Raw genomic sequence first — 72,089 nt, 5'->3', positions numbered from 1 at the left:
TCTAGCAACTGCAGTGCTTGTCAATAACTCCTTGGTGCCCCTCCATCTCTGGCCCGCTGCTCTGAAAGACTGCCTTTAACACACCACAAGAAGAGGCGAGGAGCTGAGTACTGTCATGTGATGTCTTTTTCTCCAAGTTAGTTGACGCAGATGTGACGTCACCTTCTACTGAATGGGTGCCTTTGACAGTTCACTCCACAGAACACATCAATAAAATCAATTGCTGTCCATGCCAGCGGGACTAACAGGCCTATCTGGAGGCTGACATGGTCCTTCCCCTCGTGGAGAACCACAGGGACTTTTTCCCACTGAGTCCTAATGTGTTAGTGTTCCTTGATGACTGATGCTTGTTCAGATCAGTTAGTGTGTCTGTCGTGGGGTTTCTTCCAGAGTTGTGGGTTTCATTCCCATGTGAACCGTAGGAAAGAATTCCTATGCTTGCTGAGACGCCATAACCATATTTGTGTTATGATTTGTCTGATTAATTTGTGTTTTGTTGATAAAGAGAATAGGAGGGCTTCAGTTGTTGCACATGCAATTATTTCCAGCATGGGTTGTGTTTATATTGCACAAACTTTAATTCACCATGCTCAGATTGAATGTGCCGAACAGAATTTAAAAATAAAATGCAGCCTTTAGAAAGTGAAAGTAATAATTGTTTCACTTAACTTGGCTTTTCCCGCTTAAAATCAGTAAATGCAGTTTAAGCGCAGGCCGATGCACCACCAGGAAGAAGAGGCTTTTCAGCCATGAGCGCCAAAGAGCAGCCAGTCGACTCCTTTAAAATTGTCAACAGTGGCCCCACCATGCTCTTTAATTGGCTAATTACAAACTGTGTGGATCGAACTCAGCTGCTCAGCCAAGGATTACAACAACTCTGTGAAACCCTGAGCACAAACCTATGGGGTCTTTGACTATTGACTAAGCATCAGGCACCGCAGTGCTGCAGGGATGTAGCTGGGGCCTAAACCTATTCTCCGCTGACATTTGCTTGATCATATCTACAGTGAAGTGAAGTGTGGGAATTCTCTCTAATAAATTCTGCGGAGGAGAGAAGCAGAGTTTATGAATGTTGAAAGGCGACAGGGCTTAAGCTATCCTTGGCAGAGCAACACAAAGTCTGCAGCCCAGCAAAACCCCACAATCATAAATTGAACAAAACAGCCAGAGAAAGTGTTGTAATTCCACTGGACAGCAAAGTAAAGTCACTTTCTATTTTGCTGACAATATAGTTTTTTTCTCTCGAAAGTTTAGGTGTATATTAGTGGCTGGTAGAAAATTAAATGAGAATTATAATTAGATGTATACATTAAACTGTTGGCGAATCTTTAGAGAATTAGATAAACTGTTATTTAATGTTACGCTCATTACTGAGGCTGTAGAGTAACTACTTTGGTTCAAATACGAATAATTTAAAAAACTTTTATAAATGTGAAGCACCTCATGTTAATGAGTGGTGGTTACCAATTTATACTCATTGTGCTGCAGATTCTTCACTAGGTTGGTGGTCCATAAGATCAGCAGCAAATCTGTGATATATAACACCAGCTGTACTAACAGATTGTTGATCATTTGCTGTAAGGGCACACATCGAATTTTGATATTGTTTGAAATAAATGTGTAATTTACATGCCCTAACAAATCTTGTTATTGATGGTTTAAGATTTAAAATGTGGTGTGCTATATGGAATCAAAATCTATAGGCAGGGGATGAATTCAGACATTTTGTACGGTTTCAATTATTGTATGTTGTATATTTCTTATTTGAAATATAAACTTATAAGAACAACTTTCTACCACCTAGCCTGTAGTTTACGACTAAGGGGGCCAACACTTGATATAAGGAAACTGAGCTTCATTTATCAAATCTATAACTGCACTCACATGAAACAAACAATGTACAGTTGTTGCACTCATGAGAGCCTGAGGAGGTCATCCAGACATGGTTTCACGTGGTTTGGTGGCCATGAAGCAATAAGTATGACCTATATCTCAACTGCATCCTGCTTTCAGTTCATTCATATTTTAAATTCTCTCAGCAGACAGAAATGTGTAACAGCATCTCATGTGAACAAGGTGGAGATCAGACAGAGGATAATGTTTTAGTATTTAGTTCTGAAGAAGCAGCCTTGCAGGAGGTGACTACTTCCTGGTCGACTTTAAAGAATAAGAGTCAAGGAGCTAAACCAGAAATAAGAAATCTGTATTTATACTGAGAGCACACAGAGTGCGTTTATGGGTCACGCAGTCTATTAATAATGTGTAGTGTTTGTATAAAACATACAGTAATATTACTATATAGCCTATTTATATACACATTTTACATGTATAAATGCTCCATAAAAGGGCACTGGATTATTATTATCATATAAAAAAGACATTAAAGCAGAAGTAAGCGGAATATTTGTGTTAATATAAGTCTTAAATAGTTATATCTTCTGACGGCAATCACTTATATAGAATGTTTGGTCTGAAACACGGGTCTGTCAGTCACTCTGCTCTGCTGTAAGCCAAGGAGAAAACGTCTTGTATACTTCCTTGTATCCTACAACCTTTATCCAATGAGGAGAGAGAACGGCATGAAGGGCTGTGTGTGCAGCCAAGGGGTGCGCGTGAATGTGGTGACGTAGGGACGAGGACCAATAGATCCATGACGAGGGCGGGGGCTGCTAACTCCATCGGCTGACAAAAAGTTAGCCAAAACGACCGATCGCTTACTTCTGCTTTAACCAAGAGGGAAAGATTAACCCTGAGAAGTTCAACAAAAATTATATAAATAATTAAATGTTACATGAGATGAGGCATGGTAAATAGTGCTCCACTAAGTAGCTGAATAAGATGTAAATAAATACAAAATTAGATGCATGTAGGCTGAAAAACAAATCTATGTGGAACAAACATAAATATTCATTTCATTTTTTCATACCAACAAAGTATACACATGAATGATATTAATTAAACAACATATAAATAAATAAAATGTTAAGCCTCCAAAAGACACTGTCACTCACTCACCCTCCTCCCCTCTGGCCACTGGATGGATTTATACCTTCACTTCCTCACCTCACTGGAACAGACCACCTGCACAGGTAAGTGTGAGGGTGAGCTACAAAAACAGGCCCTTCATGCATACATTTATGACTGCGGGCAATCATAATCAGACAACAAATTAATCCTAAGGGCACGGGCATGTACGAGTTTTACCTCTTCCTACATCTTAACATGTCCAGGCCTTCACCACTGATGTAAATGTGTTTCCACTCTTCCTAATTGACGGGCAGACCCACAACCATCAAGCCAGAGTGGACTGTCCCTTCTACACTTACTGACATGTCAAAACCAACACACATGAGGACAAAAAAAAAACAAAATGGGTTTTATGACTAAATGCAACAACTATTCAATCAAATACAACAATACTGTATGAGCTAATTAAAAATTCATAAAAACAGATTGTAAACCTGTGAACAAAGACTAACCATGCAAACACTGTATTCAATTATCATCTTGGAGATGGAGATATTAGAATGATAATTTGGACGTTATATCTATATGACAAACAAACAGGGCCAAGTGAAACACAGTTAATATGATACGTCTTTACTTTGTGGGTGTAATGTAAATATTTATGTTTATTCTACATAATTACATACAGTAGATTTGTTTTTCAGCCTAAATTAATCTAATGTTGGATTTATTTACATCTTCTTTGGCTATTTAATGGAGCACTATTCATCATGTAACAAGTGTTTATTTATTGGACTGGGTTATGATCCGGGTTTGACGTGGTGTGGATCGGAAATTGTCTGGAGGAAAAAAGGGAAAACAAAACATGATGAACAGACCTTAGACACTCTTTATGCTAGTACATTACACATGAATCTCTGTAAAGCAAAATGCTCCTGACCCCAAACCAGAACATAATATCATGTGATAAAATTATGTTTTAACTACTATTGCATGCCCCAAAGAGAAGACACTTTTCTTATTGCACGGAAATCTGTCTCTAACTTTCCGTCTCATAGACCAACAACACGTGCACATGGATTCAGGCTGCTGGAACTCCAACCATCATTCAATTGAACTACACAAAGAGCGAAATCCAAGTATAACACATGAAACATAGCAAATGTTTTCAAATAGAGTTCAGGAGGCCAGATGCATTACCATGTTTGGTGTGGACACGAGGCGGCAGACTGTAGAAAAACCACAGTGGTAGACACCATAAAGAGCATGAAGCCTTGCAGATATATGATACAATCTGGTGATTAAATTTTTAAACTTCACTCATGAAGGAAATGGAGCATGTATCTAGCTGTGTTATCACTGAACTGGTTCCCTTAAATGATATTAAATGGTCTGTTTTTGTATGACAAACTACTGTGCAGATGTAAGGAAGCTCTCATGCTTCCTGTGCAGATAAAAATACAAGGCCACTCACATCATATTGGACAGATAATGCTCATGGTAGGAGCCACTTAAAATTTTATCAGAAAGGAGGATTTTCTGTTGCAGTAGCTGTCCTTGCTGCCATGACGCTGCGTGCATTATGTAAAAAGGCATGGCGCTAAATATAAGAGCTTTCAGGGCTTTACAAATAATCATTTTGTTGATGTTCCCTGTGTCCAGTGAGATGTTTTTTTTTCTTTTTCAGTGTCAAGGAAACAGCTCCACTTTGTGCATCCTGCAGGAATGGAGGGTTTTATCTTTGAGATGCACGATAAAAGAAAACGTCAATAACCTCTGAAGTTGATGGATTAATTTTGTTGAGGAGTTATTCACTTTGATCTCAACATCTAAAGACAGAGCTGCAATAGCAGGTACCTGAATGGATTTGCAGGCCCGTAGCTCATAGCTCCATCTCTAAAGCCGGCAAAGGCGTAAATATAATCCACCCACTCTTAATTTACCTCAGACATGTGTCTATGTCTACATTTTTAGCTGTTTTTGTATTGCATACTTAATATGATGGGGAGCTTAGGTCACAGCAGCAATGTGTTAGTGTCTGAATTCACAGTCACTGTTTGTCTCCCTCTATTGGCTGACTCACCCATCATATGATAGATTAAAGCATTTCCTAATCACTGAAAAAAAACCCTAAAAAACAACATTCCACTGTAAGTAGGGCAATTACTGCGGCACTCATGTTCAAATTTTAGTCACCGTCAGACAGTGCATTACTGCTTGACCTTTCTCCTGAGTTCAGCACTGGAATAAGTAAGAAAGGCTCAACACCGCAGTCAGTGTGACAACACAAAGAACAGTCTGCAAAATAATCGCCAACCACACATCTGTAACACAATTTCTTCTTAAAGGTATACAGTAGCATAAAATGGAAATACTCAACTACCCACAGATTGTAATGTAGCACTTCTTCCATTAACCATCAAATGCTTAAAGAAAACAATGCTTCGTTATCTTAAATCCTTTAATATATGAAAGAGGCATATTTTCACATAATATACAGTGTAACAGACCATGTCCCACAGTTTTCATTTACATTTCTTTACAAGGCTGCCTGTCAGAGTTGATAGGTCTGATCTGAAACATGGATCAACAGTAAGGTTTTGTTTATTGAGATAGAACTGAGAACAGAAAAAATATAGGTAAATCTGAGAGAAATGTTTTTGTTGCCCATCTGAACAAAATATATTTATAGATGTAGTTAAAATATCATTAATTGCTGTAAATGTATATTCTTTAGCTGTGGACAAATGCTTTAAAAGCCCCTGCAAGGCAAAAGAGATCCGTTTTCTGAATCTGATCAAATTTATTTTATTTCCCATGTTTGTTGCTCAAGAACAGGTGAGAAAAAAAAGGTTTTGTCAGAATAATCTTTCTTGAGTTCCTTATTTTTTTTCTTTCTTTGGAATAAAAGGTTTTACCAGGTGAAAAAAAACTCAAAAATCAAGAGCCTTGTGTTTGTTGATGTTCATTCATATTAATTTCAGCCAACAACAAAAAAAGCAGTGCCACTGCTTACACTCAGGTATGACTACGACCAAAATCATTTATGTGTCTGACTAATTAATTTATAATGTTTCAACACCCCAAACTCAAGCTATATGTTGTGTTGGCAAGAGATGTCTTTGGTTTGGCTAGACGTGTATTTTGACTGTGTCCTGCCGTTTGCTTGAGCTATTGTATATGTTAGCTGAGAGCCCACTGGCTAACGGGTGAAAAAACACATATTGTTCATGATAAACCAACAGCTACAACCTTGGTTAACTTGACTGTATGGCTATCCTTGGCTTTCTTTGATATTGTCATAGAACCGGCATCACCTTGACTTTTTTCAGAAAAAAAAAAGGAAGCTAGAAAGTTTAATCTAGTGAGACTCCCACAGCCACTTCTTGAGTTATAAACAGAGGAGAGAAAGGAGTTTCGATCAATAGGATCACTAGAATTCTTTTTTCCCCACTCCTGCCTCTTGGGGATTTCATAAAGAACGCATCAACAACTTGTCTTGATCAAATGTCATGAGCTGGGATGGAAATGTCAGTACCAACCACTGAGATATGATATTACTGTTAATATGCTCACCAACAAGACAGTTACGCTTCTTCTTTGTGCTGTTGTGACCAGCATCTGCACAAGACGAGGTATGATTTGTGAATGTCTGATGTGCTGCTCACCTTTATAAGAAATATCAATAGAAACGCCTCGAGACATTAGCAGACTTCAAAGCTTCAAAAGGATCATAGGACAGATTATCAGAGTCCCAGGGACAGACAATTTGTATAACATGGATAAAGGAAAAATCATTCATTAGTGCATAATGTATCCGAAGACGTTTTACATTGATGAGATTACCAAAACTTACAAATGAAGATTTTCGATGATATTTCAAAAATTATCATTTACAGCTGCTAAAAAGACATTAAAAACCAAACCATTCTTTAACCGGTTGCTTCTGGTGATTAAAATGCTTTTAATTGCATATAAAATGTCCACACAGGTCTGCACACACGCCAGAAAGAGAAAAAAATGGAATGCTAATTTACTTTCATGCTCACTAAAAAATAAAATGTCAAAATGTAAAAATGAGGAGAACATCTAAAACATAAGGACAACTCTTTATTCACATTCCTATACTTAATTTGTGTTGTGCATTGTGCTGCATAAGAGTAAGGATGATTTCTAACCGAGCGTGGAGCGGTAGGTCCATGCTGATACAGACTTATACATTCATAGTATGCATTAGGCTCCTCCTCAGGAATGATTTAACTGCCCAGAGGGATAGCAGAGAAATTAAGAGGGTGTTTCATGATGCAAGGCCGTTACGATAAAGGACAAAGCATAATTAGCATTAACCCCCCCCCCCTCCGACATTAAAGGAACACAAAACTACTCAAAGCTGTTAAAACAAACATACTGCAGTGAGTCACCTTTGTTGAATCTGCATATTAAAGTCCTGCCATGCCCCTACTACAGAGTATTATGGCATTATAGTCCTCATTACCAAGGTGACTGTCTGATTATTGGCCAATCCATCCAGACACAACGGTGTCTGCAGAGAGAGAGCGGGAGTGCTTTTTGCTTAAGAGCTGCAGCTTCGTACTGCAGCAGAACTGACACCCGTGGCCTCCATCTGCCTTCAGCCAGATCCTCAGCATCACTCAAAAAGGCAGCAGCCACTCTATTTTATCATGTACAACATGGAATCTCCTTGCATGCATAAGCAGAGCTTTGTTTTCATGAGGGGAAGGGGTGGTTAAGACCCTGAGCAAACACTTCTAATTATGGTGATTTAAAAAAAGAATGAAATAAAAAAAACAACAACAGATGAGCACCCTTCAAAGGTTTGTTGAACTATTTGTCATCACATGTTAACCGTTGCATCCGTTTCTCCCCTCTCCAAAATTTAGCCATCAAGGGGGAAAGATAAACACATCCCGGTTTTCTAGAGTGGTGTGAGACAGACTGACTTACAACAGTCAGTGAAATCAAAGGAGCCCACACACATTCAGAATAACAGGATGAGGGGAAAAAACAGACATCTAATGGACGCACAGCAGGCGCGCTGCTGGATGAACTCTGATATATATTCTACATACAAGACTCAGTGAAGCAGGAAAAGTTTTTGCTGTACTGTTCCCAGAATATTAATGCTACTCATCTTCCAGCTTGTGCATTGCAATTCAAAACATTTTTTTTGTGTGTGTGTGTGTGGATCTGTGTGTGTGTGTATAAACCTTGCCTGTGCTGTGTATGTAAATGACATTGCTGCAACAGGAAACAACCGCAATGATTAAATGTTTTGAATAATGTGTAAAATGGAGTGAACTCTCTTCGAACTGCATTCTGTGAGGATCACAGACAAGATGAGAAGCTTGGAGGACAACTTGAAGAGTTCTGATTTAGTTTTTTTTCTTATAATGAACAACAAAGGGCAACACAGGCCGAGTGGAGAGTGTAAACTTGAGACATAAGAAATAATCAGAATATCTCCTCAGCCTGGAAACAATAACAACATGGCAGATTGTTCGAATGCCATGATGTGAGACTTGGTTACTGCACTACATATCAATTAATCTAGTCAAAGTTAAAGCAGCATTCATGTTATATTGAGACCGTAGCTATCAAAATGGCATGTATTAACTATTAACTACGAAAAAACAGTCACCAAAGAAAGAAAAAAAACAAAAAACAAAACAACAACATTGAATTATAGATAAAAGCGATGCTATAACATTTGTAGTTTTTGTTTGATTTCTCCGTTCAACTGGCACTTCCCAGATAATGGGACATAAATTCACATTTTGGCCATCTAGAAACACTTTTTGTTATTGTTGACATTCCTAATAAAATCTGAATTGTAGCCAGATAAAACGTTGGCAGTCAGTTTGTGGCTGGCTTATTTGGTTTCCATTAGGACTGCTAACAATATCAACAAGGAGGACATATTTCGTTGTTGAATGATGGGTCAGAGGTAAAACAGGTGCCTGTTGAAGTCGAAAAAAATGAAGCAAGGAGATAAATTTGTGTCTATGAAAGGACAGGAGGAAATAAAAGGAGAAGTAAAGGACATCTTTAAGAAAACACAAAGAATTTTCATAATGCAGAGAACAAAATATAAGTGTAAGACAAATATGGTAACATAGGTCAAGTAAAAAGGCCCCAAACCAGCAATCCCATGTGCTTGAGGGATGCTCAGAGATAAAAGACAAACTATCATTAAACCCTTTTCCCGCTTTAGCATAGACCTACAATCCTACCCACGCCAGGCCATTCTATATATAATACAATCCAATATTCTTCAGTAAATCAACAGATAATACAATTACTGCAGGGCAAACAGGGCGACTTTCAAGGAAATGTCAGTGTTTTTCTGGATTAGTTAAACAGGCATGGATATTTATCCAAGTTCAACAGACATGGAGAAAAAATAGATATGCTTTTAACCAGTGACAGAAAACATATATTTTCAGCCAGGCCCTGAGGTTCTGTGGGGCAGGGTGCAGAGAACGCCATGTAAAGAACAGGAAGGAGACAAAAATATCGCTGGAAATTAATGGCACTTTCTTTACATTTTGAGTTATATTTCAAATCTCCTGAAATGGTTTGAAGTTGCAGACACGACCGGCCAGTGTTCAAAGTCTTTTCAGTGGTCATAAAAGGACACAATGGAGGAAAAAGACACGCAGAGGAATCCATGTGTTTGTTGGCCGGCCGGCCAGCCACCACCCACCCCCAGCAGGAAGTGGGGACGAGCATGTTAAAAACAGGCAGTTTTTTTTTAGAGATCGTCAACCCCTCACTGAGTGGGACAGAGGCTCTGTGACAAAGTATCGCTTGACCTAAAATATGTCTCATCGTAGTCCCTTGTCCTTTGTGTGTGTTTTGCTGTCTCTTACTTTCATCCATGACCCCCATTCTCCCAGCTGACAGGTGTCCTTGTGCAACTCTGCCCTATAAATACACTTCTCTAAAGAACAAAATCAGAGGAAACAGAAAAAGAGAACCTAACTCGGAAGTAGGCTGGGCAATCCTCTGTATATTTGGGTTAAAATCTCAGCTGAGTGGTAAACAAAATGTTGACTGTTTGGTTTGCGTGGGATATTTTCTCCTCCCACTTGGATGTCACTGAAAAACAGGGAAGTAAACTCTTCGTGTCTGCAAGTGTGAGAGAGTGTGTGCTGCTTAGTTCAGTGGTAAAGTGTATTGTGTTGAATGTTCATGGCTCTCCGTCCTCAGCCGGATGGGACCGTTTGTGTGCTGTGTTGACCTGGTGTGGCTGGGAGGGGCAGGGCCCCCCCGCCCCCCTCCACACTTCACCTCTCATGTCACCAGTTGGCTTTGACAGCTTTGACATCACTGACCAGGTTTTGGGCGAGGCAGATACCGAAAATCTGAAGAGAAAGCCAAGCAGGACATTAGACCAGCTGATGATTACATAAAGTGAGGTCAGAATACGACATATTATGGGAAGGGGGGAAAAAAAGAAAAAAGGCAGACTGCTGTATTGCAGGGGTTTGACTGATGTTGCATGTTCTCACAACTAGATGGCAGTGATGACACAAAATCACAAACCATCCACCTCATTTGTGTAAATTTAAGTAAACATCTACTTTCAAATGCACTACATTTCCTCATGTAAATGTTTTCAAGTAAAATAACATTCAAACGAGGTCTTCTTACCTGTAAAAGTGCAATACCAACAAAGATTCCAGCTACAATGATCAGGTTATCCTGAAGCCACCTCTCAAACTGTCCGACACAGCCCTTGGTATGGATATATTTCTGACGATCCAATTCCTTGCAGAAATAAAAAACACAGAATAGGTTAGAGGTAGTATGAGTTTAGTAACAGTTTAAATGTAGGTGAATATATGCCTTTTTTTTAAAAAAATGGGCAGCTCACAGAAAGGACACTGTCCTTTCCTTTTTGCCTAATCTAAACAAACATCTGAACTATGACGTGTGACTAATGCCTGACAAAACAACACATAACATTTTGCCCGCTAACTCGTTCACTGCTGAGGAGGGCATGAGTAGTGAGTGATAGTCGAGTCACTCTTGGCTCACAACATGTCAGTGTCTGGAAATAATGGGGGACATCAAGGCAGTGTTTTCAGTTTCTCTGTGGACCCTGTCTGGCCTGAACAAACAGACAGAAGCTGTTTCCTGTTACCGGACAGATGGTTGTTTGCGTTGTCAGATTTAGTCGATGATGTATTTCGTCCATTCAGAGATGGAAATAAAAAGGTGTAATTTAGAGCCGCAAAGACACTGAAAAGAGGGGGATAAGAGCGGGTGTGAACAAGGCTGTATACAATGCTCTCTTTGTTACTCTTCAAGACAAGTCAACCAGGCAAACCCTTTGTTCTCTTGCAAAACCTGAAAGCTATCTTTTAACCAATGGGAAGTGAAGGAAGCCCCTTGGCAGCCAATAAAAAAGCAGGACACACAATGTTGTTCTGGCTGTGAACTTCCTCAGAAGCTATTTCAGCCCGGTGCCTTTGTTGTACTGCTGTCTTCCTCATATCTCCTGCTCGTCTTCTTTCTCTGCCTGCACTCCATAAAAGAGCTGCACAGGAACTTAGTGCACATCACGTTTCAACAAAATGTCAACGACCGGGATGTTAACACGAGAGCACAAAGAAGGAGAAAATTCATACCAATGCAGTGGCAGGTGGCTCACTGTATTGCAGTGTGCCTAGCAACAGAAATCTTTCTGACTGCAGTGCAGCGAGTTGTAACCACCACACCCACACACACAGGAAAAGGGAACGAACTGGCATAACCCACTGAGTTGCCAATTACAGAGTGTAGTAAGGCTGCTCTCTAGGCTATAACTGGAGCATAATTATCCCCGTTAGAAGAACAATCTGTTATTAAGGCAAGAAGCATGCAGAGGGGCCTGTGTGCTATTTAACCCCTAACATTCTCCGTGTCTGCTGTCATACTTTCTATGTTCGAAAAACAATTTCCACATGGAGAACGTAAAGTCAAGATGCTGTAAAATCTAAATTTGATTGGTTCCATTCAAAAGATGTTTATTTCAAATATTAATCCATTGGATATGGAACTGGGTTATGATAGATTTGGTGACTGAGGCAAAGAATCAAGCTCAATACAAATGCATCCGACTGCCACTGCGTCCTCCTGCGCAACTGCTTAGATCGTTTCAGTCAAACAAGCTCACAGCTTGTCAATCAACTCGCCCTCAGGAGTAATTCCACTCCAAGGCCTTGCATCAATTTAACCAGAAAGGCTGGCGCTGGCTGCCAATCATGCTTCCTGATGCGACTGACTGTCACTGATTGTCACGGACTGTAGCGAGAAGGAGAAGGTCCTGTTTAACTGCTATAACCGCTATAATTTTATTAGACTTTTAGATCTAGATTTATTTGTGGCACAACATACATTTTCAGAGACCTACACCCTGAAAGTAGAAGTTTGAGTAAAGCAAAATAAATAGAGGATTAAGTGCACAGAGATTTGAAGGATCAGAATTATTAAAATTAGGATTATTGATACTAACCACTTTTGACCGAACATCATACCCACATTGTGTGTTGATGACATCCTCCTGTAAAAACATAATATGGAGAAATGTGAGGTCCCAGGTGAGATTTTAGAAGAGTTAATAAAAAGATTAAAATACTGTGTCAAGAGATGGATTATTTTTTATCAACATCTTTACTAATTTCAACCACAATCAAAGTACAATCTACGACAAAAAACTCAAATACTAATAAATGTTCAAATTGCATTACTCTGAGGAAATTAATTAAAATCTTGATAACTAATTATGCACAATTCATCAAAGTGTTAATAATCATTGTTGAGTGACTCACTGCAGGGTCTTTGATACAACAGGAGAAGGGCACTCCGCAGCGCTCCCTGCTGGGGTTCATGTCAGTGCAGTTGAAGTAGATGTTAAGGTTCCAGTCGTCGGGCCCGTGAGCTCCACAGCATGACCACTGGGACGGCGGCAACGACAGGAGATTAAACAGCCACCAACTGGCTAACGGACAAAATTATTTTCTCTGATCTGATCTTGAAAAAGTCAGCTTGGGCGGGTAGTGACTACAGAGAGTGAGGCTCAAATGGCGAGACAACAGCGGATCTAATCGCCTTTACATTACAACACGACAGAGCCCAGTATTTGCACATGGGATCCAATTACCTAAACCGTTATAATCATGTAATTGGATAATGATTTGAAGGAAATACAATCACATTAATCATGAGAATCACTGCATGGCTGCAGCAGCTGACTCCCGCTCCCCTCTGCCCCAAGACTAAGCAGATTCAACATCAGTTTATAAACACATATAAACAACATTTCTGAAGAGGGCAGTGACCTCTAATCGCCAAAAAGATGAAATGATTAACCCTGTTAAACTAACTTTTTCACTCTCAGTGACTCAGAAGTCAGTCAGTAGTTGTGGACTCACATATTCCTGGGCGAAGTCGATGAGATTTTGTAAGTCGATGTCATCGCGGTAGGCCTTGACATTATTGTTGATGAAAAAGTTAAGTTGGTCTTTGATCCAGTCCTTAAAGACAAAGGCAAGGATCCCTGCAGTCAGCTCCAAGAAGAAGATCAAACCCAGGAACACAGAAAACTGGAAAGCACAGGACACACACACACACAGAGATGGAAAACAATAAATCTGTCACTTCAATCAGGGGAATCTGGGTGTGCTTAAGAAAAATCCTGCATTGTGAAAGATCAGAGCAACATTTTTTTTTCTCTGGCGTTTCTTGTAGAGGAATTAAAAGGACAATTGCTGTGACGTAATATCCCTGTTCAGGTCTGGCTGTAAGACATGCCCTGATTTGCTGAATGTGAGTGTGGCAACAAGCCCACAGAGCCAGAGGTACCATTATATCATCCCTTTACAGTAAATGTAGGAGGAGACAGGGCTAATGATAAATGCACAAAAGCCACATTAGCTGCTCACTCTGACGCCTGACTTACTGCTGCTAATGGACATCGGCTGGAGTTAATAGCGACTCGGAAATGCAGCCAGGAACAAGGCAAGTTTGTCTCCGTCAGTCACATGTTATTATCAATACAGCTGAACTGAAATAAGCCTCCCAAAGAGGTGGTGTCGCAGCTTTGGGCTCTGAGATAACTCTCTGTTGTTGTTGTTGTTTTTTTTTCAAATCAAAAGCAAATAGGTGCCAGGGACGAAAACATTGCTTTACAAAGAGGAAACATTTCATTGCCTATGAGGAATGTATCTGTGTTTCTGATCAGTACTCTGGGATGAAACAGGAGTTAGTTTAACTCATCTTTGTGCCACGCAAACCGCCCGTAGCATTTGGATCTGGTGAGTCAAGTGACACCTGCTACAGTGACGGCCTCTGGTGTGAACTGCAGATCTGAGGCGTGTGATGTGGTTAAAACGGTGTCTGTGCTCGGAAGATCGGCAGCAGGCTTACAAATTTAAGTAGGGAGGTGTTCTCTCTGAGCGCTCCAATACAGCCTGCAAAGCCCAGGATGAACATGACCCCTCCAACAACGATGAAGAGCCACACGGGGTCGAACCCTCCTAGATCTGTAATGGATGACAGATTGGACAGCACGCCCTGCGGGATAGGAAGAAGGACAAAAGAGAATAGTTAAAATTCTGACTTTAATACTTTCAAAATCAATCCTCAATGTCTCCTTTACAAGTCCTCATCAAAATCTCTCACTATACAAAAACACAGTTAACCTTGAAAAGAGTTATGTGTAGTCAAAGAGAAACAGTGAGAATTTCACTGATGACAGCTGAGAGGCCACTGGGGTTGCACTCTTCAGAGATGCAGCAGAAAACTCTATTAAAAGGCAATACTGTTATTTGATTAAAACGATATATATCAAATGTGCCTTCTAAATAAAATAACAACCCCCAGAGGATTTTTTCCCCCATCAATTCATCTACAACACAATTTCACTCTCTGGCAGATCTCTGCCCTGCCTACAAAGCAAGTAAGTTTTATCAGGAGACACAGAGTTCAGGGTCTCCTGAAAACGTTCACAAACAGACATCTGTCCTTCCTCTCTGCATATCCTGTCTCCACAGCCCTGCAGCCACAGTGTGTCCAACATGTTTTCCTGTCAGTCTCTGGTCAGCATCATTACACTGACAATTCTTTTTTTTCTTTTTTTTTAAATCTGAACAAACAGCCCATTTCTTAAGTAGGCTATGTGCAACACCTGAGTCAATAGTGGGTAGCATAATGCAAGTTGCAATGTCTGTGGCAGCATGTATATAATAAACGTCTCTCTTCATGCATTGCTTCCTCGCCATATTTCTCACCCAAAGGAAACCCACAAGGTCATAACATTTTCTGTTCTCACCTGCTCTCAGTTCTGACATCCTGTTTGCTTGTCACATATGTTTCTCATATCAAACACTGAAATCTCGTACTACTTTAGTTAAGCGCCCTCTGCATTCAGATAAGGGACAACTATAGGACAATACTACATTCTTGCATTTTTATGGCACTGGTGGTGCAGAATAAACTGCCTTCATTTGAATTTAAGCATGAGACCCTGAAACAATAATGTAGTCTGGCTGCACGCAGTGGTCTCGAAACTAATCAGCTTAGTCACTGAGACCCAAATTCACCATTATGCCTTTCCAGTACCAGCTATTCATCATTCGGCAAAACCCCTTTAAATTATTCACTCTGTTCCACAAAGGTACTCCAGTGCAAGGCCTATTTGCACAGAGTTCATGAGCAGACGTTACTAATCGGTACATGCTTCCAGACTGGTGCAGCATTTACTGAACCGACTGGTGCAATCTCTGGCTAATTAATGAGCAAATTAACTGTAAACTCATCGGAAGAAGTTTTGAATGTTGCTATGATACATTGCACATCAGAGGTTGATGGCAGCCACTGACACTTGTAGCCCATACACTGTGGAAAATAAGCACCAACCGGTTACCAAACAAATTTGGAAGCCCAGTTCATTTTGTGGCTATCATACAACACAAGACATTAAATCCCTAATGGCTGTGAGTCAAATGAGTTTGTAATTTTGGATGTACTCATTTCTAGCTCCTGTTCAACTATTGGAAAAACATTAGCTGCTCACAGGCTCAACAAATCTCGAGAATTTACACGTCACACTAGAGCTGCAGCAACATAGTTCATTTCCTAAGGTGGTTGAGAAGTTTTTTACCAGGACTATTATCAGGTAATAAGAATTTAAGTGCTATGAAGTGTTACAGGAATAGTGCTTTTATTTTTTCCACACCACTCCTCTCAAAGCTCTCGTTTCCACCCGAAATCTCTACTGTGAATTAGACTCACAGCTTATTCCAGCCAGAAAATGGGAAGAATTTGCGCTTTGCTGTTGAGACAGTCATGTCTCACCAGTGTGTATTTGAGTATGTGTGTGTGTGTTTATACGTACCTTCTCCGCCCATGCCCACAAGCCTATGCCCAGGAATGCAGCTCCTAGTAACTGTAAAACAAAGCACAGAGGAGGATTTGTTGTTAGATTAAAATCACTGGGACCCGTCAGTTATACTCACTCAAGAATCTAAAAATGTGAATTTAAATCTTGAATATTTCTCCATTGCATAAAATATCTGAAAGTGAACGAGCAACAACTAAAGCTGAAAAGTAGAAACATTCTCAGTAACAAATCACAAATCAGTTTGTTGCCTTTTGGCGTTTAAACACTCAAGTTTGCTGTTCTAAAAAACTCTCCTTGCAACACTGTATGGGTGTGGTTTGATCACCAGCAACTTAGAGGTGCCTCCATGGCAACACATGTAAACAACCTAACAACTGTCTTCAGGCTCTGATTTTTTTCTTCTTCTTTTTGTCAAATTCTGATCGATCACAGTAAACCATGATGTAAGTAACCCTTTTTTTCCCCGACCCAGCATTTCCCACACCATGCATGTGAAAGAAGCACAGTCTATGCTCTTCAACTCCTCTAAAACCGGCAGATAATAGTGTGTCCACGTAGAACACCCATCACTTGGAAAAATAATCTAACAGAGAAAATTGGCTTTTGGAGCCTTTAAACAAAAGTGAATTCTCAGAGGATGTCTTTTAACTTGCCACGGACAGAGTGAATCATTACACCTGCAGGTTATTGCAGGTTAGAGTCATTGCACTGGGCTGCTTAAGGCTGGAGGATGTGATATCCTGAGAGTTAGGAAAAATCCCTCTGGTATTAGCCTCCCGTCAAAGGGATGGATGAACCTAAGACTCACAGCTTACAACATGCCTAAAAAAAAAAAAAACTTCAGAAAGTACAGGGTAGCTGCCTGAGATGACCACAGTCCTGGGCCATCCTGTATAAATATCCAAAAATACACAAAAAGCAGTAATAAAGCTTCAAGATTTTACTAGGCAGCCTACATGTCAGTAAAAAACAGCCGTTTCTTTGCTGCCACAAAATGTCATTCCTAACACATTTATGATGGTAATGAACTTAACTCAGACACACTACAATGGCAGAGTCTGAAATATAATAGCTGAATTTAATTTGGGTAAAATCATGTTGTTGGGAAGCTGATTAAATCAAGAAAAGCAAGTAAAATGATGTAACCTATCAATGCACAACATAACCAACAGGACCACGACCAACAATGTGACGGTATGCCGAGAAACAACAACAGCAGTTACTGTGAGTTGGCCTGGTAGTTACGTAAGCGGCTGTAGTGAAGGGCGTGGTGGCTCCAGCTGTAAAGTGACACGCAGGAAGAGTCAAGGTAAGCGGGTGGAGAATAGATCAGTTAGAAGAGATTAGACTGACTAACCCTTAGTTAGTTAGACTAACCCTTTAATGCAACCATGTTGTATCAGACTATTAGCATATTCTAACAAACTGAAAACTAAGCATCTAAGTGATCACAGGATGGTTACATCAAAACCTAAATGAAAACCACAACATGCTGTATCCCTTTCCTAATGCCCATTTGGATGAGCTAACCTTGATAATAGCAAATATTTTCCCATATTTGGACTTTAAATAGGGGAAAAACAATTCTACAACCTTTATGGTGGTGTGTTGTTTTGTGTTTTGTTGCTCCACAATGACCACACTGCCACATCCTCCAAAACCTCAATTAAGTAATCTACTTACAGAGTTCCCTCTCCTATTCTCAAAACAATGAAAAATGCCCTGTGACTGCACCAGGACTTGGGCAGAAAAATGATATTTCCAGAAATTTCAGTATGGCAATATCCAAATCACAAGGAACTGCCATGGTGTCAGGCTACACAATTTAGAAATGATGCATTGTGGTCCTACACAGACACACAGACTCTCCAGATGCAGGAGAACAAGGTTGGTGGTTTGGTGCAGGCCTCAACAAAAGTCAAATCATCTTCATCTTTATCACAGATCATATTTATTCAGCGCAAACACTTCAATTCCTATTAAAAACATGACACATAACAATAGCAATTTGTTTTCATTTATTGCATTTTCCTCAAACGTTATTCAGTCCTTACCAGAGCTTTGGCAATGTAGAACTGTACTGTATCCGGCTTTATTAAGCACCAAGCATGAGTCCAACTTTAAGATGAGAAATACACTTTTTCTACATGGAACTGAAAGAAGCTTTCCTAATCCCCGTGGGCCGACGAAGCACCTATGTGTTATAAAACAGGTTGTGACATTTTGCCTGGAACTTTCATCGGACACAGCTCACAAAGAAGTGTGTGCCCTTGAAGTAACCTAAAGGCAAAACTGAAACTGTACCTTATTTCCAAATCAGACAACCCAGCATCAATGTGGGATTAACTTCAAATGGCACTAGGAAGATGCCCTCAATCTGTTTGAGTTATGAGCACTCGAGTCAGGGAATCACTCAATGTAACAATATGTGCTAACTGCATTATTATGACCAATCCAAAAATCTGAAATGACATGCTAAAACAAAAACAATGTGCTGCCTGGGTCAAAGGGGATTTGATGATTCATCTGTAGCTTTGGCTATATGCCACAATGATCGCTCTTCTTTTTCTGTTACATTTCTTAGTATTTTCTGAGGGTAAGTCGATGTTGAAATTCTGAAGGCACTTGTTTTTCTACAGCTGTGGGTATCAAAGAAACTGTAGATGTCTGGAGACATGCTTCTTTCAGGGTTGACAAGTGCAGTATAATACAACTAAGCTCTGGTCTGACATTGAGATAGAGGTGGAACAAGGTAGACACAGTAAACAACAACACATGGAATGGCAGCATCAAATATAGGTCCATTAATTTTGCATTTGAGACGGCCACTCAACTGGGTCATAGCCAATCAAAAGCCCAGTACACAAATTGAGCCACAGAGCATGGACGAAACACATCAAATTTGTCTCAAAGACATTTCTGATGACATCAGCAGAAAAAAACATTTTTGGGATTAAGGATCGTACAGTCCATAATGGTCAATGTCACGTATCCTCCTTTTTATCATGCAGGATTGCATGAAAATTAAAAGGCACGTGAACCAATTACAGCATGCCCTGAAGATGGTTAAGTGTAATTTGCTATAAACTATCCAATCCAAAAAGCTTCAATATAAGAAAATGTTGTTGTCATCTTGGTACTCCTAGAATAAAACACTGCCAGAAAAGTGCTTTTGTAGGATGGCCAGTTCTGTTATTACTCTGTACATGTGCATGTCAAGTTGCATTTCGCCCCCTGCCACAGCTGAGGGTGACCTTGGAGGCAGCTTTCACAGCCTGCCATTTTGGCTTACTATCTCTTTTTCAGTGTGTGAATATTTCTCATTAATTTTATTTAGAAAACACACAATAGCTGAGAATTTTCAATGAGGCCATAACACATAGCAGAACTAAAATAGGAATCACACCTTAAAACTACATATTTACTCGTATCTATACTGATACTAGTATGAGAAATGCATCTGATACTATTATATGAGGTACCCTGTGAGTATGCAAGCCAATGCATCAAATGCTACATTTCTTGCAAATAAACTTTAGTTTCACACCCAGATACAGCAGTTTTACTGAAAACCAATTCTTCGTCCAGTAAATAGGGTTTAATAGCACAATGTTAAGAATTTCACAAATATAAAAAATACACGTTTCACTGTAAATTTGTTACAGCAAAAAGGCAAACAATATTGGATCTCTATTCTGTTCGGGCCAATATACAAGTTTTTAAAAAGGTTAAGCAAATTCAACATAAACTACCTGTTTGATCTCCCCGTGAAGAGACTTGCATTACCATGCATATGTGTGTTAGTTTTTAGGTTTAACATGCAGGCCTATTCTCATAAACTGTACAACAAGTGTCGCCTATCTGCACACACAGCTTCCTTGATGGGACAATAAGGTCTGGATTCGTATGAATTAGACTGAATGAGTACACTGAAACTGAACTGAGCATGCCTTTGTGTGTAGTGCTTGCGTGACTTTTAACTCACTTTTCCTACAGTGTAATGTGGGCAGCCAGAGCCAAATTCAGGTCAGTTGGTGACAATGAAACACACTACCCATGTACTGAACTTTATCACTGCCACCTTGAGATAAAAAGAGTTCCTCAGACAATCAGTGCTTTTTAACAAATAGTTGATGAGAGTGAAATTTTTTTTACTCGCAGTAATGATAAGCTTCAAGATTAAAGGAGACATATTATGCCCCCTTTCCACAAATTAAAATAGTTCCCAGTCGTCTTAAGACAGGAACACACCGGCCCGACCATCGGACGCTGGAGACAGTCGGGGAGAGTTGGACGACGTCGGGTACGCGTCTGTTTGGTGTGTTCAGCTCCGTCGGGAACGCGCGGAAGCTGTCGGGTCTCGTCGGGCCTCGTCGGGCCAGATTAGACATGCACAGCCGGTGAGCGTCGGACATCGGGAGAGTAGACTCGTCAGGTACTCTGATTGGCTGTGTACTAGCTATTAGGGGTGTAACGGTACACAAAAGTCACGGTTCGGTACGTACCTCGGTTCAGGGGTCACGGTTCGGTACGGTTTCGGTACAACAGACACTAATTGAATGTAAAACTAAAATCTGTCTTATGTTATAGAAGTAAAAAGAAAAAAGAATACAAAATAAAACAAGTGCATTAGGAGTGGTATAATGCCATTCATTAATTCTAGAGGGAAAAAAACGTGCACTTGACAACTGGCAACTATTATTCGAATTATTAAATTATTATTATTATTAAAAAAATATTATTAAAAAAACAAAACAATAAACTGACATCAATGTTGGTTTACATCCTGTCTGTGTTCATGTGACCCCCGTACCGTGACGGCACGGGACGAATACATATACCGTTACACCCCTACTAGCTATGGCTATCCTGATTGGCGGTGCCCTAGCGAATCTGCGCGGCGTGCGGGAGGGACGGAAGTAAGTAAAGTAAAGAAACGGTGCGGTCTCTCCTTACTTTTTCCCTCCTGCGTTGTCTTTGGACAATAACGAGCCCGAGAACAGACAACGCAACCATCAGCTCAGCCAGAGCGATAATTTTGTTTTACAAAACGTCTTCTCAAAACTAATAACAAGCTAACGCTGTGTGCACTTTGTTTTTAACCTCCATGGTTTCTTCTATGGTGTCTCCTCTATGGCATTTCCTGTTTTCATGTTTCAGATTACTGGCATGAGACTAGCGCTGCCCGCTGTTCGGGAGACTTATTGCATCTCGTGCAAGTGCAGAACGTACAGGCTGCTGTGTAGTCGACAGTAGTCGAGGCAGTGTGTTTCACTGCTTCCTTTCTCCCGACTGTGTCCGACGAGAGGCGACGCATTCATCGGATAAAAGCCGTGTGGGGGCCTTTAAAGACATGTCTGTGACATGCTTTGGTCAAAATACACTAGGCACCGAACCTTGGCTGCTATGTTGCATCGGCATTTTTTACGTTCAGTGGCAGCGTGACCGTAGGTCACCACAGAAACTCACCGGAGCTGTCGGCTCGGAGAGAAAGTTTTCGAGGTAGCGCTTGTTAAAACTGTCACCACTGTGTAGTGTGAGGAAGGACGGAGGCACTGATGTTGCATTCAGGCACCTGAATGACGCTGTCGGCAAACCAACCAAATGTCATTTTACTCGACAAGAGAAAGACGGTAAAACGTGGGTCAGGTAAACATACGACATCACCATGACAATCATACCTGTCATACCTGTATTGTTTTGCCTCGTGCTGGCGGATCACTTGTTTACATAGACGCTTGTAATCCTGTTACATGCAGCGTCTCTCGTCTGTCTGACGTCTGTCCGATTTCACATGAATGCAACATCAAGAATACGTTCCAATATGCAATCGCACTGCTAGATGGGGGTAATTCCTACAAACATATTATACCTTTAAAGAGCCTTCAAAAAGTGATATTTCCAAAATATGTCCCCTTTAACACTGCTGTTATCAGAAGTGGAGTAGTCGCGTTAAAATTTTATGTTGCACGTTAAATATAATTTCACTACTCTCACAGAAAACGAGACCCCTCTCTCAATGGCCAACTCTGGCTGCCTATTGTGTCAGTGACGGGCAGAGAAGCAGGCCTGTTTTTACAAACACACAAACACACCAATTAAAGCTCATAAAGAAGCTGGAGAGAGCTAAACAATCCAAAGTGTGGCTCTACTTCACAAAAGTGAATGCAGACGCGGCACCGCAAAAGTATAAAAATCTTCCAAAATAAAGCCATACATGTTCTTAATTTATCCGTTCTTTTCATCCTCAAAAGTATCGATAATAGCACTGTTTAGATATCGGACTGATAAGCAGTATCGATAAAAGTAGTAGTACAGTTAAAATCTTAATGATACCATCCCTAAATTTTACACACGTTCTCCATGCACGTCTATGTGTACACAAAGAACTTAAATCTTCTAAGCAACTTACCAATAAAGCCAAGAACAGTGCAGCACTGTGTTCTTGTTTGTTTTTGCTTCTTCTGTTTGGGACAAGGCTTTTTAAAAGCCTCTCTTGTTTCTTTAAATCTCACCTGCTCTGGTAAGTTATTTATTTCCCGTTTTACTAAGCATTTTTTATCCCTCTATCTGATCCTTGCGCCTATATCACTGTACTTTCATGTTTAATCACAAAGCAAATAAACAAAGCGTGAACAAGATGTTCTTACATCTGCCTCGTTATTCAAATCAGGCTGTTATTTTTCTGTCAAGTGCTGCTCTAGGATGTGTCCCAGAGCAAGGGGTTCCTCACCACATGGACAGAGAGATTACCGCATCAACACTTAGGCCAGTTGATCCCAAAACCTCAACTAACTAGCAGACAACCCAAGCTTCATGCTCAGACATACTAGGTCCATACCGTGTGCAAGTGTGTCATGCACACGGTATGGATTTAGTCAAGTGTGACTGCTGTTTCAGTGACTCCCCACAATGCTGAATATTTAATGTGCCCAACTGTGTGAACACAACAATACTTGATGATGCAATAACAGTGGCACTGCCAGCCTGACAAACAAATGTGAAGCTAGTGTGACTCCAAAACAAGACAACACTTCCATGTATTTTGCCTTCACACTTCATCACACTCAATACTGCAAAAATCAATATATCTATTGAGGTGATTAATTACAGCAGCAACACAAGGGTTTCAAGTCAGATTCAGTCCCAAAATGTATCTGACAGGAATGGACTATACTTGAGTCTAAGGCTGTAACAAAGTGAGTAGACCCAACTGAGTCAGACTGAAGTTGACACAGAGTATCAGAACAGAAATCAGAACAAATAAGAAAAGAAAAATCCCTTTGTGAATGGACTTCATGTTCACATTTGATTTTATCTGTGTGAGGCGGTAAATACTACTACTGAAAATAAACACATACACTTTTATCTTATCCCTTAGACATGAAAATAGAAAATAGCTGTTATTTAAGTGTCAAGCCATAGATACATACACTCACTGAGCGCTAAGAACACCTGTGGACCTGCTGATTCATGTAATTATCCAATCAGCTATGATGCGGTAGGAGTGCACTGTATATATTCCATGCAGAAACCATGCAGGTCTGGAGCTTCAGTTAATTGTCACATCAAACATCAGAATGGCGAAAGAAAATATGATCTATGACGTGTCATAATTGTCGGTGCCAGACAGGCTGGTGTGAGTATTTCTGGAACTACTGATTTCCCGGAATTTACACACAAAATGGTCTCTAGTTTTCTCTGAATGGTGTGAAAACAAAAAAACATGCAATGAGTGGCAGTTCTGTGGATGGAAAGGCTTTGTTGAGGAAAATGGTTGACAGGAAAGCTTTGGTAACTCACATAACCTCTCTTTACAACTGTGGTGCAGAAAAACATCTCAGAATGCACATTATGTCAAACTTTGCGGTGAATGGGCAACGACAGCAAAAGACCGCCTCGGCGTGTCAGCCAGGAACAGAAGTCTGAGGCCGCAGGGGGCACAGGTTTTTCTAAATGGGACTAGGGGTGTAACGGTATATGTATTCGTCCCGTGCCGTCACGGTACGGGGGTCACGGTTCGGTGCACACAGTCACACGACGAATACGTCTGAATGAATATAAAAAAAAAAATAAAAAAAAAAGTCGAGTCCTCATTTGAATCCAGGTGGCGGTAATGAGCCTCGAAGCTGCCTGCAGCCGTCATAGCAGACGAAGAAGAGAAGTGATGAGAGAGTGAAGTTAGAGGAGGAGAGCTGTCTGCTTCATTCATGTCACTGTGGCTTCTCAATGAAACAAACGGCGGCGGCGGCTCGCGACCATAATACATCCATGCTCGCGACTGGTTCACCGGACAAAGTCCGTCGGCGATGTTTCACGGATGCGCGGTGCGTCGCTAGAAACGCATCAAACACGTAGCGCATGTTCAACCCGATATGTCAATCACTGGTGCAAGTAAAAAGACAAGTTGTGTGCAACAACTTATCCCGCAGCTTTTAAGCCTCTTGACATGAACACAGACAGGTGAGGAGAAAAGGAGACCGCACACTATATATAATCAGACACATTTTGTCTGATGAAGGGCTGACGCCCGAAACGTGTGAGTGACATTAAACTGTCACGGGAGCTTTTAACTAGTGTGCGGTCTCCTGTTTCCTGTGTCTTTCTTGGTGGTCCAGCACCGAGTCTTCAGTTTTTTGGGGGATGTGCGTGTAGCTGCCTAATATGTTTTATGAACACAGGCAGGACCAGAAACATCACCAAAGTAACTGCTAGTCTAATTTAACTGGGTAAACCAACATTGATGTCAGTTTATTGTTTTGTTTTTTTAATAATATTTTTTTAATAATAATAATTTAATAATTCGAATAATAGTTGCCAGTTGTCAAGTGCACGTTTTTTTTCCTCTAGAATTAATGAATGGCATGATAACACTCCTAATGCACTTGTTTTATTTTGTATTCTTTTTTCTTTTAACTTTTATAACACAAGACAGATTTTAGTTTTACATTCAATTAGTGTCTGTTGTACCGAAACCGTACCGAACCGTGACCCCTGAACCGAGGTACGTACCGAACCGTGACTTTTGTGTACCGTTACACCCCTAAATGGGACAGTTGAAACTTGACTGATATGATGAATCTGGATTTTGGCTGAGGCACAACTGGACCCAGTCTGCCTTGTGTCAACAGTCCAGGCTACTGGTGGTGTAACGATGTGGGGAATGGTTTCTTGGCGCACTTCAGACCCCTTCCATCAATCATCGTTTGAATGTCACAGCCTTTCTGAGTGTTGTTGCTGTCCATCCCTTTATGGCTGCTATTTACCTTCCTCTAATGGCTGCCTCCAGCATGATAACGCACCATGTCTCAAACCGGTTCCATGAACAGGACAATGAGTACAGTCAGTGTATTTCAATGGCTGCCCCCGTCACCATATCTGAACCAGTAGAACACCTTTGTGCTGTGGCAGAGCAAGACACTGGCAGCAAAAAAGTGCAGCTGATAAATCTGCTGAAATGATGTGATGTAATCAAGTCAACTAAGGCCACAATCTCAAAGGAATGTTTCCGACATCTTGTGGAATCCATGCCATGAAAAATGCAGGCTGCAGTGTGAGTGAAGCGATGCCACACCCTGTTCTCATACTGCATTCCCACCAAAGTCCTCAGTGAATGTACATGAGCTGTGTTCAGGAGGTTCATCAGGCTAAACACAATACAAATAACTTCTTTTTTTTTAATCCATCAACGTGCTGATTATTTTCCTGATTAGATCAATTCATAATTTTCATAAGACACTGCCCAAAGAAACTGTGAGAATGCCAATTATAAAGTGGTCCTTAAAGATCAATAGATTTTATCTGGTCCTCAATCAATCCAGAAACTGAAAATATTCTGATTACTTTAGCAATTGTACAAAAAAACAAACATCAAATGCTCACACTCATAAAGGGGGAACTAGTAAATGAATTTGCCTGCAAAAAATAATGAAAAAAGACTAATTGGTTGACTGGCTTATTAATTAATCAGCTTATTATTTCAGCTCTAGCTTACACACAAGCAAATGCATTTCATGCTTTTCTTCAGTACAATAAAATAGGCACATTGCACACTAACAGTGCAGAAAGACATGAATTAAAGAACAAAAAGTGGCTGCATTTACACTTGCTTCTCTACTGCTGTCCACCTGTGATGCGATTGCCCAACGCACGTTTCAGTGCCAAATGTGAAAAGACACTTAGAGCTGTAGCTGGCTAATAACACACAAGCTGCATCCAACCAACTCAGCAACATGGTTAAAGCTTAACAAGCTCTTAATTACAGCATGTAGAGCTTCCAAACATTTCAGCAGCTCAGGCAGAAAATGTGATTAATTAAGTGGATGTGAGGAATGTGTCTATTCTAAGGACAAGGGAAGGTGTGTTTTCTTGGGTGAGAATGTCTGGCTGTCAACAGCGAGCTGAAGTGGTGGAAGAATTCACACAGAAGAAATACACTGGGTTTTATTGCCCTATTTTTTCCACAATATTTAGGGTCGTACACACATTCTGTCTCAATTTAGGCAGCATTTTCAAGCCTGACAAGATCACTATGGGAAAGACAAATGGTTTGATTTGTAGAGAATAAACCTCATTCCTCTGTATTTCGGCAATGCTATAGCTTGTCTGTCAAATCCAGTTTCACAGAACACAGACAAGAGGCGAACATCTTCTTGTGATTATTAACGGAAACAGCCAGCGAGCTGGAACTTGTTCCACAGTTTCACCGAAAGCTTAGACACAAGGCTGTTAGCTTGGCCTGAGTGTCAAATAGTCCCGAAAACACAATATGAGTCAGACACAACACTACGGCCCTATGACTCAATGTTTCCTGGTTGATTGCTCAGTCAAATTGGATTGCAGAGAAGTTTTTATTGTGAGGAAGATTGTAAATCTGGGCATTTTTTTTTCTGTAAAAAGATAAAAAACAAAACAAGCAGAACAAAAAACTGGCTGTTGGCATATTTGGCAGTTCCTTTTACCTTATGGTATGGTGCTATGCTCCTACATTATGAAGAGGAGGAATGAGAAGGTGGTAATGAAAGGAGGGTGAAAGGGAAGAGTCACTCGCATGTGGATCCCATGTGCCTAATGAGTGCGGAGAACAAGCATACGAGGGGAGAAAACACAGAATCACACCCGGTTCTCCCCTCAAGTCTTTGTTCTCACCATCCCTCTTTGTACGTCTGTGGGTGTGTGAGTGCAGAGAAACAATGCTGTCCCACGGTGCCCAGGCACTATAGTTGTGGTGGGAGTGAAAAGGGTGCTTGAAAAGGAGGAGGGCTGGGTGGTATTCAGGTCCATGTGGCTTAAACAGTGTGTGAAAAGACCTTCTGGAGGCACAGACAGGCCATCGCTTCACCCACAGACAGTGAATGACCAGCCGCACAGAGGCAATGCAGACGGGTTAGGAGAGGAGGGAGAGATGGGTGGGGGAGACTGAACAGAGGAACTTTTCAGACACAGGGGGAAACAAGGATGGAAGGGGAGGGAGGGGGGGGCATTGTAAGGGAGACGTGGGCTCATTGCCACTGGCCTAACAATACAGATGTCTCATGTTATTTCTCAAAGTCAACTCTCAATGACATTACTGCTCACTACCAGGTCAAAGTAGAGAGGAAACAACATCTGCCATGGTTTTTCATTAACCACCCCGATAAATGATCAAACAATCGTTCTTCTGTAAACATTGGTCAGCCAGTAAAGTTTATAAAGAGGTTTTATTTATTTATTTACTTACTGTTCACTTCATTTTAATTTTAGTTTAGCAAGATAAGGGACAGTCTCTTGACACCAGCAGTGAATAATAAAAAAAAAACGTGATGCAAGTCGTGGTCTGCTTAAGGATATTAAATATCATATTTCAGGTTACGGTTAACAACTTTCAAGCTAATTTTAGAGACTTTATTTTAAATTTTAGAGAGCACATCTAACAACTGTCCAGCGACAAAATTCAATCAGTGACTCCTTTTACGTCAGTCAAGCTAATCTGATATCCCAGATACCACACATAAACAATTACCCAAACCAACAACAACAACACCTGTCAGGAAGAAAACTAGTTTAATACGCATTTAGTTAACTCAGCCAACACATATAATGACAATAAAAGTTAGACCTCAGGGATCATATAAGTTCAACTTGCCAACACCAACGGTGCTCAAGTTGTTTCAAAGTTAGCCACATTTCTACACAAAAGCCAGAGGCGAAGTGAAAAAACAAACAAACTGTGTTTACTTACCCAGAATATAATATTGAATCCAAATAAGAAGTATTTGACACAGCAGCTGACCTCGGCTCCTTTTACATGATGGTGTTTTCTACTCATTCTTCCACGGACGGTGGCGGCTAACGAGTGAGCTAACTGCTAACTACTACTACTACTACGGCTGCCACTTGGAAAGATTAGCCTTTAGCCGAAGCTGCTGCAGTCGTTGTTGAACTAGTGAAGCCGAGGTTGGCTGGCTCCATCAGCTAAACGACGCCGAGTTTGTTTCGCCGGACAGCACCGAGTAAAAAAAACAAAAACATATGCGGCTAATTATCTTTTCCCTGGCTTTAACCATCAGCTTGCTAGGCCAGCTAGCTCGCAACTTATCTGGTTAGCATTAGCTGCTAACAACAACAACAAATCCAGGGGTAGGACTTTAAGGCACAGGCATTCATCTGCAGTTCAGTCGATATTCAAGTTGCCTGGTGTTGATTTCCCTCGCCAAACCGAGAGATTAAGGGATAGAGCTGTAGGTAGGTGAGGGGGGGAAGCTTTCAGCTAAACGTATCCTCCATTATCTCAGTTGCTGCATCGTCGCTTGAAATCTTCATCCTTGTTGTTTTGTGCTGCTAGGCTATGTAAAACAAGCCCCTGCTGTCAAACGAGGAAACCACTGCGTTGCCTTTCGCCCTTTTCACCTCAAGAGCGGCATCTTGCGTTTCAGTGAGGGTCTTCATCACCTCACAACAGAGCGAGGACTCCACTATACTAATTTTACTCTCCTAAACTGGGCACAGGGAGGGTAAGTATATTTACGGTAGGTAAAAGATGCACAGTTGTACAGGAGCCCCAATGGTTCACAATTAAATTCAAACAGTACCTTAAGTTAATTAATCACATGTTAATCCCCCACCGCAAATATAATAGTTATAGCCTATTTAACAATACAGTAGCCTATTCTTTATCCTATTCTAATTTATATTCAACAACACAAAACGAGAAACCGCTCAGTTCGGTGCTTAGCCTATGTCTCTCCCAAGCCTGCTCACTGGATGACACCTTATTTGCAGTTTTCTTGCAAGTCTTTCACTTTTGGAGTTGAATGATATGTGTGATATCTAACACATATTTCCATTTTCCCAACACAGCAGATGTGTTATAATCTTGTAATTTGTAATCATAGGATGTGATAAGTGTGTATCCAGGTTTGGACTGATGCCACACCATATTGTGACTGAAAATAAAGGTCACCACAAGTATGATTAATACAGGCACTGGCACAGGGAGGGTTTAGTTTTCTTCTTCTTCTTCTATTTCTTATTTCTTTTTATTCCAACACACTGGCTTCTGCCAGTCAAAACTGGCAGTATCATTAATGACTCCTCTGTTAACTAAAAGTAATGCCACCATCATTCATTACTGTAATTACTGTAACTGCACCTGTGCTTTTCCTCCTACGACATGTTAAAATGTCTGCAGTGAACGTGGTCTTTTAGGAATGACATTTGTTCTTAATTTGATAGATTTCAACAATTTTCTTGCAATAAAGAGTGCTTCATTTTAATAATATGAGAAATAATTGGAAAGAAAATAGAGACCATGATGTAATACATAAAATGTTTATTTTGGGAAACTGTTGCATGCAGAGAAACAGTTTAAACCAGCGTTGCTTCATTTGAACTTCTATCCAGAGTCCTACAGATGGCAGTCTATGAACCCTTGATAAATGGGACTGGTCTCTTTTTTTTACCCTGAGGAGTTGCTGTTGGGGACATTTCAGACTAATAACTATCACCACAAATATGTGGTACATTTCAGTGACAGTTATGATCAGCACCAGGCAGTAAAAACAAAGAAACAAGTCTTCAAATGCTGTGCTAATATCTGTACCCAACGATGACATTACCCTGGGCAATAAACAACTTGTAAGCATTTCAGTCAGTCGGTCATTTGTTTGTGTTTTTATTTGATGGCTTAAAATTGGATTTTCGTAACATCGTCTTTCAACTATCAAACAGCACCAAAATCTGCAAACTATATAGGCTACGGTTTTACTGGAGGGGGTATCTAAGTGCCTTAAGGGGCTATGTAAAGATGAAACATGAATTAGTGTTAGGGTGGCACTGCACAGAAATATGGTCCAAAAATGTTCTAGCTCTATGTACACAATAAAGGGTAAATTACTACTAAATAATAAAAAGACTAATTTGGGGGTTCTTGGTGGTCGAGTGGTTAGAACATTCAACATCCTATACTGTATGGGCATTCTGCTCCAAAACAGATGATCCTTACTACATGCCGTTCCCCTAGTCTCTCTCCCTACTTTCCTGCCTATATCGCTATCCTATCAAAGAAAAGCAAATAATACCCCAACAAACCTAAAAAAACAAACAAACAAATATTTTTTACTTGAGTTCATGTAAATTTCAGTTTTATTGCTGCTTTCAGTTCAGGTGATTTATGAAGTAAAACAATGAGACGACAAACTACAGATTATTATAAATGGTGTGTCATCACTTTTTATTTTGCTTTCATTTTCTGAAATCATACAGTTATGAAATACAACATGGGTTGTAATGAAAACATGCAGGAGAGACAGAGTAATAATAATGAAAAACCCCTCAAAACTCTAATGATTCATCTCTGTGTTTGGATGCTGGATGCAGTATTTGGTCTGTCCAGAGGTGAAGCAGGTTGAAACCAATCCAGGACAGTGATAGGCTTAATCCTGCTGAAGGAGCCAGGTCACCATGTAGCAGGTGTCCCTGTCACTCCAGAGACAAACTGAATATTCAGCTGATCCTTTTGGCCTGCATGCCAGGGAATGAAGGGATGATCTGTTGTGTGTGCTGGTGCAGGACTGGGCAAGATGAGAATGGTGTGAAATGGCTTTTAGTCTTCCCACAGTTGAAACAGAGAGCTAACTGTGGTCTGAAGGCAGCAGTTTGGTTTACAGCTACTTGCCACCATCATACCAACATATTGTTCTACAGGAATGTTCTGATTTTTACAGCAGGGTTTTTTTTTCTGGCTTTGTGAATGACACATGTTTGAGCCAATCAAGTTTTAAACAAATGTGAACTTAGCTGCTGAAATGGAATGAAAGAAGTGCAAATCTTGTATAAAAAGAAACTTCAGAAGATAAAGATACTGTACAGTTAGACTTTCATATGTATTTAAAATACATATCTTTCTACAAATCCTTTCCTCAAGACTCAGATAATAATTCACAACATACAGCATTACTCTAACCCTTTTCTCATGGAATTTTAACAATAACATATTGTTGTACCTTCTCCACTTGTGTAACATACAACTTCACTTTTAAACCTCACGCAAACAGGCACTTCGCAGACCAAGTACAGGCACAAAGGATGATTAGGTTGCTCATAAAGACATGGAAATGAAACCAATGACTTGTGGTGAGAAAAGGCAACAAAATTAGGCGTACATACATCATACTCCAATATTATTACAATCAATATGCCATCAATTTTGCTAACCACTAACATTTTGTTCCTAAAATTGTTCTTCATCAATTTTTGAAAAACATTGATTTCTTTTTTCCTGAAACATGGAAACAGTGCATCTATGCCCCATCTGACCCTTACATAACTCTCTACACTCAACGCTGCCCACTCTTTTCCTGTCATTCTTTGACATCTATTTATCTGTAAACCTTACATTAATTTCAGCAAATGCAGTACATAAAGCGACAGACTGTATATACATTGTGTTAAACTGATTATTGCACTGTGATAATTAAGCATATTAATTGTTTTCCATTGATTAAAATGGATAATATACTGTGGTGAATACTTTTACCATGTATGATAAATATGAATATCAGGCCCCACCTGCCACCGTATTTTTGTCAAGGAAAGAATAATGGAAACTCATTTACCCTATAGAATTGTCTAGATCAATATTCATTATTAATGTTGTGAATTATGAATTCACTGTGTAGTTAAATTTGATCCATTATTAATACAGAACAAGGAGAAAGCCTCAACCAAAGTCCTGTATAGTCCAACAAGATATGTATTTACACAATGTTCACTTTATGTGTCCCTTCTATGCCCTTAAAACTTAAAGTCCCTCTCTTTAACTTTCATAAGACCAGCAAATATAAAGATAATTATTCGATAACATTCAAAACTGATACCCCTTTAACAAAATTTAACTGTAATCATAGATACAGTGAAGGTATGTTTGTTCTAAAGATGTAAGAAGTATTCATTTGGAGTGAATTCAAATATCTTTGGCTATTTTGAGTCTTTGCACCTATTGGTAAGAAGCGTACAAGCTACAGCAACTGTGTTATATCAAAAGCTTGTTCTTGTCAGTCCGCACTATGAATGTAAGTCATATAAAATATTGATACTACCTTGATACAATATTAACCATTGTCCAGGATGGACACTCAATGTTGCAGAAAGGTAACTAATATTAATCTGAAGAAACTTCATCAGACAATCTTTTACCAGTTGATCCAATGGCAGATGCAATTTTAATGGACATTCATTCATACTCTCTCTCACAGGTCAGTGGAGACAGTGCTTCTCTTAACCCTCAGACTGCCACCCCAGCCACGGGGACAGGTGTTATAGGAGTGCAGGCCAGGCGACCGGAGGCCTGAGTCCTCAGACTCAACAGAGGCATCAGAGTCTGTGAGGGAGCGAGTGTTGTAAAGCCTCACAGGGGAACAGATCCTCTGTGTTGGGGTGAGAGGGGGGCTGGTGAAGGTAGGGGACTGTGCCCCCGATGCCCGCAACTGGAAGGGGCTTATGGGTGGTTTGTGACAGTCGTAGCCAGAATTTCCCAGAGGTGAGATGGGGAGGCTGTGACTGCTCAGTGCACCAGGGGAGGGGCTGTTTTTACGTTTGGCTGCATTGATGATGTTCTTTGCCAGGAGGCGATGGTTGGCCTTTGAGTCTGAGTTATTAACATTGGGAGACATGCACAGACTGTCTTTGGCTGGGGTTATAGGAGAGGTGACAGAAGATGTGTACAGAAGCTTAGTAGTGGAGAATGATAAACTGGTCTGGGAGAGGGCAGGAGACTGGGAACGTGACCCCCAAGGAGGAGAGACAGGATATGTCACTGTAGGTGTTTGGGAGGGTCTGGATGTGGATGAGTAGACAGCAGTGGAGGTATTCTGGCTGACCATTGGGGACTGGCATCTTGATCCCCAAGGAGAAGTAGTTTTAGAGGTTTGGGGAGGTCTTGATGCAGAGACAGAAGAAACAGTGGAAGAATGGGCATTTTGGCTCACCATTGGGGACTGGCATCTTGACCCCCAAGGGGGACAGGGTGGGGATGTGGCTGTTGCGTTTTGGGAGGGTCTAAATGCAGAAGAGGAGATGACAGTGGAAGCACTCTGGCTTACCATTGGCGACTGACATCTTGAACCCCAAGGAGGTGAGCGTGGAGAGGTGGCTGTAGACGTTTGGAAGGGTCTGGATGCTGGAGTGGAGGTAACAGTGGAAAAATGGATATTCTGATTGGCCATTGGAGATTGGCATCTTGTACCCCTTGGAGAGGAGACAGGGGAAGTGACTGAGCGGAAGGAGGTGGTGCTGGAGAGACGATTAGTTTGGAGAATGGGAGCACAGGTTCCAGTGGTTGGACCCTCTGGGCTGCTGAAACGTCTAGAGAAACTGGGTGTCCCAGTTGTCATAGAGGTCTCACTACGGGTGTCAACGGGGTCCTTTGGTGCCTGTTGGCAATGACAAATAATGTTTTTAGATTCTTGAAAACACATATACAATTATAACACACAAACATGCACAGTAAGAGGTTGTAATGCCTGGACATTATGTCCCTAAATGCTACAGTTTTGACTGACCATGACAAAGTGCTTATGTTTATTCTCTGAATTGGTTCATAAAAGACTCATCCTCCCTTTTTCTGTGAAATTTGACAAACTTTTAACTGAAGTCTGAGTCCAAATGGTAGTCAGGTCATCTGAGTGTTTTCCCTTCTGCTGTATGTGTTTCTTCAATAAGCCAGGCCAGTATGCATAGGCCCAGTCTTTAGTGTCTCTATCAAGTTACTGTGGCCTCCCCAAGGTGTTTAACCTTTACAGGGATATGAAGTTACTCAACTGCAGCAAGGGTGGCATTCCATGCTATGCACATACTAATGAAGAACTAACTATCTCTGCTCAGGATAATAGTATAAAGATAGATAAAGTTTTGGTCCTTTGAGATGAATGTTAATGGCCATATTTCAAATGTTAAGGGCATCTGTGGAAGACAGAAGGCCCATGTCAAGGGTCATATCATTTGTAGAGTGTCTAAGCCCCTGAGGATGAAACAAGACCAAGGGTCAGGTCTTGACACAAACACAAATAACTCAGATTCTCAGGAAGGCGTAAGATATCTTCCAGTGTCCCGCAGAAATAATTATTTTTGAACTTTAAATGTCACATATGTGTTTCAAAGAAAGCTGCGACCTTTTGCAAATTATCAGTGTACTTAACGGAGGCAGTGGGTTTATTTGCATATTCAAGTGTTTGCAGTAATTGCAAGAAAGGCAGGAAAGTGAAAGAGCAAACACTTATCAGTGAAATTAAATGGATGAAAGAAGTCAGTGAAGTTGGGAAATTAGAAAAAGGAGAAAGAGGTCATAGAAGAGTATTAGCATAAAGCTTTAATCAGAGAAGGAAAGTTCCACTTTAACACAGAAAAAACAATCATAACAGAGAAGATAACAGCAGAGAAGAGCAGAAAATCAAGGTTTATGAAAAGTAACATGCATTAACTGTGTCGTCTAAATCAGCGGTGACTGATGGCGCCCTCTGAGAAAATACTTCTGGAATTACTGTTTACGTCACAGAAACAATACATGTAGATGCATGATGCAAATTAGTATACAGCCTGCCAATTTAAAACATCAAGGAATCCAAATAGACACCCACATTAGCAACAGTATTATAGGTAGAAAATGCAAGAAGGCAGAGTATATTATTGTGAAGACATAAAGACATAAAAGGACCTCTGTTGCTGTAACTCTCGTGTCAGTGAGCAGCATTAAATTTCAAATCATAGATCATAAAGCAGATGCCAGACCATCTGTTTAAGTGCTTTGTGAAGCAGCATCACCCTGGTGCCCACAGAACTGGGAGACAAAGCGGAAAAAGTGTGAGGTTGTTTCTCATCATATTTTAAGATGCAGTGAAAATGGAAGTTTTTGAGAGCAGATGTGCGTTGCGGCTTTGGCTATGGCAACTTATCTGATTACGTCAAGGCACATTTTTGTTGCAACTAAGTATTTTTTTTCACTTTCTGAGTGTTTCCTCATGTGGAAAGTAAACAAGTTCATCTGAAGATTCAGTGCACAATAATAATTCCTCCATTTACATAATTAAAGAGGATGTAAATTACATCTGAACTTACAATAATTGTAGCATATGTAGCTTGTGATATGGAGTACTTGTTTTTTTGATATATTTCAGAATCTAAACATTTCACATGCAAAAATATTCCATATTATGTATCTACAGTAGGAGAGAAGAGACACAGGAAGGCACACGTTTAGTAAAAAGTGCAATAAATTTTAAATCTTAAACCCTCTAAGACTACTATGTGTGTTATCTCTTTCAAAAGAGCCAATCCCTCTGATGTAAACACATCTTCTAAAAATAAAACAGAGAGGGTCTCCACACCTGTGGTGCAATCCCTGCCTTCTTGGCAGAAAATGTAGGCCTCGGTGCCTGGACACCCGACCGGGGAGAGGACATTCGCTCAGGAGAAAAGGCAGGCATGGGAGAGTTGATCCTCTGCTGCCCAGAGGCTGGATTTGACAGATATTCCCCTCCTGCTGTGGGGCTGAGAGGCACCTGAGGAGACATCCGCTGGGTACTGAAGTGAGAGGGAGCGTGGTTAGGGAGGGAAGTCTGTCTGGTGAATGTTTGGGTGACCAGGTTCTTGGCCTTTGGTGCTCCTCTGGGTAGTGTACTAATGGGGTCCTTGACTGGGTTAAAGGTGAAGAGGGATGAATCAAGTTGGTATGGCCGGTGCCTCGATAGGTCCATCTCTATCTTGGAGCATCCATTCTCTAAAGGAGTCGGCTCTGGAATTGGCTGTGGTGCTGGAGCTGTCTGCCTCGGTTTTTGCTTAACTGTTTGTTGGGCTTTTAGGTTTTGTGACAGCTGAGCACTTATATCAGAGTTTTTAGCGATGGCCTTGACCCTACCAGGCATGTTGGATGGGTAAACCCAAGATGGAGGGAGAGACATCGTGGGAGAAGGAGACCTGATTTGTCCTGCTTTCTGATTCTCAACAACATATTTCTCCATCCTGGATTGACGCTTGGCAAACAGTTCAGCCCCCTTTCCTGAAACATTGGAGAGAGTCTGTTCTGGCCTGTGCTCTGCCCTCGGTCGGGTCCTGGAGCTCTTAAGACAGGAGGCCCATTCTGGAGCTTTAGCCGCCTCTGCCCTGGTCTCTTCCTCGGCAAGGAAGTTGGATGCCTCAGCCCCCAGAGCCAGTAACTCCTCCTCAGATGTTGGCTCAGGGACAGATCTGTGTCCATGTTTCTTCCTTTCATCCACACCTTGCACTAGAGAGAGCAGTTCAGGGTTCGGAGCTACCCCTGGCTTCTCTTTGAATGTGAACATTGATTTCCTACTTGCCCTCCTGGCAGCAGCAGCCCCCTCCTCAAGGATTCCTGTTTTGGATGGCTTCCTATCACCGGTGGGCTGAGGAACAAAGGCGGATGGCTTTGGGGCTGTGGGAGGGCCATAATGAGGCATTGGTGGGAACTGGGATGGCGGAGGGGAGGTAGTCAGTATCACAGGAGACATTGGAGGTGGGCTGGAGTGGTAGGCCTGTGGGGGTTGGTTTGTGAAGGCTGGTAGTGGAGGTGTAGGGTACGATGGAGGCGGAGGTGGAGGTGAGAAGGCCCCAGGTTGGGAAGCGGTGAAAGCAGGGAGAGGAGGCGTAGTGTAAGAAGGAGGAGAGGGGATGTCCATGACAGGACTGGTTGCCTCTGGAGACTGCACTGTCGGTGGGGAGAAAAATGGCCTGGCAGTTCGATTGATGATCGAACTTGTCTGCTTGGACGTGGACACAGAGACCCTCTCAGGTCCAGAGGCCCTGTGGCAGCCATTAAGAAGCTGTCCCTGGGGAGCTGGCTCTGTGTGGCCCCCATTTAGCTCAATCTCCCCCTCATCATGTCCCATCATGACTGGATCAGTGCTATCACCTCCAGAGGAAATCTCATCCTTGACTTTGTCCTCATGGATTTTATCTCTTGCCTCTTCTTCTTCCTCCTGCTCTTCCTTGACAGGGAGGAAATGTCTCTCTTGGATAACACTGTCCTCCATGTCCTCTTCTTTGTGGGAATATTTACCTGGCTCTTCCATGATATCAACTACCGCAGGTACCCTCACAAGTGGTGGTGGTGAGAAGAGTGGCCTGGTAGAGCTGTTCTTTAAGTTGAGATTTCTGTCTTTCTCCTCACTGCTCCTCTCTGCCCATGTTGGCCTGTTAGACAAGGAGTTGGTTTTCACATTCTCCACTCTGTCCTCTTCTGACCCCTCTCCGTGGCTTTTGAGCGTAAAGGCGTTGACTCTCTGCTTGCGGCGGTTGAAGAGCTGCACGCCTCTGGAGCTGGAGTTGGATGGGATGGTGAGCTGAGCCGCGATGATCTGACTCCTGACTCGAGCCTCTTTGAGCTCCTTCTCAGATAAACTGGCGCTCCGGGTCAGATCTGGAGTGAGACAGATGGAGAGAGAGTGGACAGTCTGATCAATAAGAGAAACAAGGGATTTTGTTTTTTCTCCTCCCATACCAGAGATGTTTGATTGATGATCAAAGGGACCCTGACTTTGGGAGACTTACATCTTCTATTCAAACAAATAACTCTCCCTCAACATCTAATTAAAGCTCACCACATTGCTTTTATGTACCAATAGAGAGAACCAGCAAGGACAAATTTTTAACAAGTCTGGGATTGAATATTCCCTTTAAAACCCACATAATTGTTTCTGCACCATATGGTTTTTATTGTTCTTTGCAGTACTTTTGATTCTAACCAATCAAGCGAGAAAAATACAGCTTTGAGGACATTTGACTGAGCAGAGTGCAGCTGAAGACAAAGAACTAACAGACGTCGGCAGAGAAACATTTCATACAAACAGTTAAATAAAAAGACATAAAAGCTTGGTGGCTCAAGTTAATAAAAAGATCTGGGTCATTGTCTGCCATAGTAGTCTACCAAAAAAAGAAAAAGGAAAAAAAAAAGATCAGTGCCTTACAGTGCAGTTTTGCTGACTGCTTTGAAATTAAGAGCTAAAATATGTCCATGTTAAAACTGACAGTTTGTTTTCTGAGCTTAAGAGCTCCATTCCAGGCAGTGGAGCTATTTCCTCTGCCATCTGCAGTAGTCCCTCCCAGAGCATTCCTCCACCGCTGAGAAAACTCCCTGCCTGAGCGGCCAACATGCCTTTGGTTTCTCTCTCTAGTTAATTTGTGCAATACTGCAGCTCAAACCCTTAATAGACCACTTTAACAATCTACAGCTTCCAAAAATGACATCTTTCGACTGCTGTCTATATACATACTATACAATCAAGTGTTCCCATCTTAAATATAGCGACTGCATCACTGCAGAGGAAAATTAAAGCTGCACCTATTTTTAACACAATAAAAACCTGCAGTCACAGACATTTTAAACCAAATGAACTTACTGTGGCTTATTCATTTAATTCATCTAACCGACAAGTGGAAGATATTCAACATCCCTTGAGTAGGTTTCTCAGACAGCTGGCATAGTCATGACTCTTTCCTCATTTAATAAGGTGATGGATCCAGACAGCTACATTATTTGATGTAATCATGTGCCAATCACAATAATTATGCTTAAATCAATCAATCACTAAAGCTGTCCCGTATAACTCACTCTGCATGCACTTTTTCCTGGCACAGAGTATAAAGCTAACATGATCAGTTCCCCAGTAAAAGGCATATTATGCATCTGTCATTGATTTTACAGACATTTTTGAGTCTGCCCTCACAGTAATTTGATTAACTCTTTGTGGGGTTTCTTTTACATATACTATCTAAAGTTCAAGGGCATATGTTTGTTATATAACATTTACCCTGTTGTTTTAATAAGTAATGAGGGATTGTGGGGCCTCTTTAGATTTTAAACATTTGCAATACATTTACAAGCACAAAATTACACCCTTTGACAACGACTGTTGTGTCTGTAGGGAAATGCATCAGTGTAATTTTCCACTATACTATCAATCAACCTGACGCTGACAGATGAAAGCCAGAAAGTGACATTAAAAGAGGCAGATGCATCAAGCACATTGCATATTTTGTGTCAGCAATTTGAGAGGGATCAAAGCATTATCACACAGCATTTTAAGCAAGCACAGTGCTATTGACAAAAGCATAAATCACTTCAGAGACGTGAACCAACCCTGTCATGTAGGTATATTCAGGGTTTTTTTTTTTTTAATCAAGGTTGTCAATATAGGTGAAAACACCTCCACAGGTCCATATAACAGCTGTTATTTGTCATTTACTGTTTATAATTCACTCTATGTGAACATACAAGGGATATGAAAGGTTGTCCCTGTATACGTCTACCTCTAGTGGGAGCTAGACTGGTTATCAAGTAACATACAGGTGCAAATCCCCTTAGTGATTAGTACCATGACCAAAATACAAGTGAGACTTTTATGACTGTTGAGAATTTTATCTTGTTTTTCCCTCTTAGTTTTCAAGTTAATTGATTTTAAATTAAAATAAACCTTAATTATGATCTGATTAAACACCAGCAGTAACTTAGCTGTGCCATGGTGATGTTAATGAAAAAACAATACATGGAAAATAAATATTCTCTTCTCTAAAAATTCTCTTATAGAGTTAAATTTGTGCTATTTCTAAGCTCAAGAGCAAATTACAGATCAAGACGAGGCTGAAAAAAAACAAAAAAGAAGTAGTTTCCTCACAACTTCTTAAGCTGTGTGAAAGAGAGAAAAAAAAAATCCGTAGGTTTTTGAGCAGTAGCTGATGTCTTATGTTGGAAAAGCATCATACTGCTACTAACAAGTAATGTTTTTTCACAAAACAGGCAAGCATGAATAACTCCTTACTTTTAATTCCAGACTATAACAAGTTACTAAAGTTAACTGAAAGTTCAGTTTATCTTGCAGGATCCACAGTGCCTCATCTCTTACCTTTTTCATGTCAAAACTCAGAGCTCTGCTGTTTTGTTGTACTTCCAGTGGAGTTTTCAATTTAACTGCGTCTGATAGCTTCACACCCCCTTTCTGTAGCGAGACACGGGATCGGGTTTCTTATTCTCCAGCTCCAGCTCACAGACAGACAGACACACAGGCAAGCAGGCAGGCAGGCAGGCGGGCTGGGAGGAAAGGAGGGGAGGGGGGGGTTTGTAGTTGGAGGCTGTACTGTCTGTCATCCAGCCTCCAGGTCTATTGCACTTCAGATCTGTGCTACCACCACCACCTCCACAGGGTTTCCACTAATTATAAAAAGCCAGTTGTGCCTGAGAGAGAAGAGCCCAGTGCTTCTGTTGAGAGAGTATCGATGTAGCACACAGTGTACACTTTGTTTTGACAGTTCTGGAGAGGTGTCCAATCAATGGCAAGTCATGAGCTTCTTATCTCTGTCTAATGTCCTGTGATGGCAGGGAGGTGTCTGACCCTTGTTGCAGTCTTTGAAGTGGAAACTGAACCTAGAGATACTGCGGCTTATGTGTGTATGGATTAGACCACTGGGACACCAGAGCTCCAGCAGCCCTCCTCCAGCTGACCTCCTCTGCCCTCTGTGTCTGTCTGGATATCACCATGTTCCTTAAAGGGATAGTTCAACATTTTGGCAAATTGGCCCATTGCCATAATCGCTATAGTCATAGCAGTAGGTTCATTACCTTTAATTGTCGGTGCAAGCTATTTTTAGAACGGTGGAGCAGAACCGCGAGCTGCTCAGAGCTACGCTACGGAGGCTCATGGGATTTCTTGGTTTCCCTCATCAAACTCATCAAATACACAATCCAACAACTCCAAAACACTCTGGTTGACAAGTTGTGACCTGCACATTCACCACGCTATGAGATAATAATGGAACGTTACGAAACGGAGCCGGAGGTAAATACAGAGACTACTTGCTGAAAAACTGTCCCTGAACGCAACGCGCATCAGCGGTTTTGCATGAAACTCTGTCTCGTAACGTTCCGTTATTATCTCATAGCGTGGTGCAGCTCACAACTTGTCCACGAAAGCGTTTTGGAGTTGCTGGGTTTTGTATTTGATGAGTTTGATGAGGGAAACCAAGAAATCCCATGAGCCTCTATAGCATAGCCCTGAGCAGCTCACGGCTCTGCTCCACTGTTCTAAAAATAGCTTGCACCGACAATTAAAGGTAATGAACCTACTGCTATGACTATAGCGATTATGGCAATGGGCCAATTTGCCAAAATGTTGAATTATCCCTTTAACGGTGCACTCTCCCCCAATCGAATGTCTGCCTTCTTTGAACCCCCTGGACCCTGAGCTACAACCTGCAAGGGCAGGATAGGAATTTCCTGCCTTCCAACAGAGTCAAAACTCAGCCTTCAGCAATGATGCAAGAGCCTCCACATCACATTGTCCACTCCCCCCCACTCCCCTGCTTTTCCCCTAACTTTCTCTACCTCATCCTTCTGCCCTCCGTCCCCTGCGTGGGTGTGAGCAGACGGGAAAACTCCCCCACAGCGGGAGGATTTAAGTCAGGGGGCCAACCCTGCATTTGTGTATCAAAGGTCAGATTACCCTGTCGGATGTTATCTTTCTCTGGGCGATGGCTGTGGGGTGAGCGGGATGACAGCACCAGCCCCCTTGGCTGATGTGTGAAGCGGTATGGAAAGACAAGGATTAACCGAGGTCCTGGGATTTTACCAGACTGGATTTGACCTCAACTCCTGGTGGATCCCATGGGGGAAATACAACCCCAGGCCAGGGGTTGAAACCAAGCTCTGCTGTTCGTATTGTTACTTTTGTGCATGGAAGGTCTCTGCAGAGGTGTACTCAACTTTAATCAGTGCCTTTCTGTTGTTTTTGGTGATGTGTGTTCCATTTAAGGAAACTAATTAGTGAGTAATGAGTGATGGGAACAGTGTTGGAAGCACAGAGGTTATAGATGTTTATCAGGGCCTTGACTACATAACAGTTATTTGATGGCCGTGACCTTTCTGTTTTCCTTCCCTGCAGCACAATGTCCTTTGACTCTCTTTGAATACTGCATCTGACAAACCTGTCAGAGTCCAGAGGTAATTATCCCTCCAGTTGACCATTGTTTTGTAGTTTGTTAATATTGATGTTGAACAACGTGATGTTGTGGTGCTGTTAGGGAGTGTTAATTCCTCTGTGTTTTTTCTCTCTGGGAGTTGACAGCTGTGAAAGGTCTAAAGAAGTTTCAAAACAGCTTTTCCCACTTGTGAGCCCATTGTTGTTGGTGGCTATGTTAAAGACTGCCCTTAAGCAGCGATGCATGATTGCATTTCCATTGCTGTGAGGACAGCATGTATTTTTACAGCATGGAAACAGATGTTTCATTGAGCATTTCACTGTGTCAGGTTGCACTGATGAGGCAGGGTTGCCTGTTTTCTCTATTTTCTGTCTAGTCCACTCAGCTGTGAGTTTTCTTATATGGTCATACAACAGTTCAAGCCATACTGTAGCATTAGGGCTGCACTTCAAACAAGCCACTGGAGATGTATTTACAGCTACATTAGGAAGCAGCAGAGTAACACAATGCTTTTACCCCAAATAAGGAGAAAAAACACCAGATAAACAAACACTTACTTGTTTTCCGGCTCATCTGTTCTTTGTTTACTCCTGTCTTCCCCCATGATGCATTGCATTCTGTCCCAGGAGTATGCGTATCTTGCGCTGCCTGGAGAGGTTTTCTCAATCCTCCTGGACTCCAGCTCACCCCTCTCCTGACAGACATATGTCCCTTCTCCATATCCATCGCTACCCACGGTTAAATGCTTCTGCTGCAGCGTAAACAAAAGTCCTCAGCAGGGGGAACTATGACTGTTTCGCTACAGTCAGCTCAATCGTCTCTCCTGATAAGACGAAACCTCTGTCCAGTTGGAAGGGGTTATTCCTTACTGGCAGGAAAATAAAACAAAAACACACACACACACAAAAAAAACGGAACAAAATAAGTAGCTCAGCTTTCCAGGTCGGGACTTCCGGTCATGGCTCTACTTTCAGCAATAATCCTTCCAAATGTTGTTCCGTAGTCAGCTGAACCTTGATGGAAGAAGTGCGCTCTTACTTTGGACTGTATTAAGTATTGTTCTCTATCTAAGAGCACCTCCCAGGAGGATCAGCTCCAGTGTGCCTTGGATGAGTTCCCATGGACAACTGCCACACAAAAAAGTTGCACAAGTTTGTTGTGCTCCGCTAAAAGTCTGGCAAAGAAAGATGAGAAACAGCCCAGTCTTCTCTATTTGCATCTCTCTAATACTCCTTTTTTTTCTCTCCCAGACTTCGCTCTTCCTCCTCTGCTATTTTGGTCACCAAAACATGCTTTTCGTCTGCATCCCAATCTCCTGCCTGCAGATTATTTTTCTCTCGAAGAAAAGGATCTGCCCTTTATCTCAGGGATCATAACTCTACAGTGACGCGAAGGGGAACTGTGTATATGGCGACTTCCTGCTGTTAGGTGCATGTGAGGAATAACATTTCACTCTGGAAAGGTCATTCCAGAGGCTGGTTTGTATTCAGAGCTCCAAAGCATTCAGTTCAGTTGGAGTTGCTTTGTTCAAGTGTCCTGTGTTATTTCTCATACATTAAACGCAAATGCAACCCCTGAAAGCAACACCCATCAATTCCCTTGTCTTTCTTTATTTATAAAACCATGGTTTATGAGGAAGAAAGTCTCTTTCTTTTGACACTTGTTATGAATGATACTGAAATGCATCAGCAACTAAGGATTGGTCTTAAATCTGGTAGTTCTGTGGTCAGCAGCTCCTTCGTTCAGAATTTATTATGGTTTGTTTTGCTCCTTGTAAAAAAGACTTGAAGTCTGTGTTTTGATTATTCAGTCAGTCCTCAAAATAATCTGTTTTGGTGAACCAAAGGGAAGAATTGATTGTGGGGAAAAAAGGTAAACTATAGTTCATCTAATCCATCATCTCCATGTCCATTTGCTGTCCAGAACCACCTGTAGAAAAAAGAGAAATGAGCCGGTTTAATTCAGTTACGCAAATGTCAAAACCATCAATATTCCTCAGTTATGTTATTTAAATGTGACATTTGTACAGAGAAAAGCTGGATGTCACATCTACCCATAGCTTTGGCAATCAGCTGGTACAAGAGTCCTACTTTTTGTCATCACCCCTTGTGTAATGGCACCACTTTCTCCCTGCTGGGACTTGAAGTTTGTGTTTTAAGTGCCCGACCTCAGTAGCGACAGTGAGTGCACAGTTTTAACAAATTGCGAGAGTGGCTGTTATTTGGGGGAAAAAGTGGTCTGAAGAGCATTTTAATATACTCAGCGTGGTCCATTTTTATACTTTTAATGAACACTGGTTTACCTCCAAAAACGACAAATCTCAATTTAAGTCCATTTTTGGGACAATGAAAGTCCAGTTCTCAGTTTTTAAAGATGGAGGCCAGCTCTCTCACTTTGAACTTTAGTCGGGCTAAAAGGGTGGAGAAGGAAATGAGGACATGCCTTAATAAAAGTCTGAGCATGATAAAACTCAGTGATGTCTCCATAGAGGGTAGGAAGGTCACAATATTAAAGCTTGAATGTTGAACATCTGTAAAACCTGCCAAGAAAAATTAGCTTTATCACGGTGTCTGGGACCTTTGATGTGACAGTACACTGCACTGAGAAAGTGAGTGTGGATTAGATATTTCCATGCAGAGACAAACAAAGATTTGGATGTCCTTCAGTGACATCCATCGCATTCTTCACGCTTATCCTAGAAATGGTTTCATTGGATCAGCGGCGTCATGTTCTCACTTCAAAGCTAATGAGATCCACTGGAAAGGTTTGTAATGATAAACCAATGTTTTCTTGTCCTTGTCCTTGATCAGACTTGCCTTTCCTTGAAGTTGATCACAGTTGCATTTGTTTCTGTTTCGTGAGTTTCCTTTCTAACACTGTGGAGCGGAGGTCCTGTGCAGATAACCACATACACACACACACACACACACACACACACACACACACACACACACACACACACACACACACACACACACACACACACACACACACACACACACACTCATTATTTTTAAATGTCCTCTCACACATTCCTCAGAGGCAAAGCTTTCACGCTCACATTCATCTTTTCTTAAGGTGTGCAAGCACTGTGAATGTATCTGTGTCTCTTGAAGGCTGTGTTTTGTGGAGATGCTCTCCGACATGACAGCTGAGTCATGACAGTCTGTAGGAGGAGTGCTCATTGGCCCCTGAACACAATCAACCCAAACAAAACACCGCTCCACCTCCCTGTAGAAAAAACAAAACAAAAATCCTCCACAGTTTAGCTTACAAGTGTGATCGGGGCAAGTGAGAAGAGATGAAGGCTGGTATTGTTTAAACACTAAGACAACAGCCCTTTGATTCCCCCAGATGTGTGACCCATGTTGAAATCAACCCTGATCTCATCTGGAAACTGACATTGTCTTTTTAGATTTGTTTTCACCTTGAACCCCTATGGGTTTCACAGCGTTTTCTCTGTTCAAAATTGTCTCTGCTGCTCCAAGATTTCAAGCTTATTGTAATCAATGAGAGCAGAGGCGAACACATGTCGAGGCTGTGCTCTGGAACACTGTGCCATATTGACTAAAATATAGTTTAATCATTGTCTTTGATCCAGGGGGGCTGAAAATATTTATGAACTGCCAGACAAAGAACAGATGTAGAACACTCGAAATTGATATCAGCAGTGATACATAATCAATCTGGCTGGGAAAAAATAAAACAACGCCAACATGTGGACTCTTGAAATCCTCATCTGCCACAATCTGTTGTTTTTTTCTTTTCCCTCATCCCCCGTTTGTTAATTTCCAGATTGGGTGTTATGTTTCATCCAAGCTGTTTTGTGATATCTACCCTGCTCCAACTGATCCTATCTCCCTTGCCATACCTAAGACCTTAAGTCATCTCTCCTCTTTCCGCCCTCTACCCCTCAATTACCTTCAAGTTCAAAAAGTATTTTACGGTGCCCACCTGTCCCAGTCGGCTCCCAACCCCCGCACACTTTTCCTGTGCCACCTATTGACCTCCATGATTACAGCCAAGGGTATCATTTACAGTCTGGCCCGTAGGCCACTTCAGTGTTTAATCACAGAGTTCCTGTACACCGTCAGCCGAAGATGGATTCATAGGCAGACAGCAGATCTGTACCACAGGTCTCTGCAGCATGTCTCGCAGGGTGATGATGCACAAAAGAAATGGCTCTGGCTGCCGTGCAAGCTGTAATCATCCATTTCGAGGGCTTAGAACCAAAAGGGCGTAAGTGACATTTGACAAACTTTACAGGAGAGGCAAAACAAAATTTTGACCAGACTTCAATCAACTGTATTCATTAACCTTAAACCACAACATTGCAACCACAGACATACTTATATGAATGAGTATTTATGTAATAAACTTATGACATATTAAAACAATGAACATGTTCTTAAACATTTTAAAATCAAAAAAATATGTCAAAAACGTCACATACGCCTTTTTGGCACCAAACATTTCCAAGTCTTCTAGGACATATTGGGCGTATCTGCAGAACAATGCATTGAACTGATTGAATAATTAACACTTGAATAAGTAATTAATTGTCATGTAACTCATTCATTAATTATTTTAAAAAGGTCCTATGTTCCCCGCTGTTGCTGGTCGATGGACTGTCTCTACTTATATGGACTCTATCCATCTATCTGGCCTGTCTAGCCTCTAACTGGTCTTTTTACTGTACTAAACTTAACCAACTCCTGTCTTTATTGCCTAAACCCAACCAATGGGACAATTACACTTCTCACTCAAAGTCACAACTCAACTTCTCACTCAAAAATAGGCAAAAATCTGCAAAGTCACAACTCCACTGCAGGTATGGGACAAAAAATGGCATGTTGCCCTGGTCTTTTTGGGGAAAAGCGGGGAACATAGGACCCTTTTTCTATGAAAGGGTTCTATGTTCCCCAGTCACACACATAACAGGTACATAGGAGCCGGGGAACATAGGGATGACCCCAGTAAGGCTCTCAAGGCATGATTCTGTCTTACTGTCATCACTCTTGTGAGGGCATACATTCAAAAACAACTCTGACTCATCTTTAACTTCTTTAATATAGGATTCATCAGTTTGTTTCATAATATTCATCAAAATCTTTTCTGCCTCAGACAGTTCCATGTCTGCAGTTTTCTCAGCCATTTTCATTGCTGTTTAAGGGCAACAACTACACTTACGCCCTTCTGGCTCTGAACCAACATGTGGGTCCGACATGTATTTAGATGTATTTTTCAGGGCCAGAAGGGCGTAAGTGCACTTACGCCCTTCTGGCTCCAAACATTACTCACATTTTTGAGTTAGGTCTTTATTGTTTTGTTGCTTTATTCAATACAGTTTGATTTCAGATGGGTCCTTTTGGCATCATTGGATAGAGCTCATCAAGACCTTTCTTTTGATATATAGAACTCATTTTCGCCCAAAATGTCACTTACGCCCTTTTGGTTCTAACCCCTCGATTTGTCCCTTGTGGCTCTTGTCTTGTGCGTTTACTACACATCTGGATCAATAGACAACGTGTAGAAAGCTTGTCTGTCACCTAATAATTCATACACGTGCATGCATTTTCACCTCAGGTATGGCATCTGTACATCATCAGTCGCTCTGGGCGCATTATGTGCTGAGGTACGTGAGATGTGTTGATGTCAGGTGAGTGAGCATTCCATCCCACTTTACAGTGTATCAGTTACCAAGCTTATAATGAGGCATCTGGTCAGGACATTGACTAGCAAGCTTTTATGATGGGATCCCTTCAGGGCAAAGCTGCTATGTGTCTGCCACATCCTGTCTTTACCTAGCCCCTTTACAGTTTGACACGCAAAAATCATTCAGCTGTAAACTGTAAAGGCTCCAGCAGGGCCTTTTGCTCTCTCTCTCTCTCTCTCTCTCTCTCTCTCTCTCTCTCTCTCTTGCTCAGACAAAGAGCCATTCAAGCGCCTTACAGCAGCACTACAAAATTATTTTGAGCTGTACTCCAAAATTGGCATTCCTGGTTCATAATTCCTCAGGAGGCTGTGATAGTCAACATGCCCCAGCTTGTGCAACCTGGTGACTGACATCTGAAACAGTGCACGGCACAGACGCCAATGAAAGTCACAAGCGTCTCTTTCTTTCTCCTTGTTTCTCTTTTCGTCTTTTAGGAATCCTGCGAGTGCATTCATAAATCATGCAGAGGAAGATTCTTGTTATGAAGTGTCTGCTTCATGTGCTGCTCATCCTTCTCTTACACTCACAGGTGGAGAACTTCAGGAGGCAAAGATAAATACTTCAAGTAGGTGTGTATGATCTGGTGCCAAAAGGGAGGACCCTTCTAAAACAATCAAGAGTCGTAATCTGAAAACTGTTAGACATGAAAGGAGGGAAGTACAAGCACATTTTAAAAATGTAGAACGGTAGTAAGTAAGATCAGTGCTGTAGGAATTACTTGCAGAATGTTATTGCCCTTTTTTTTTTGCAGTTATTGTTTATACATCAAGGCATTGACAAAACCGTTTTCTGTAGTTTCAAAGTATCTTCACTTACAGCAAAACTAAAGGGGTATAATTTGCAATGATACAGTACACAAAGTAGCGTATGGCTGAACAAAACCTAGCGTTGCCCCCCTGTAAAGCAGTTAATGGGCCTCACCTGTTGTGTTAACAGGAAGCAATTACTTATATATGTAAGTCAATACAGTCTCCAGCCAGGTCTTTAATTGGATTCGCCCTCTAAAGTTACACAGTGCGTTCAAGTCTATAACCTGGCACCACAGCAGGCTCCAAGCAGTCAGGACAATAGGCTTGGATATCAGTGACCACAGAGCTAATACAGGCAGCCAACCCCCTGTGCGAGCCTGCAGCCTGCACCGAGGGAAAACAACAGCAGCCACAGATGTTTGTCATCTACTCAAACAAAGAATTTCAAAGTTTCCCTCCTCTCCTGCTCTAGTTGCTGCACCCACCCACTCACCCCCTCTACTTTCTCTCTCTGTGCTCCAAACAAAGATAATGTCTTACCCTGTAAAGATAAATATAATGGGCTGCAGGTGACAAAGTCTGTAGCGATCACGCTTTCACAGCGACAGATAAAATTCCAGGATTTAGTACTCCTTCCTGTTTGGTGTGTGCTGGTTGAGTCATGCTGCTCACCTGTACTCTAGTGGGTCTGGCTGTGTGAGGCAGCAAGAGTGCGTACTGCCCCTTTTCAGTTCCTACGGCTCCGCACACACACCTCCCCCTTTTACCTCTCCCCTCTCTCTCCCTCTCCGTCTCTCCGTCTCTCTCTCTCTCCTCTCACACACACAGTTGAAGCAGACGAAGGATAGGGGTGGGAGGAGGGGGTCAGTTGGAACACAGAAGGCTCTTTGTCTGGGATCTTTTCATATGGTTTCCTTCAAGCTTGCATACTGAACACATTATGCTATGATATATTTTCATATTCAACACGGGGATGTTGAGGGACCCAGAGGGCCCTCACCCCCACTTTTTTACTTTCTTCACCAATTTTCCCGCCATGCACACCGCGTAGACAAAATCCAAATAAAGAATGAAAACTATGCAAGAAAAATGTAATAATAAGTTCCTGCTAAATCCACAGAATCTACTGACGCACTCCCCACATGTATTGGAATAATAAAACTCAAATAAAGAAAATGATTTCCTCTCAAGAATTGAGAGAGGAACCATGAGACATGAAGATGCTGCAGAGCTTTCCACCATCTGTGTGAGTTACTCAGGAGAGAGACTTACGAACATTCGTACTTGATGTACAGTACAGAGTCTCTGGCTTCTCTGCTGGGATGTTAATCCTAAAATTCACTAATAGAACTCCATATCTCCAAAACACTGATTTACTCTAAAGATCCCACATGTGCCATAAAATGTAACATCTGGTCCACTGTATAGTGTCTGAGGCTTAAGGATTATTATATCTCTAGATTTACACATGTTTGGATACTATTCCATTTTAAATGTTTTGACCTGAATCGTCGGGGCTCACACAGAGTTGAGGAGCAGCAGTAAGCACTGCATTGGCTGGGACTACGTGGTGGAGACATATGGTGGAAAATATGCTTATTGAATGTCTGCCAGCATTTAGGAGTAACATCCTGGTCACCCTTCAGCCATATACGCTAACTTTATTTAACGGTGCAATTATTCTGCCAGTGGTTCACCGCCATTTCAGACAGTAGGTCAAACAAAGTTTCCCTCCAAAAGGCAAACCTCCACTTCCAGAATCTGTTTGGATCGCAAGTGTGTTGAAAAGTGTATGAAGAAATCACTTGCGCATCTTTTGAAATTGTGAAGGTGTTGTTGGTTGTGAAATTGGTGTGACATGTTTGTCTGAACTTTTCATTTCACCACTTTTCCTCAGCTGATGGATGGCCACGCAGAGCTGCTATGACAATCCATCACACTGAGGCTACTCTCAGCCCGGCTTCTCCTTCTCCTTCCACATCCCCTTGCTCCTGCTCCCACTCTCTCTATTCTTTTATCATTCTCCTCCCCTTCCTCACACATCTGTCAGACCAGATCGATGTCTCTTTTCCTTATCTCTTTGTTTCATTTTTTATAGTCTCACTTCAGGTTACTTATTTCGATTTTCCACTTCGGTCTCCCTTTCTCCATCACCATTCCTGTGTGCTCCCTCCTTTGACCCAACCTCTCCTGACATGTTTATATGTGTAAGACCCCATGCAGCTGGGAGAGCAGCCATTAGCCGCTGTGTCTATCTTTCTTTCTTCTCCCTCTCTGCCTCTCCAGTGGCCTGCTTGGCTCTGCTCTTTTGGCGTGACTCTCTGAAGGGCAGCTGTGTGTGTGGGAGACCAGGGAACGGAGGGGAAATGTTAGCGCACATTCCTTCAGAAGAAGGGCTTTTTTTTCTTCCTAAAGTGATCTGGTTTGCATTCCCTCTCAAGTCGGATCCATCCACAGAAGTTATTAAAGAGCGTTTGCTACGGCCGAGGCCTGAATTGATTAGAATCATACACAGGCCCCTCTCTGCTTTCTTGCTCACCATCCCATCCCTCAGCACATCCCTCTGGATGTAATGGGATACAGCCATGGGGCTGTTCAAAGGCACAGCTTCAGTATAAACACAGAGAAAGGCAGAGAGAGAGAGACAGAATTCACCATGCTGGATGTTTTAATGGGTAGATGTTTTTCACTGATTATGACGAGCAACTCACGTCTCATGGTGTGTTTGACAGTACAACTCTATATCGATCGTATTCATTGTTGATCTGAGAGTGTGTGGGACTAATTTGGTGAAGGCACACTCATGTTTCAGCGCTGCCTCTGTTTATTTTCAGTCAACCAGACATCTGTATTTCTCATAAACTACCTCAGAGGGTGTTGTGGTCTGAAGCAGTGATGAATAAAGCCTGGTAAAATCTGGGTGTGTCCGCTTGTGGTTTGATGATGTATACTACTGTAAGGCCACATTTGAAAGAGACAGTCCAGCGGTCTAATTCCTTAACAGCATCAGTCCATTTATATTGCCAGTATCAGACCATATGTGGGCTGATGATATAGAATGGCTTAATAGACAACTAATTTCAGGATTTAAGTACAGGCAGTCTTGGATGCCAGCCTGGCGCCTGCTAATACATTAAAACTCACATAAGGTTTCTGAATCCAGTAAATATGCTAAATATACTATGTGGCACAAGTCCCACCACAACATTGTTTTGCGGTCTAAATTGCTTCTACAGACTGGGAGGGGCATCTGAGCTGCTATTGGACCCCGGAGTCCCCTTTTTTGTTGTTTGTGTGCATCTACGTGTCTGTGTTCATTTATGAGGTTTATTTGTGTACCAGACTTGGACCCGCACCACCATAAACATGGTGGGAGCCCCAGTGCATTAATGCACAGGCTGAGGCTGAGCCCAATAATCACCTGGCTCTGTCTGTCTGTCTGTCTGGGTAGTGTATCGAGACGCACACACACACACAGAGCCAACTCTGCTATTTACACATTAACAACAAAAAAAAAGAGAAGAGAAACACAATCAGCTATTATAGCGCTGTTGCTTTCATTAATATGTTCTTGGCAACAATGCTGAGGGAATCAGAAATAGGCCTAATTGCAAATGAATCTCGGGGGCTTGCCCTGGACATGATCACTGCTTCCTCTGCTGCCAGCTGGTCTGGGTTGGATTTGTAATGTTTTAATGTAATACATCTCTGGAGTTATCCAGTTTAAAATCACACTCATCAGTGTTCACATGGCTGCAGCAGCCAAAACAAACAAACACCGGATGTTGCGAAAAAGAAATTTGGTTGGTTTGAGTTTATTAGTAGAAGAGCAAACAGAACTTTTTATTCGTTGATTTCCAAGTATGGACAATGCACCACCAAACAGACCAAGTACAAGGTGAATGATCTGCTGAGAGAAGCTAAATAAATATCCGGACCCCCCACAGGTCTGTATCATAGACTAGTGGCAACCATAACAAGAGGAACATGCTTTTCACATGTAGTCCAGGTTGTAATCTGTGCAGGACATTCCTCAATTCAAAGGAATGTCATGTGGCAATTTTACTACTTATTTGCTCTATTGTCAGGTTAAGTGTTAAAGAATTAAGGGAAGTGGGTGGGAGCTCAAGCTTTAGAAAAACAGAACAGCCCACACACACTCACATACTGTAGGCCATGACTCAGCTGCAGACACTGTTTCTCATGCTGTATCTATCCTGCCTAATTTGTTTTATTACCCGAGTAATTAAAACTGAGCATTTAATGGCAGCGTTTTGTCAGATGTCTGTCAGATCAGCATATGTGCACGCTTACGGATCAAATGATGTGACATTCTTGTCTGATTCTGTTTGTTTCAGCCCATTTCCATCTCAAATGCCTTTCAGCTTTGTAGCTGGGCCTCTCTGCAGATGGGACGGGAACAAGGCAGGAATTATTCTCCGAACAAGAGGCTCACTCTTTGTTTGGATCAACGCTCTGCAGAATGTAATCAAAATTTACCGGGAGACAAAAACAAAATGCCAAACACTGATCTGGTTCACTGCCACACAGGCTAAAGACTTAATCTGTGTCACACAATGCAAGGTTCTGACAAAATATTTATTCATTTTACCTCCTGCAAATTACATTAGTGCCTTGGCCCAAAATATCTGATGTGGTCATTGTGAATGTGTAATGTAGTGAAATGTCAGGAAATCAGAGGCCCCAGTGTGTGTGTGTGTGTGTGTGTGTGTGTGTGTATGTATGAGTGCATGTGTGTGTGTGTAGGTGTGTGTGTGTGAGAGTATGTGAGAGAAAAAGAAGTAGAGAAAGTAAGAGAGACTTACTGCTTTTTCATGATGCTCTTATTTCCAGCTCCAGAGCTGCACAAATTCACTCTTAGCCTAGTTAGAGAATAATATGAGTGGAAATCTACACATCAATAATTCAAACAGGTTGCACCACACAAGCTAGTTTTTAATTCATTTCCAATCCAGTCTTACTGTAGTGTGGTGACTTATCAGAAATCTCTCGGGGTGTGTTTGTTCAGTTACAGTACCGTGTTCCCCTCACGCCCCCGCATGCATCGCATCTGCTAACAATTAAATTCATACCTTCATACCTCCTGCCATCTGGGCTCTGCATGGTCTTCTCTCCACTCTTTTTTCTTTACTTTAAATTAAGAGAATAAGTTGAATCATTTTCCAGTCTGCAGGCTCATATTTATTCTCAGGACACTAGAAGCTTTGTTGGTTCAGTATTTTTTTCTCAACCCCCGTTCTACACTTCTCCGTGAAAATAAGCCACTGGAGAAGGTTTCAATGCGTCACCTGGGAATAACTTACTGTAACAAGATTTGCTGACTTAATGTACAAATAACGCAGCTGCAAAAACATTCATGTCAAATGATGTTGTTAATAGTGAGCTGTAGTCAAGAATGATTTCATTCATAATGCAAAATAAGTTCACGGGGCTTATTCAGAGAGAAATGTGATCAAAGAGCAACGACTGAAGCTCAGTGTCACTTCACTAGCCAGGTAGAGCCTGAGGGATAGCCAACCCGGTGAGTCAGGCTGTAATAGGTGTTCCTGCTGTTCACATTTAAGCAGAATCTCGACAGTATGTTCTGCTCATCACTGCCGCTCCATGGGTTTAATGGCCTTTCACTGGCCAGCAGTGGATACTCTGAATCGAGTGGAGCTGCTGGCAAGGACAAGACTTTTCCGTTAAGGAGAAACTGCTAAAAGAGTCCACTGAGGCCCACGGATGGGTCACAGTAAAGCAGCTTCACCAGTAGTTGGAGATGGTTATATATCCTCTTTGGCCAGGCTCAAGACACCACAAGAGACAGACAGTTTTTGAAGAGGACCCCTGTGAGCTGCCCACCGGCCGCCCGACAGATGGGACTAACAGGAACACAGACAGTTCCCCATTCATCCTGGAAAAGACATACTCAGGACCTGATAATGAGCAGCGACGTCTCACATCTCACATTTCACTCTCACTCTCACTCTCCAGCATCCCACTTCCTTCGTGAACAATGATGAATAAAAAAGTTTTCATGAGTTCTCCCAACAGGAAGAAGCACTGACAGGAGAATGAGCTACTCATGAGTTCAGCCAGTGTAATGAGATTGAACTTAATGTTATCCGTACATGAAAGGTTGTACATGTAGCCCAGTAATTATGACAATGAGTCTTTTAAGTGTCATGACTCTACCCACAAACGGTGGGAGCTTGGTGAGTGTTTTTTATGGCTCACAGTGATTGGTCCTTTTCACCACAATGACTTATCCAATAATGGTTTGTACCAGTAAAGAGTTTGAGAAATCCCCGAGTCAAACCCTGGCCTAGACAGTGTTGGGAAAGAATTTCCTCTGTAAAAGTTACAGGCAACTTGATCACACTTGTACGTAACGGAAACTTTTGACACATTCATGACAGCAAAGTGAATCTGTGTGAACATCAGCTTTAAAGAGACTCAGATCTGCAGGTTTTATGGGACTGTGATAAAACAAAGGAGTAGTGGAGCTTGTTGTGGAAGTGGGGTGGGCACTTAGAGGTTTCCAGTGTGTGTGTGTGTGTATGATCACATATTAAACACTTTCGTTTCTTTGACTTGAATAGTTCTGGATAAGTATCTTCATGGTGGTTTCTAGTCTGAACACTGAAAACTGGATGGGATCATGCCCACGTACATTTGCAATAAATTTGTAATGTAATGATGTACAGATTGTGGGGAGAATAAGCATTAAAAACTACAGCATGTTTACTGACGCATGCTTTTTTTTTACCTACTAAGCTGGACAAGCGTTTACGTGTGGGGAGTGGGGATATGTTGAAATAACAAAGCTTATCATTGTTTGTAACATTGGCTCACAGTCTATTATTACATACCAGAATCCCTATCTGGCAAAACTGATTTATTAGGTTGCTAATCAGCTTTATATGCCTCTGGGTTTTGGGAGGTGATATTACTGTTGATCTGTGCTGAAAAAATTTGCTTCTGTGGTGTTCAATGTCCGCTCTGAACCTCTGTCACTGCCCGTCACAGCTGAGGAGACATGTAAGCACTGATGGTACACAATATAGTGACATGAGGTTCCCTAAAGACACACATGACTGATGATTTCTTGGGTAACACTTTACTTGAAGGTATCGTCACAAGAGTGACATGACACTGTCATAAGACTGACATGACACAGTCATGAATGTGTCATAAACATTATGTCAATGTCATTACGTTGTCATTAAGTGTCATTCGGTTTTTGTAGGGTTAGGTTTAGGGTTAGGGTTAACTGAATGACACTTAATGACAACGTTATGACATTGACATAATGTTTATGACACGTTCATGACTGTGTCATGTCAGTCTTATGACAGTGTCATGTCACTCTAATGACGATATCTTCAAGTAAAGTGTTACCGATTCTTGATTTGTACAAAAATATTGTCAAAAAGTTTTGTTTTTTAAAAATATTTTATACATGCATTGTCAATCTCTGTATTATTCAAAAGCATTTACTACAATTCTGGTGTAATTCTGGTTGCTATCATAATTAACAGTAGTTTAATGGCTTCTATTGATCACTGTGGAGACAAAGCAAAACTTGGACACTGTAAAGTATGTGCTAGTTTTGTCTTCGCAGTATCACCATATGCCCATGGAAAGAGCTGCGATGATAGCTTTTATATTAAACAGTAGTTACATTTTCATACAGCAAATAACCCAGCCTTTTGTTTAAATCCCAAACTCACTCTACATTTTTTGTCCCACTTAGTGAAAGGATGTAAGAACAGCAGAGTCTCCATATTTCATCCTTCCAGCTGCTCTGTTTTCTGGTGTGTAATGAGAATTACAGCCTCACAGGGCCACTAGCATGGTGACAGATTTTTGGTCTTGTTGTATTTTTCTTTTCAAACACTGTGAGAGCAAAGCAGCTAGTGAAGCTCCTCCTTGGTTCTCCTCCATCAACTGTGACCGTTAATGACACATACTGTAACTCTTAAAATCGCTCACTGGGGAAACTAAATACCAGACAAGACTGAAAACATTCTTTAATACCACAGGTGGGCGATTCAGTCTATGAAAACACAACGTGGAGGAACATTAACTCTTTGAAGCTGGTGCGCCTCCTTTCACAATGCCCTTGTGAACTATGCTATATTCTTGCCAGGTGATTCAGAAGACTGGATCCTCTCTCTAGACTGTGTGTGTTGGTGTGTGGGAAATACAAGTGTATTTTTGCTTGTCCATGCACGCACACACCTCCACCAGAGCTGTTAAATCAGCCTAGGCGTATATTCAGCCTGCAACCTCACTGACAGCAGACATGGCCTCAGCCGGATGTCTGGGGAAGACACCGCTGCTCTGACATCATTGTCTCTTCCCATAAATACCAAATCCTCCATCACATCCGCTCCTGCACCTGACCCCCGACAGGCACTTAGCAAGGCAGGGCAATGTGCAATCAATACTGAAATTATTCACACGGCATGCAGAGGAAGTGTCTTTTCCAATTTAAAGTGAACTCATTTGTTATTGTAAAGAGGATGTTACACCTTAGGCCATCCAGGCTGTTTATCTATAACTGCCTGTGAATGCTGCTTGGGTTCAATCCCATCTGCTCAGCATATGGGTTTGAGAAGAAAAGGCTCTTTAGTCTCTACAATGAGCAATTAAGAAAACATGTTTTTTCACCTGATACAATTTGTAATGGAAAACCCATCTACGCCTCGAGAAAACCCCTCATCCACTACTGTTGCCAGCCACCCACCTGGATGATACCACTGTATCCGCCGTACTATGCTCAGAAATGCAGCACACTAAATGAAAACAGACATCAGAGGATTTTTTTTCTCTATTTAAATCATCTTGCACAAGCTTGTTTTTAGGTTTCTGCTCCATTGGCACGACCGAGGGAGAAATAATGTTCATGCAAACTGCTGAATCCCCATAACCTCTCTTGTGTGGATGCCATAGCCTGCAGCTCTCTTGATTATTACTCTTCCAGTCAAAATGCAGGCATTCCAGACAGCAGAGATGACTGTGTTGTAAATAGACAAAACATGCTTCAACAAGCTTCCGACATGGTCTCCTATTTTTTGTGACAGTTTCTTTCTTTTACTTTCTGTCTCTATTTTGACTTTCTTTCTTGGCTTTTCCTCCTCCAACCACAGATATTCTGTGAGAACCAAGAGCTTGGTTCAGAAAAATGAAGTGCAATGAAAATGTCTTTTTATGATCGAGCCAAGGTCTGAGCAGTTAGAGTTTGAAGACTCGCTGCTGCTTTCCCATGAGTTCTTTCTGCATGACCTACGGTTATTTTATGCTAATGGCAGTTAAAGGCTTGGCTCTGTGGTTTGTCTGTCTGTGAGAGTCAGATGGATCCAAACGAAGCTTCAGAAACAGTAAAGGTAACCACAGAGCAGAACGACCCCATAGACAAATAACATAAATACTGTGCTTTCTTGGCATGTAGCATAATGTGTATATGTCTGTCAGTCTGTGTGTCCGTCCCCTGCATGCGTAAGCTCACATTGTGTTTTTTTTATGTCTCTGTGTGTGGTGGCATTCGATTGTGTGCACTCACAAGCACACACAAATACAATACGTGCCTGTCTGTGTGCGAGTCTGTTTAGTCTACAGGCAGAGGAAAGGAGCTTGTGGTTTGACAAAGACGAATAGCCGAGTTTGTTCCTCCTCTGTGAACGTGTATCAGCACATGATCTCATCACTTCCATTTTCATGCCATCGGCTGGCTGGCTGTTGGTCAGTGTGCTCCGGGCATGCTCAGGCACTCTTATGCATACTGCATGATAAGTAGGATGATCGAAAAAAAGAGAGACAGTGAGAAAAAGACAGAGTGAGGTCGGCTGCAGTGGGTGATTAGTTAGGCGGTATGCCATTGTCACAGGATAGAGCAAGCTACTTTGTGGTATTAGAGTGTTAACTACATGTGCTACATCAGCGCAAAAATATGCTGAGCAGCAGCAGCCCATTTCTTTTGTGGAGAGAAAATCATTATAATGAAATTATAACACACACTTGTAGGTAACAGGCAACAGTAACCAAAAGCTATGAATGCAAATGGAGTTAACGTATCAGTCAAAACCTCAAAGCTCAAAACTGCCAGTTGCCAGTAATATTAGTTTGAGGCTGAATTTATTGCTTTGCATAGCATAAATTGGTTGTGTACCTAATTATTTTGGTAGATTTTCTTTTTTTAAAGTAGAGGCAAAAATGTTTTAAGCATTTTAAAGCTGCAATAATGAACTTATTGGCCACCTGGGGTCAGCAGAAACAAGTTCCGTAATTACTCTCATTTACACTCTGTTTTTGGTCCTCAACTACTCTTGAGGGAAATCCTACGGCCGATAACTTGCTCAGCAGGTAGCCAACTGAAAACAGCTGCCTTGAAGGCAAGGAACATTTAAAAAACATGCCATAAGAGTTGTGAGAGTGAATTAATGTTATGTGAAAAAAAAAACAATGAGCTGAAATACACTAAAACGGTGGTGAACTGCAGAGTAGGGATGGGCGATGTCAAATTATGGATGATCTAACTTTGGAATAGGTTGGACTTTTCAGGTCAGTCGTACAGACCATGTCATTAGGAGATGCTATAGAGAGATATCTAATTTCAAAAGTTCAGCTGTTAACCAGTCTACAGTAACTGTCCGACCACCAGCCTGCTAACTGCAGCTGACGGCCACAGACATTGACGTGCTCTGCAGGCTCAGTGAACTTAGCGAATGTACCAGTTTTCCACCTGAGCAGAACAAGAACCACTATCACCAACTGTTGACCAAGAGTTACTGTAAAGTCTCTCATGAGAGACCAACATGCAGGCAGGGAAACACAAAGCAGGATGAGACATGGCTAATTGGTTAAAAGCAACCACAAGAGTTTCAAATTAAAATACTTCCACTTCAGAAATAGTGCTCTGTCCAGACAAATAATCTATATGAACTACGTAAAAATTGTGATTTGTTACGACAGAGATTTAGCAGTGAGTAGACAAATGTTTGAAAGAAGTGGCAGAAAAAAATCAAATCACAACTTCCAGTCAGGACTTTCACAATAAAATCAGAGTAGAAACAAATTGTGAGTCAAGATTCTTAGTAATTTGACCTATTGTTCTTATTAAAAAAATAGATAACAAATACAGATTTGAATCAGGACAATTAACTTGTATCACAAATACTGCAACTACTTAAAAAGGATCTACAGCCTGTCCCTGTTTACAAGCTATTTTGTCTTTACTCCCACAATGTACAGCAGCTCATAAATGGCATTTAACACCACCATAAGACCACGTTCCCAGTGGAGGTAAAATCAACTTTTGGCCTACAGTGCATTTGTTATTTGGCTCTGAAGTCATGACGTGTAATTTGTTACTGTCGTTTGAGTCTTATCACAGTTCCTGCAGTCCTGTTACTCCTTGCTCAGGCTCACTAACATTTCCCGCCATATTTCTTTGATTAGGAGCACATCTGAGTCCTATTAAAACTTCCACATGCAGATCCAGGGGCTGCAATGGAGCTGGATGGAAAAGTTATTTTTTTCCCTCCTTCCCTTCTTTTCTTTCTTTTTTTTTTCTCAACCATCCACAGTCCAAACTGAGCAGTCAGAGACAGACAGCAGTATCTGTTTCATAGGGAGGATTTAGGGTGCAGGAATTGTAAGTGTCAGAGCAAGTGTTTCCTCATTAACACATTCCTGTTTTAGTGACACACACCACTCAGAGTTTTAGCACTTGAAGTTGAGCTTATCATCAAATGAGCCACTAAATGTTTTTTCAATGGTTTAACCAACACCATACATGGCAATTGTTTTGAAAGATTGCTGGATATGTGCTGTCGGCCTTTGGCGACACAGTAAAGCCCTGCGCTAAATGTCAAATCCTGGGAAATATGTTAGAGTGGGTGACAGTTCCATTGCACTCGTATTTCACAATTTAATTTTCCAGGATTTAAATAGGAAAGGAAAAAAGTAAATGCAGGGAAATAATCTTTTTGACAGTGCTGGACATGTGCTGACTGTTGCACAACCATAAGGCCATATAAGCAGTTGTGGACAATGGCAAGCTGCAGCCAAGTGGGCCGCTGCCCTGCAAGGACAATAGGAAGTGATATGACTAATCCATGGATTCCAGGGAGGAAATGACACACTGTGGAAAGCCTCAGAGGCCTTGAATCCCACAGAACATCAAGCAATGTGGAGTCCACCCCTGAAGGAGAGGAAGTTATTTCACAAAATGGGCACATCTTCCAATTCCTGCACAACTGTTCCTCTGGCCAACTTGTCACTGACAAGAGTGACAGTACAGTGTATGAGGCGAGAGATGAATTCTGATGGATGGAGAGACATGAAGTTGACACAACAATGGCTCAGCTCCTACCCTGCCTGCACAGTATGTGTATCTCTGCGCCCATCATGGCTCTGGGGATGACACTGTTTGTCTCTTTGCTGGTCGGCCCATCACTTTTATCCAGGCTGAGATATCTTGACAACATTTGGATGGATTGGAACTAAATTTCATTCAGATATTTGTGGTTCTCATTTAATCCTACTGGCTTTGGTGATCCTCTGATTTTTCATCTAGTGCAATCATGAGGTTGACATGTGTGGCTTTAAGTGAAACATCTCCAAAGATATTGGAAGTATTGTCTTCAAATTCAAATTTGTCTCAGCCGTTGGTTTGTGATAATACTTCAGATACTAATGATGTTCCCATCAGCATGGGTTTTGTATTTTGCCAAATCCTATCTTTAACAAGCATTGCCACATGCTTGTCTGATGTTAGCAGTTTGCTTGGAGCACAAGGACCGCCACACGGAAGTGCTAGCATGGTTAGCAAATGGAGCATTCATTATTACCCCACCTGAATTTAATTCCTGAGAATGTGGAAAAGGCTATACATATTCTATAAATATGAAATGTACATAAATTATTATTCATCAGCTGAATGATAGACACAATAAAAAAAATCTGATAATCCTATAGACTTTGTTTCTGGTGTCTTTGGGGACAACAATGGAAGATTTGGTAACACTTTACAATAAGGGTCCCTTAATTAACATTAGTTAGTACATTATTAAGCATTAATTAATAATAAAGTGTTACCAAAGATTTGGACTCAGGATCTCAAGTACTCTCTGTCCATAACACATGTGCTTGCAATACACAAGCCTGATGTACTGGGTTTGTCCCAATATGATCAGTTTAATACATCTGCACAGAGTCAGAAGTCAGAAACATTTTCACTTCTTTTGGATTGATCAAAGTTTTGAACACCATATGGGATATATTACCATTCATGCCCTGTTTCATATTGGCTACCAACCTCTCTATATCATAGCAGATTCATGGCTCTGACAAACCAGCTATTTCAGGTCATACACCCCTGCCACAACAACCCAAGCATGTTGTAATTTGAGCCAGTCACCAGGATTTAATTGTCCACTTTTTTGCCAGAAAACATAAATCAGTTGTCTGCATCCTCTCAGTGTCAGCTCCCTTCTGCATTGCAAGCATCTGCCAGGTCTGTCCACTCCTGACTGTACAACGCTGGGGTGGACCATAACCAACCTTGAAATCTGCAGTTGAGGAAGCTCAGGCAACTGGTACTAGGGTGGTAAACGTGAAGTTCAAAACCTTGACCTTCTCCAATGGGAAATGGGACAGAACATGATGTCAACACGACAAGAGGTAGTAGAAACAAAAAAACAAACTTATTTAGTTTTGAATTCCACAAGTTATCGATCCCTTTTGGTCGATAACATTTCATTTTAGTGTGCTCGAAATGAAAACACGATCTGATAACATCTGGGCACATAATCAATAGTAACATATTGCTAATGAATGAATTTGACATAATAATAAAGCTGGGCTGGTTGCTTGTTTTCATAAGTTCCTATTTCCTGCATGTCTGGCTCTTTTCTGGGATTAGCTAAGTGTTTGCAATGTCCAAGTAAAACAAAGATGACGTTGGTAGCTTGAGTTCTGCCCTAAACCACCATCCGATCCATCTGCTGATCTCAGCCTAGATCCTGTCCAGACAATACCCAGCTTCCCCCTGCTGCACCAATCAAAACACATGCCATTATATGTCAGCTGGGTGAGAGGCCTGGAGACGAAAACAAGGAGAAAGGAGAGGGAAGGTGACAGACAGAGAAAGGGAGGAGGAGGTATAGAGACAGAAAAGCCAGAGGAAGCTGTTACTGCTGAAAAGCCAAAGTCATCAAATGAAGAGAGGCGTTTGTGTCGTCTATTTCGACCACCCTCTCCGCCTTTGTTTAGTCTTTTGTAGTATTCCCATGCCCATAACTCTGCTAACTATGTCGCCTCTACTCTCCAGTGCTCTCAAAGAAAACCCTTTCAGTGGGATGGAGAGTGGTCCTCAGTCACCATTGCTGTGCAGACCAGTGCTCTGATGAACCGAGGGGATTCGGGCTGCTGGTTGGGGGCGGTGAACTTGGTCCTCTGCTAGTACTCTCTGACAGTCTCTAATCCATTTAGGTTGAATCCTGGCAGAGAATCTGAGGTATGACAAAGCCCAGCTCTGTCTCTGCGATCCAGCCCACTGGGTTTTAAGCTTTTACAGATGTGTGGAGAAAGTGGGCATGGAGCAGGCAAAGGCTGGGTTGGCTGACTAACTAGATGGGTACTAAATCAGCCTTTTTAACAACAGCCTAATGACTCTTTTGTATCTGCTTCCGGTCTACAGAACAAGGTTGGAGCTAACCAACACATATAATAAACTCAGCAAACCAGGGCCTTGTGGGTATTACCAAAACTGATAAGGCAGAATTTGTTTTTTTGTTGTGTACAGGGCAGACAGCCAAGCGTCTTATCGCACTGATGTTGTCTTTAGCTGATTTTTGTCCTGATGCTCTTTAGAAGTAGGAGGGTCTGACAAGGGATGTAATTTCTTTTGACTCAACTTTCCGTTAAGATCACTCGTGAGCGATTGTCATGCTTTTGCCATCAAGTACTGTAAACCACTGGAAACTCTGGAAAAAATGTAACATCTCTCTCCGATCAGACAAGTCGTAGCAGCTGTTGTGCCAAAAATGATATGGAAGACATCAAAGCAGACAGAAGATGCTGACTTTGATGGCAAGCAATACATCTAGATTATGTCATGGCTGCCGAATACGAAAAGATTTATTCAATGTGATGCAGAAACAGATGTCAGCAGTATGTGATGCCATGTGACTGCCCTTTATTTCCTTTCCCAGTCAAGAAAATTAGTTGGGTGGAGGGCTGTCCTGGTGAAAACCACATCCAGCTACTCTCTGAATCAATTTAGATTTGGTCTGATCAAGGCCAACTGCAAACTTCGAGAGACACGGCACATCGGGAACCTATTAAAAGGTGAAGGAATGAAAACAGTATACTCTACTGTACTACGGTACAATCAGAGATACATAAGCTGGAGTAGCAAATAATCATTTTACTAAAAGCTACACCCGTGAGCCAAGAGATACACTCCTAACAGAATGGAGAGGTTAGTTGAATGTGAACGGTGTTCACGGGTGAGATGAGGTGATGGATGCATGCATGACACACCAGACTGACTTGGACAGGATGACACAGGGTGTGTAGTTAAACTGAGATGATAGATTGTGGGTGTGTGTCTGTGTGTTTGTGTGTGAGGAGAGATGGAGTGCATGAGGATGTGGTAGCTGGCAGAATAAAATAGGTGCGTGTTAGGTATGATAGCAGCACTTTCCATGTGTCACTTCCTGACCATCTCTTTGCCAGCTAGCATGAATAGGAAGGTACTGTGCCTCTTTCTGTTAGCATCCCCCACAACACCCTTTCCTCCCCCTCCTCTTCCTCCTTTCGTCCACCTCCTCCTCCCTTCTGCTCAGAGCTGTCTAACACAGGCTAGGTCAGACTCCATTTCAGGAAAACAGTAACCCACACTAGTCTGCCAAACATTTGGAGCAAAGGTTTGAATGATGTGTGGGTCTTTATTTTTCAGACTTTCGACTAGGTCCAGCATGTCTCATGACCCTAATGTTTCATGCAGACCAAAAATAGTTGGGGAATTAATGTTGAAGAAGTTGCTTAAAGAGGAGGTGAAGTTTATCAAAAGTTCAGGAGCCAATAAAAAATCCCATCTGGACCACCAAACTGAAATGTTCTTGCTACACATGTTGGGGAAATGCTTATTCAGTAGCTATCTTGCTGAGAGAAAGATGAGATCATTGGCGCTGAGCACTAACTGTCTGTTCGGTGTTACGCTACAGCTATCTGGTTAGTTTTGTTTAGCATGGGCTGGAGACAGCTAGGCTAGCTTTGTCTAAGTTACAAAATCAACCACTTTGAAAACTAAAGTGTTTAACAACAAAAAAAGAACAACAACAACTGTAAAGACTGTAGTTTTATTACTGGAGGTATGCTCCAGACTATTTACTGGTTCTATAATCTGCTACACATTGTTTTTTGTACTGGTTAAACGAAGGAGATATAAAGTATTAAGTGTTGGACAGCTATAAAGTTGTGGTAGGCTGACTTTGTTACCTTCAGATGGAGCTGGGCTAACTGTGGTATCCCTCATACAAGGAACATCATACATGACAAACTATTTTACCGGACTAAATACGGGCAATGTGAGCAATCAAGTCAATAAAGACTCAACAATGAATGAAACACAACGATGTTAATATTGTCCACAGAATCAAAGAAAGAATAGAAACAATTCTTCTGGGATTTAATCCAAACCATCACTCTGCTCTGAGTTGGTAACCATCATGTGTGCTTTCCAATTGTAAGTCTTTATTACTGGCTACAACCAGGGTTAACTGACAGTTTGGTTTCTACCATATTTCCCCTCATAAACATTTAGTAATGGAAGGCAACACCACAGAAGTCATTAAAACAAGTGGCGAAAGAGTGACAAATACCTCTTTTTGTAGAAACTGCACACCCATATGTTTTGGGTTGAAAATCATATTCCAAGAAGAAATGAGTTCAGCTCACTTTATTTGACTGTAAAACTAAAACTCATATTGTCATAATACAAGAAATTGTAGCTGAATATAACACATTATTTCCTTTCCTGCTGGAGATGCCAGGATAGAAAACATTGGCTTGTAAGAAAAAGAGAGAGCCCAGGATCTGAAAAAGTCCTCAAGTGCAGCATAAACAATCACACAATTACAAAAATGTATGTCAAAAATGACCTTAAGTCAGATATTTGGCACTGCAGTGTTGTTTGTAATCTCATCAGGTATTGACATAACAGCCATGTAGCCTAGGTTATGAGAGTATCCTTGGAGACACAACCAAATATAAACAGCCTGAAATACGTGCCTGTCAATCTAGCCAGCGGCAGCAATCTGGGCCTATCCAGTTACAGGGCTGAATAAGAAAATTAGAAAACAAATAGCCAGCAGTACCAAGTTCCTGCGCAGGCTGACTCAAGAAAACCACCTTCTCCTGTTCCAGCCCACAGGTGATCAAGTCTGTGTAATTGCTTGTTAATAAATTCAGCACCACAGTCCCCGAGGTGTCTGGGATTCGGGCCCTGATTGAGGGGACATTTGACCCTCTGCTTGGGTCCTGGAGTTCTCTATCCTCCAAAGGGCTGTTTTAAGCACTAAAATGTTGCGCCTGGGTTTCAGTTTCGTGACCCACTTAAAGGCTATGTGCTGGCAAATGTGCCCGAAAGGTTTTCTCATCTGGCAGCAAAGCTGGTCTGCTCAACTCCTGGCCTGCCAAACTCACAAGCTTAGCAACTCCACTCTTATTTTTACTCTCCTCTAATTAAGGGGCTGGATTGACCAGGGAGGAGAGAAAAGGGAGGTATGGGCAAATGAAAAGGTAGTCAAACAAATAAAGGGAAGTAGAAGACAGTGAAGAAAAATAGCTGTGAACCAGAGGGAGAAAGGGAGAGTAAAGTGGGAGAATGGAGAGACATAGATGATTTTGTATTCTGCGCTGAAGGAAAAGGAATGCTTTGTTTAGATTTGAATGAGGTCATGTTATGATAACCCACAGCATGAAAATATTTAGGAACTCAGTGAAGTGAGGAAAAAAGGCCCTTAATAACAGATCATGTTGGACGATTGCTGGCACAAGTTCCTGCTAACGGTGTTGTGCAAGCCGCACAAGAAATATGAGGTCAATGCAGTCCTGAAGCTTACACCCACACTCAAAACCACCTCAGACGCATGTTGTTTTACTCATACCCTCAATTTTAAAGAGTTATCTCTACAGAAACGCAAAATTTTCTGATCTGTGTGAAACTTCACCCTGCAGGTGGTCCTGCTCTCAGCATTCAGGAAAAGTCTTCCAACACTGAACAGAGCGATGTTGATCCAGTGGGGAATGTGTTGCTCTTGCTGCGGGGTGAACAAGGTCAAGAACTCAGGGGTCAAGCTCATCCATCCTCTGGCAAAATGGAAAGATGTCAGGGGTGTATTACTACTGCAGCATGGATTACTCTCCTGTAGCTGTAGCTGTGGGTGAGCAACAGTGTGCAGTTTGTACTCTGTCGTGACTTTCCATTTCGTAGCCCTGTTAATACGCTGACGTTGGTGTAGATGGGATGTTACCCACTGAATACCATTAACACATTTAATGGTTAACAGCTGCTGACATGGAAAGACGACACACATGTAAGTCCCAGTGCGTGTATCTTCCTGTGAGGAGCCCTTACAGTACAGTGGAGTCTCAACCTTAATCAGAGGATGACAGGAAAGGAGAGACAGATGCATCAGATTTGTCTCAGACTAAAATATTCCTCTCCTTTGAAGACAGACTCTCTTCCCTCAGGACCACTCGCTTCATTCCCGTCTTCTAATTTCATTATTCTTCAACCTTCCTCTACCCTGTGACCAGGCCATTTCTGCTGCACTGCAATTTACTTTGCAGTGACATACATGGACAAGAACAGATTTTTATTAAGATGTTGTTGTCAGATGTAGTTGTAAAAATTGCTTTATGTTATTATCAGACTTAAGTGATTTAAAGAAATGTTGTTGCTTCTACCAGGCCAGCGCTGATTCTGTTCCACATTTTGACTCTGTCCCACACCCGCTCTCCTACCATGTTTTCTCAAAACTAAATGATCAAATTACAAACAACAGATGTGAAAGATTTGTGAGGCCTGTCTTCCAACAGTGAAGGTGGTGGGGTTGGGGGTGGGTTAAGGGGGATCTTAGATAAAGTCATTGTGGCTTGCTGAAGTGAAATTCTCCCCCCGCCGAAGTCAGAGGGCTGTCAACAAGATTATCTTCCCCGCGTAGGCAGGAAATCAAATCTGTGAGCCCCATCAACAGGAAATTAAAGAGAACAACATAGTTTAGACAAAAGCCAACAACTCCAGTCAAACCATATCCTCCCAACAGGAACGTCACCCAGTTACAAGACCTGACACTGCTTTAGGATGTCTTCATAGTGAAACACTCCTTAGGTAAGTCCAGTTTGTAGATAAACAGCAGCCAGAGCCCCCAGACACCAGACATCCTTCTGTAAATAATGTTTAGAAATGTGGACTTCAGACACCAGTGACTGTCGTCTCCAGTCCCTTGTCAGGCTTATCAGGCCTCATTTCATGTATATCTGTTTAGCTCTTTTGACACAGCCTCTTACATTATTATATAAACTCAAAATGGAGTTTACCTGCCCAGATAACAATCCGTCCCACTGAGGGAAATGAATTCAGTACAAACAATGTAAGAGCCAGCAGATCCCTATCACAGTGTAGAGGAGCATCTGCAATTCAGAGTACAAAACACACAAAACCTTCAGCCTATTCAGTGTAAAGTGAAGTTACTGTAAATCCTGTGTGAATGAAACCTACTGAAAAGCAGCTTAAATTTGAAATGACAAACACCCTCTTTGACGACAGTTATACTTCCCAAATCACACAAACTGATCTCATCTCAATGTCATACATGATCCTTGTTTTATTGTTTTAGCAGGGATAGCGAAGTACAATCTGTCTTAAATTCCACGGGCATGACGGCGATTCGTAAATTAGGCCTGTGTTGTCTGCCGACAGTCCTGAGGGATCTGGAGCCCGACTCTGTTTCCACAGCTGAGCCTGAGTATCTATAAAACTCTTTTACAGATGATGATCTCATTAATTCGGTGCATTGACAGGTGCAGCTAGAAATCCACATCACTTAGGACTTCAATCAATCAATCAATCAATCAATCAATCAATCAATCAATCAATCAATCAATCAATCAATCAATAATGCATGAATGAATGACTAACTCAACCCACATCTATGGATCTGCATTAGTGGCGAGACAATTAATTATGCAGGATGTTGAATCTCTAAACTAGCCAGGAGAATAATAATTGTTACAAAAAAAATACTATGTCTGCATGCTGTCGGTAATAAAATTTTGAATTACATGCTTCATAATTTATGGGTTTTGTTGTAGCTACATGACTGTGGTCATTATCCAGAATTTTTTTTTTTTTTTTTTACAATGCACGTGTTTAGCAAGTTAACTTTAGAAGAAGAAAAGTCGAGATAGAAATGACAGCAAAAAGGGAGGTTTGGTTTTCATTTACAGCCTCCTACATATGGCACTTAAAACCACAACTACCATGCAAGGGTGTTAGTAGAGGTTGCTATAGTAACATCCTTCAAACACACCAGCAAGAAGCTGCAGAGTTAGGCTGCCACATGTAGCCTACAGTAGCTACGTGAATGGAAATAGCCCTACTTGTGTTTTAAATCTGTGGTTCACCGACTCTTTGTTATCATGAATGAACCCACATCACAGGTTATGGTGTTAATTAAGTTAATGCATATTTTGGTCATTGTTTTCTATTTTGTATTAGTCTCATTAAAGTAGGATTAAAGGGCCTGAAGTGGTGAATGTTTATTTGAAAAAGAGCAACGATTTAGGATGGGAGACTTTCTGTAACAAGATTGATGTGTATGAAGTCTGGGGTGGTGTTTAGCTCAGTTGGTAGGCTATGAAGCCATGATCTTGCAAGTAAAAACACACACTGTTGATATAAAAGCATAGGCTACAATCTGTATCAATGCATTTTCTACTTTTCAGGCTTGTAAGTTCCATCTGTGTGGGACTTTTATTGTCTTGAATCATTCTAAGGGACTCTTCACCCTCACCCCTGTGAAACTTGCCACTGATAGAGTCCAAAGCAAATCCACATCTACAGTTTGACATTTCATGTTCCTGCACTATAAATCCAATGAAGTCCTCATTGATTCTCTACATTGATTTAAGGTAGCCCCTCCTGGGTGAAATACAGTGCTGTTCAGTAATGGGAATTTGTGTGTGTATACTGGATGTGGATATACAGTATTTGTAGTGTGGTGTGGTGGTGGGTCATGTTGGGCTGGGCTTCTGTGGATTTGGCTGCATGCCCTGGGACGTCTGTACAGCGAAAACCAGCCACCTCTGCCTTCAACATCTATCCACACGTTCTCAGTTGACAGCACACTTTCAGCAGGACTTAATGGGGCTTAGCTGCTCAAGAGGCCTCTGGCTATACCGTCCACAGTGAGACAACAATAGTGCTTCTATTACAAGTGTTACCCTAATTGAAATCCTCTATTTATTGAACATTGTATTATTGCTGGTGTGTGGCTGAATTTCTGTGGGGCAAGTAATTCATTTTTGAAATTAATGAACCTTGTTTTGGCGGATACTTGTAGACCACAGAGGATTATCCTGTGCCGGGTATCACTGAACTAAGATCTTAGTGTGGCAGGTGCAGAAATGTCTGACTCTTTTCAATAAATGTCAGGGGAACTCAAGTTTCGCTCTGTTTGCTATTATAAGCAAATAAATTAGTGTCATTTATCTTTCAGGGCAACATGTCCTGTGCCTAGAATTATGTGTCTGTGCACAGATAAGTCTTTTGGAAAGTTCAGGCCAGGGCATGACTCAGTATTGGCAGCTTTACTGCCCAAGGTGATCTTTACAGTAGGAACACTATGCGCATGGTGTAAATGCTTGTGAAATCTGCTCTTGTTAAAAAAAAAAAAAAAAAAGCTTTTTGGTGGAATATGCTTATTCACTTATTAGCTTAGGGCGCTTACATACTAAATACTAAATGAAAGTGCATGCTGGGCCTGCAGTCTTCTGCATCTCTGTTGGACGGGGGCTCAGAGGAGGTGTCGAGGGTCAGTTACTTTCTCAGAGCGATCATTTCAACCCTGCCTCCAGAGTCAACATTCCACCCTGTACCTACAGCTGTCTGCATGCAGACCGGGAGCGAAAGTGAGAGGAAATGAGAGAGAAATGGAAAGAAAATGACAGAAAGAACATTAGTGGAGTAAGAGTTTTTTTTTTCTCCACCTCCTGAAAAGCTAAGGTTTCACAGGTTTGGCTTCCCCAGCTTCGGAAGGCCCGAATGACTACTGTTATTCATGCGGGTAGACATCATCAATTACCTCTAATTAACCAGATGATGGTCTGGTGAGCAGAAAATGAAGGAGGCAATTAATCACTCGGGGCACCTCCAGGCCTACTGTTCAACTTAAAGAAAGGGGGAATGTAAATCAAAAGAGTTCGTGGGTCTTTTGTACGTCTCCTCCTTGTGCCCAGGAGCAGGACACATCCAAACCATTGTGGTCCATAAGCAGCGGAAAATGGAGACTCCTCTGAGGAGTGTATTGGCAGAATCTATCCACCTGACGAAACTAATGGAGAAAACACCCCCTTCATCCTCATGCATGTACAGTACACACTGACAGTTGACCCATGAGAGAGGTAGTGCGTATAGAGTTATTAGATTGGAGGGAATTTACTGCCTCTGTTGAGGTGCAGCTTTTCTCCTCTCTTCTTGCTTGCTTCTGTC

The 72,089-nt window shown here is 41.6% G+C and overlaps 2 protein-coding genes across 5 annotated transcripts; both read right to left on the bottom strand.

The window, feature by feature from the left end:
• Positions 1–8,682: 8,682 nt before the first annotated feature.
• Positions 8,683–29,251, bottom strand: tspan17 (tetraspanin 17). Its single transcript, XM_085790204.1, has 8 exons — positions 28,596–29,251; positions 16,370–16,420; positions 14,401–14,547; positions 13,407–13,577; positions 12,804–12,929; positions 12,488–12,535; positions 10,642–10,758; positions 8,683–10,352 (listed from the first exon to the last, which is right to left on the bottom strand). The coding sequence occupies exons 1-8, from the start codon at positions 28,680–28,682 to the stop codon at positions 10,287–10,289; spliced, it is 813 nt and encodes a 270-aa protein (XP_085646330.1). The 5' UTR covers positions 28,683–29,251; the 3' UTR covers positions 8,683–10,286.
• Positions 29,252–31,065: 1,814 nt separating this feature from the next.
• On the bottom strand, positions 31,066–50,108 carry synpo (synaptopodin). 4 transcript variants are annotated; one of them, XM_085790200.1, is made up of 5 exons: positions 49,838–50,039; positions 43,390–44,761; positions 36,235–38,282; positions 34,001–34,284; positions 31,072–33,886 (listed from the first exon to the last, which is right to left on the bottom strand). In XM_085790200.1, exons 2-5 carry the CDS (start codon positions 43,556–43,558, stop codon positions 33,103–33,105), a joined length of 3,285 nt encoding a protein of 1,094 aa, XP_085646326.1. In that variant the 5' UTR covers positions 43,559–44,761; positions 49,838–50,039; the 3' UTR covers positions 31,072–33,102. The 4 variants fall into 4 exon arrangements, with proteins under 4 accessions (XP_085646325.1, XP_085646324.1, XP_085646327.1 ...); XM_085790199.1 differs by having other exon boundaries at positions 31,066–34,284; positions 49,970–50,108; XM_085790198.1 differs by having other exon boundaries at positions 31,066–34,284.
• Positions 50,109–72,089: the final 21,981 nt, after the last annotated feature.

This window comes from Trachurus japonicus, chromosome 10, assembly GCF_045865225.1.
Source record: "Trachurus japonicus isolate A0001 chromosome 10, Traja_1.0".
In the NCBI taxonomy this organism is placed as follows: Eukaryota; Metazoa; Chordata; class Actinopteri; order Carangiformes; family Carangidae; genus Trachurus; species Trachurus japonicus.
This window is presented reverse-complemented; position numbering and strand designations above follow the sequence as displayed.

Bases quoted from the DNA above. Each gene is read 5' to 3' on its own strand.
- tspan17 (XM_085790204.1), bottom strand. From the start codon at position 28,682: ATGAGTAGAAAACACCATCATGTAAAAGGAGCCGAGGTCAGCTGCTGT. The intron at 16,421-28,595 runs GTAAGTAAACAC...TTTGTTTTACAG, and splicing joins GATTCAATATTATATTCTGG to TTACTAGGAGCTGCATTCCT. The intron at 10,353-10,641 runs GTAAGAAGACCT...CTTTCTCTTCAG, and splicing joins TTGGTATTGCACTTTTACAG to ATTTTCGGTATCTGCCTCGC.
- synpo (XM_085790199.1), bottom strand. From the start codon at position 43,558: ATGGATATGGAGAAGGGACATATGTCTGTCAGGAGAGGGGTGAGCTGG. The intron at 38,283-43,389 runs GTAAGTGTTTGT...GTCTCACTCCAG, and splicing joins ACAGATGAGCCGGAAAACAA to ATCTGACCCGGAGCGCCAGT. The intron at 34,285-36,234 runs GTGTGGAGACCC...CATTGCCAACAG, and splicing joins AGGCAGGGATTGCACCACAG to GCACCAAAGGACCCCGTTGA.